Genomic DNA, 72,089 nt, shown 5'->3' with positions numbered 1-72,089 from the left:
TGTTTTTGTTGCCTTCTCACACTTAGCCCACTGCTTGGTCTAAGTGTGAGAAGTTTCAGTTTTCCGTGTTCAAACACCGCTTATCCTGTTTTCCACTTCATTTTGTTCACTTGAGGGCAAGCTGAGATGAAGTGGAAGGGGGGAAAGTCAGTGTAGTAAGTTTTTGAAGCATGTTTATTTAGTTGACCTTATATGTTTTGGATATGAACTGGTTAAAAAAAATAAAGGTAAGATTCCCTTAGTAAGAGTGATTGAAGAAAGGATGCATGTTGATTTGTGAGTTTCCCTTCTTTAATAAACCAAAATTTGTTTGGATGAAGTAAGAACGATAGAAGTGCTTTAATCTAATATTTTGTTGTCACGACCGCACTTCCTAAGGATAGGAAGCATGGGAAATCGTGACTAGTGGGGGAATTAAGAAGCGGGGAAGAAGGGGAAAAACAATCAAGACAATGCAACTTAACAATCAAAGATGAAATTCCATTTATTTAACCAAAGTTTCAATCCCGATATTGCATAATGGAGAATAACAGAGTTCAACAATTTAACGGGAATAACAGAAATTCTTAAAACATTGAGTAGCGGAAGCAATGTGAGAGTTTAGCTATTACTATGTATGAAGACATAATAGTAACCGGAACAGTTCTTGGATCATCACTCAACATCCTCCGCCTCCCGACCTCGCTCAACCTGCACATAGGGAAAACATATGCAGGGACTGAGTACTTGATGCACCCAGTGAACTCATGCCTGAAATACATTCATCATTAAGATATGTCAAGCCATCATCGAGTGAATCCCGGGTTTTACTTTAAAGGCCGAGAAACACTAAAGTTCATTTCTTTAAAAAGTGTCCGCGCGGACTAACATCATCCTCCATCATATACTATATTTGAACCATCATGTGAAACGAGACTGTTGCCACAATCTCGATCACTGGACCGAGTAGGGACTCACTCCCTAGTCAAACCCGAATTCGTTAACTATCAAAGTCTTGTAGGATATTATCCCAGTAGACAATCAGATGGGCAATTCAAAACATAAAAACGGCATGACATACTATTTTAAACCAACCTTATTTCACCATAAACATATCATTTCAGAATAAAAGAATTTAAGTAATAAAGCCCACCTCAAACCCTTCGGATTTCCGTAAAAACTTCTTCGTTCCGACTGTTGACGCGCGTGCGAACCACCTTTTCGGAAAACACATAACATTCATATCAAAACGCGGAAACGACGAAAATTAGAATGCATGCACTCTAATTAAATTCCTTAAATCTTCTTTCTCGGTTTCCGTGCTTTTTTTGGTTATTAGGCGGCCGCCCAAGGCGTCGCGTGCGACGCCGGTCGGCCGCTTACGCTCGTTCTTTCCTTCGTTGGCTCCTCGTATTTTCCATAACGTCGGAAATAATTTCTAACAAATTTTAAGCGCATACTTTAATTATCGCAATTATTTATCTTTGAAAACACATTATTTCATGCTTAGGGTAAAATTATTCATTCTTCAAAATTATTGCGGGAATTAAATAAATAATCCCCCACAATTTCGTTAAACCCATTCTTTGCGATTAAGTTATCGGCCCACACCTTAATCACCTTTCCTCTTTATCTTCAATTAAATTTTAAAAGCCTCAAAGAAAGGCCCAACTTAAAATTAACTCCTCCCCTTAAAAAATTGCCCACACAAAAAAGTAAAGGCCCAAAACATTTTTTTAAACAAAGCCCCATTCTTTTATCTTTCTCTCTATCTTCTCCCTCTATCTTCTTTCTAATTCTTTCTCTCTGACCAAATCGAGAACTCCCATTTTTTTTCGCCGCCCCTGCCGTGAAAACGCGACGCCGCCGCTGAGTTCGCCAGCTTCCTTCCCGTCGCCGGCCGCTGAGTTCGCCAGCTTCCTTCCCGTCGCCGGCCGCTGCTCACCACCCCCTCAACAGTCACAAATCCGCCGAGGGACACAACGCGTCGACGGTGCCGCCGCTCGCTGCTCGCGGCCGCCCTGCTACTCGTCGTCCCTCGCCGCTGCTGCTGCCACGGGGGAGAGGAGCTACTGCCGTCGTTGTCGCTCGCCGCTGTCCGCCACTGGGGTCATCGAGGCGCGGCTGTCCGCCGCTGCCCGTCGCCGGCGGTGGCTTCCCCTTCTCCGGTATCACTCCGAACCACTCCGCTTCAACCCGCAACATACGTTCTTATTATAAAGTTAAGTTCTTTCGTATTTTCGATTACATTCGGCGATCGTTCGATTTGTTTTAAAAGTTAAGTTGGTTGAGTTGGTTATGGAAGAATTATGGAATGATGGCAATATATATATATATACATGCAACAATTCATGCTTTAGGAAATTGAGAATTATACCTTCAACTTGGTTGGTTTTGGTGGTGAAAGAACAAGAATGGTGAAAAAGAATCCTCCTCCTCTTCCCTTCGGTTTCTCTCTCGGCTCTCTCTCGGTTCTCTAACACTCTCTCTTCTTTTTTTCATCTTTTGTGTAGAGTAATGTGTTGAAGAGATGGAAGGCTAATGTAAAGGTTTGGGGTGACTCTTGGATGGAAGCATTGATGGTGGTAGATAGAAGGTTTGCTAGGTGGAGGGTCTCCATGAAGGGGAGAAGCCGTCGACCATATTTTGAGGAAGAAGAAGAAGAAGAAGAATAAACCTTGGGCTTGTTTCCATTTACTTAGAATTGTATTGGGCTTCAATTAAATATATTTTGGTTTGGGCTCAATTTAAATTGGAAGCCCAAGTTAGAATAATACTCCTACTTGGTGGATTAAAAGAGTGATTAGAATCCAAATTATTTTGTAGTTAATTGGACTCTAATTTATTTTGAAAAAGTCCAAAATAAATTCATACTTTATATTTTTTTCGTATTTTCCTTCGTTAATTAAAATTCACGGGTCTTTATTTTATTTTGTTATCTTGTTCTTCATAACCAAAAATTAAAGTACATTTAACGGCATCAATTTATATTTGGTGTTATCCCAAATATAATATCCCTTCGACCATTCCTCGATTTACGTGCATCGTTATTCATAGATAGAAAATATATTCCTTTCCACGTATTTCATTCGTCTTGCTAAAAATAGCAATTTCGTCGTCATTCTTTCCACAAGACCTCCAACATGTCTCCCAACGTTCACAATTAAACAATTAAGCACGTTCCTTTTCACATTTAACACAAAAACCATAACTTTTTCCCATATCACATTTATCGAGAAGCACAGCATCTCGGAATAACTTTATCAATTATTTCGTTTCATAACATTAATTTCTTACTTAAGGTACGGGTGTTACATTCTACCCACCTTAACAGAAATTTCGTCCCGAAATATACTCGTTCCTAACGAAAAGCTCCGGGTATTTCTCTTTCATTTTATCCTCGAGTTCCCAAGTAGCCTCCTCGTGGCCATGGTGTTTCCAAAGCACTTTCACGGAAACGATTGACTTATTCCTCAACTCTTGCACTTTCCTGTCCAGAATAGCTTCGGGCTTTTCCTCATAACTCAAGTCGGGATTCAAAATCATTTCCTCTTGATGCACCACGTATTTGGGATCGAACATATACTTTCGTAATTGCGACACATGGAAAACGTTATGCACAATCCCAAAACTTGGTGGTAGTGCCAACCTATACGCTACGGGTCCCACCTTCTCAAGGATTTCATAAGGCCCTACGTATCGTGGCTTCAACTTTCCCTTTACACCAAACCTAATTATCCCCTTCGACGGAGATACTTTCAAGAACACCTTATCTTCCGCGTTGAACTGTAAATCTGTACGCCGGACATCAGCATACGACTTATGTCGGTCTTGTGCTTCTTTTATCCTTTGTCGGATTTCTCACACAATCTCAATCATCTCCTCGACCGATTCTGGCCCGAGTATTCTTCTTTCACCAACCTCATCCCAGTAGAGTGGTGATCTACACTTCCTCCCATACAATGCTTCATATGGGGCCATATTTATTGTCGCCTGGAAACTGTTGTTATAGGCAAACTCGATCAGAGGTAGTACAACTTCCCAATTTTCTCCTCTGTCAAGAACCACGGCCCTCAACATGTCCTCGAGAGTTTGAATCGTTCTCTCGGACTGTCCATCGGTTTGTGGATGGAAAGCAGTACTAAAATTCAGTAGTGTACCAAGCTCTCGTTGCAGACTCATCCAAAACCTTGAAGTAAACCTTGTATCTCTGTCTGACGTGATTGTTACTGGCACCCCATGTAGCTGAATGATTTCTTTCACATAAATCCGAGCTAGCTTGTCGGATCCATGCGTTATAGGGATGGGTATAAAATGCGCACTCTTGGTAAGGCGGTCTATGATTACCCAAATGGCCGTATTCCCTTGTCGGGTCGTTGGTAATCCCGTCACAAAGTCCATGGCGATATGTTCCCATTTCCATTCTGGTATCTCCAGCGGTTGCAACTTTCCATAGGGTCGTTGATGTAAAGCTTTTACTTGTTGACACGCCAAACATCTTTCCACAAACGAAGCTATGTCCCTCTTCATTCCATCCCACCAGAATGATCCCTTCAAGTCCTGGTACATCTTTGTACTTCCAGGATGAGCGGTGTATGGAGTCTCATGTGCCTCGGTCAAGATTTCATTTCGGAGTCCTTCGTCACTTGGCACACACAGTCTCCCCTCGTAGGTGAGAGCATTATCAGTTTCTTCTCTAAACTTTCCTTGTTCGCCCTTCCTCACCTTCAGTCGAACTTTCTCCAGATTTTCATCATTTCGCTGCCCTTCTATTATCGTTGTCCGTAGATCGGGTGCAATTACCAAGGTGGCAATCTTTCCCTTCACAGTCTCCGGGGCTCTCACTACCTCCAATCGCATCCTGCTAAAATCGCGAATCAATTCCGCTTCCTGAGTGAGAAAAGTAGCCAACTGCGGTTGGGCTTTCCGGCTCAAAGCATCTGCCACTACATTTGCTTTGCCCGGATGATAGTTAATGCCACAGTCATAATCCTTGACTAGTTCGAGCCATCTGCGTTGCCTCATATTCAAGTCTTTCTGTTCAAAGAAGTATTTCAGACTCTTGTGGTCGGTAAATATCTCACACCGAACTCCATAGAGATGGTGCCTCCAAATCTTCAATGCGTGCACTACAGCCGCTAGTTCTAAGTCATGAGTAGGGTAGTTCAACTCGTGCGGTCTCAACTGCCGCGAAGCATAGGCAATCACTTTACCATTTTGCATCAAAACACACCCCAGTCCAACCTTCAACGCATCGGTGTAAACCACATAGTTTACTCCCGGTTCCGGCACGGCTAGAATAGGTGCGGTGGTCAACTTCTCTTTCAGCAACTGGAAACTAGCCTCACACTCCGGTGTCCAATCGACCTTGGTCCCCTTCTTCAGTTGTTGAGTCATTGGCCTTGCGATTTTAGAAAATCCTTCAATAAATCTTCGGTAGTATCCTGCCAATCCAAGGAAACTTCGGATCTCGTTTGGGGTCTTTGGCGCCTTCCACTGTTGTACGGCCTCCACTTTCCCGGGGTCAACTCGAATCCCTTCGGCTGTCACAATATGCCCCAGAAAATTCACTTCCTTTAGCCAGAATTCACACTTACTGAACTTGGCGTACAACTTTTCTGTTCTGAGTGTTTCCAACGTGATCCTTAGGTGCTCCTCATGTTCTTTTTCATCCTTCGAGTAAACCAGCACATCATCTATGAATACCAGAACGAACTTGTCCAAGTATGGATGAAATACTCGATTCATTAAGTCCATAAATACTGCAGGTGCATTTGCCAGTCCAAATGGCATTACTACAAACTCATAATGCCCATACCTTGTTCGGAATGCCGTCTTGGGTATGTCCTCCCTTCGTACCCTCAACTGGTGATATCCCGACCTTAAATCCATTTTCGAGAATACTCCTGCTCCCCTGAGTTGATCGAACAGGCCATCTATTCTCGGCAGAGGATACTTGTTCTTGAGAGTCAACTTGTTCGATTCCCGGTAGTCTATGCACATCCTCAGTGTCCCGTCTTTCTTCTTCACAAACAACACCGGTGCTCCCCACGGCGACACACTCGGTCGGATCAAACCCAAGTCCAGTAATTTTTGTAGCTGGATTTTGAGTTCTTCCAACTCCTTCGGCGCCATCCTATAGGGTGCTTTCGACACTGGTGCGGCTCCTGGTTCCAGATCGATAGTAAACTCCAACTGTCGATCAGGCGGAGGGCCTGGCAACGCATCGGGAAATACGTCGGGAAACTTACGTACCACTGCCACATCTTCAACTTCCCTCTCTTTCTTGTCATGTCCCTGTAGATACACAAGATAGGCCGGACGCCCCTTTCTAATCATCGTAGTTGCTTGAAGTGCCGATATCACACAAGTTCGCTGATTCATCGAAATTCCGTGGAAGGTAGAGGGCTCCTTCCCCGGGGTTTGTAATGAAATTTGTCTCTCTTGGCATCGGATAGTGGCATAGTTTTCAGCTAGCCAGTCCATCCCCAGAATAATGTCGACGTTATCCATCTTCATAACATGCAAGTTGTGAGCCACTAAGCTAAGTTCTCCCACCATGAGTTCTATGTTCGAGCAAGATTGTGAAATTTCTACAAGACCTCCTACCGGTGAGTTCACATTCATCTTACGTTCAAGTTCAACAACAGGCAGTCTTAAAGCAGTCACGCAAGAGTGCGATATAAAGGAGTGCGACGCACCCGTATCAAACAGAACAGCAACAGGCATGTCAAGTAGTGTTCCCATACCTGCCAGATTTTCCTATTTTGGCTCCCCCTGTGGGGCTTTAGCTTGCTTGCGTCCCAAGGCATAGGCTCTAGCTTGAGTTGGGTATGGTTGGCGACGCTGCTGCTGCTGCTGGGGTGGTGTAGGATTCCCTCGAGGTCAGTTCGGCGTTCCCCCACCTCCAGTATTGTTGTTGCTCGGGCACTCTTTGGCGATGTGTCCAACTCCACCACACTTGTAGCACACGTTGGTCCCGACTCTGCATTCTCCCATGTGGTTCCCCTGACATTTGGCACAAATAGGTGCTCTCTGGCAGAAATCTCCACCTTGGAATGGAGCAGCTTGCTTTCCTTTTCCCTAGGAAGAGTTTGGGGTACTCTGGAACCTCTTGTTGTCAAAGGGTGCGCGGTTCCCGTCCCATTTCCTCTTGTCCTGGAAATTCTGCTGTGGGGTCGGCGGTGTCGGAGTAGTGGGTGTAACTGTCTTTTCCCGTGGCATCGCTTCCTCCACATCCAGTGCACGGGACAATAACTCGGCATACGAGAGTCTTCCACGGCATGCCAAAGCCATCCTGATTTCGTGCCTCAGACCGGCACAAAACTTTTCTGCCATCTTCTCATCTGTGTTTACCTGCTCCGGTGCATACCGAGACATGTTACATAAGGCACGGTCATATTCTGTCACAGTCATCCGCCCCTGTTTCAAGTTGTAGAACTCGGCCTCCTTTGCCTTGCGATAGCTCCTTGGAATGTACTTATCATACAGTTCCTCCTTAAAGTCTTCCCACGTCAGGGTGTCTAATTGCTCTTGCGTCATTGTCCGCTGCTTAGTCTCCCACCAAAACTCTGCGGACCCGGTGAGCTGGTAAGTCACGCACGATAGACGCTCCTGGTCGGTACATCTTAAGAACTTAAAGATGCGTTCTATGGCCTGAATCCAGGTCTCGGCCTTGGTTGGATCTCCCATTCCGTCAAACACGGGAGGACGTTCCTTTCGAAACTCCTTCTCGATGTTCCGTTCCGGCTGTGGCGGTGGTGGAGGTGGTGGTGGTTGTGATTGTCCTTCAGGACCCACACTGCTCTGGGTCTCGTTGCTTGCCTCATTCTCGTGGTGAACGGCTGCACGTCGGGGAGGCATTCTGTTCAACATATGCGTTAGTACGAAAGTCCAATTTTTACCATCACCACACCACACCACACAACTTTTCCAAAGGCTATAACACCAACTTTCCAAAACGAACACAACAAAGTAAAACGAACACAACGGTAAAACAACGGGAAACTTTATTAACTTTAAACCAACAAGTGCGTGTTTCCACAAGGTCTTTGAAACAAGGAAAGAAAACAACATCAAAAGAAACTATTACATAGTTCGCCAAAACAAAACGTTCAAAAGCTAACAAACGGTAAAGAAACACTACTCCTCGGGAGCTCTCTCGTAATTTGCCCCTTCCTCGCTGTCAACCTCAACCTCTCTCGCAAGGGGCTCTTCTTCGGGGTCTTCCTCATCCTCCATGGGATCCTCCTCGTCCTCAAGGGGTTCTTCCTCATCTTTAAGAGGATCTTCCTCCTCTTCCTCATCACTCTCCCGCACATATGTAGCAACGTCGATATGCTTATCGACCATAAGAACTTCCGTCGCGGGAGGTGCGGAGGTGCGCATCCCAAGCCTTCTCCTCTTAGGGCAGTTTGGTTGGGGCGTCTCACTCTCGTACCGACCCCCGCTGTAGGGGCTGCGACTCGATGAGGATGCCTCCTTCCTAGGAGGAGCATAGGGGGGTGGTCCACCACGAGCATCAACCAGTGCTTCCAAGAGAACATTCCCAAAACCATGCATGTCCCCTTGCATGCTGTAGTCGGGAAGCTTATGCCAGACGTATGACCGTGAAGCTTCGTCGGCCCACCTATTCTAAGGTGCCGGTAGTCCATCAATCAATCTCTTGATTCCCTCATAGTGCCTCACTCCACAACCATGAGCATCCCGCCATAATGTCAAGTAATCGGCGACATAAGATATCAAAGGGGCCCTCTCGTCCCTCTCGAACCCGCGATACATTTCCACCGCCCGCAATCCATTCTCGACGTACCTTCCCCTTAACGGTGCGTGGATCATGATCGCCATCTACATAAAAGTGAGTCCCCTTAGCAACCAGTCGCAGAACAAGAAACAAAGCAAGATAGAAAAGATAAAACGCGTAAAGAACGTCATACGTACTACCGTCCATATACCTGTCGATTTCCATAAGGAAAAGTTATAACAATTCTTTTCTTGTTAAGTTATCATCTAGGGATAGATGTTTCGTATTTTATAAACGTGGTACTTTTGCAACTTCGTCTATCCTTCAATCTATCACAATCGCGTTTCACAAGGTTATCCTTGCCTCGTCACCTCATCATTCTTTGGAAATCACGCCCTTCTGCGCCCCGTTCGTTCTATCACTTCTAATATACTTCGTTTCAAACTTTTTCCTTCTTTTGCGTTGAGCGCGGTGAGACGGAGTGTTGAGTGTTAAGCGAATACTCTTTTAGTCTAGCGAAACGAGTCTAGACTAGATTGAATAAATGACTCTCGGTCCAGAGCAGAAGAAACATTGCTCTGATACCATTCTGTCACGACCGCACTTCCTAAGGATAGGAAGCACGGGAAATCGTGACTAGTGGGGGAATTAAGAAGCGGGGAAGAAGGGGAAAAACAATCAAGACAATGCAACTTAACAATCAAAGATGAAATTCCATTTATTTAACCAAAGTTTCAATCCCGATATTGCATAATGGAGAATAACAGAGTTCAACAATTTAACGGGAATAACAGAAATTCTTAAAACATTGAGTAGCGGAAGCAATGTGAGAGTTTAGCTACTACTATGTATGAAGACATAATAGTAACCGAAATAGTTCTTGGATCATCACTCAACATCCTCCGCCTCCCGACCTCGCTCAACCTGCACATAGGGAAAACATATGCAGGGACTGAGTACTTGATGCACCCAGTGAACTCATGCCCGAAATACATTCATCATTAAGATATGTCAAGCCATCATCGAGTGAATCCCGGGTTTTACTTTAAAGGCCGAGAAACACTAAAGTTCATTTCTTTAAAAAGTGTCCGCGGGGACTAACATCATCCTCCATCATATACTATATTTGAACCATCATGTGAAACGAGACTGTGGCCACAATCTCGATCACTGGACCGGCCGACCTAGGGGACGGCTCACGATCCCTATCAGTGCACTAGTCCGACTAGGGACTCACTCCCTAGTCAGACCCGAATTCGTTAACTATCAAAGTCTAGTAGGATATTATCCCAGTAGACAATCGGATGGGCAATTCAAAACATAAAAACGGCATGACATACTATTTTAAACCAACCTTATTTCACCATAAACATATCATTTTAGAATAAAAGAATTTAAGTAATAAAGCCCACCTCAAACCCTTCGGATTACCGTAAAAACTTCTTCGTTCCGACTGTTAACGCGCGTGCGAACCACCTTTTCGGAAAACACATAACATTCATATCAAAACGCGGAAACAACGAAAATTAGAATGCATGCACTCTAATTGAATTCCTTATATCTTCTTTCTCGGTTTCCGTGCTTTTTTTGGTTATTCGGCGGCCGCCCAAGGCTTCGCGTGCGATGCCGGTCGGCCGCTTACGCTCGTTCTTTCATTCGTTGGCTCCTCGTATTTTCCATAACGTCGGAAATAATTTCTAACAAATTTTAAGCGCATACTTTAATTATCGCAATTATTTATCTTTGAAAACACATTATTTCATGCTTAGGGTAAAATTATTCATTCTTCAAAATTATTCCGGGAATTAAATAAATAATCCCCCACAATTTCGTTAAACCCATTCTTTGCGATTAAGTTATCGGCCCACACCTTAATCACCTTTCCTCTTTATCTTCAATTAAATTTTAAAAGCCTCAATGAAAGGCCCAACTTAAAATTAACTCCTCCCCTTAAAAAATTGGCCCACACAAAAAGTAAAGGCCCAAAACATTTTATTAAACAAAGCCCCATTCTTTTATCTTTCTCTCTATCTTCTCCCTCTATCTTCTTTCTAACTCTTTCTCTCTGACCAAATCGAGAACTCCTATTTTTTTTCGCCGCCCCTGCCGTGAAAACGCGACGCCGCCGCTGAGTTCGCCAGCTTCCTTCCCGTCGCCGGCCGCTGCTCACCACCCCCGCAACAGTCACAACTCCGCCGAGGGACACAACGCGTCGACGGTGCCGCCACTCGCTGCTCGCGGCCGCCGCTGCTGCTCGCCGTCCCTCGCCACTACTGCTGCCACGGGGGAGAGGAGCTACTGCCGTCGCTGTCGCTCGCCGCTGTCCGCCACTGGGGTCATCGAGGCGCAGCTGTCCGCCGCTGCCCGTCGCCGGCGGTGGCTTCCCCTTCTCCGGTATCACTCCGAACCACTCCGCTTCAACCCGCAACATACGTTCTTATTATAAAGTTAAGTTCTTTCGTATTTTCGATTACATTCGGCGATCGTTCGATTTGTTTTAAAAGTTGAGTTGGTTGAGTTGGTTATGGAAGAATTATGGAATGATGGCAATATATATATATATATATACATACAACAATTCATGCTTTAGGAAATTGAGAATTATACCTTCAACTTGGTTGGTTTTGGTGGTGAAAGAACAAGAATGGTGAAAAAGAATCCTCCTCCTTTTCCCTTCGGTTTCTCTCTCGGCTCTCTCTCGGTTCTCTCTCACTCTCTCTTCTTTTTTTCTTCTTTTGTGTAGAGTAATGTGTTGAAGAGATGGAAGGCTAATGTAAAGGTTTGAGGTGACTCTTGGATGGAAGCATTGATGGTGGTAGATAGAAGGTTTGCAAGGTGGAGGGTCTCCATGAAGGGGAGAAGCCGTCGACCATATTTTGAGGAAGAAGAAGAAGAAGAATAAACCTTGGGCTTGTTCCCATTTACTTAGAATTGTATTGGGCTTCAATTAAATATATTTTGGTTTGGGCTCAATTTAAATTGGAAGCCCAAGTTAGAATAATACTCTTACTTGGTGGATTAAAAGAGTGATTAGAATCCAAATTATTTTGTAGTTAATTGGACTCTAATTTATTTTGAAAAAGTCCAAAATAAATTCATACTTTATATTTTTTTCGTATTTTCCTTCGTTAATTAAAATTCACGGGTCTTTATTTTATTTTGTTATCTTGTTCTTCATAACCAAAAATTAAAGTACGTTTAACGGCATCAATTTATATTTGGTGTTATCCCAAATATAATATCCCTTCGACCATTCCTCGATTTACGTGCATCGTTATCCATAGATAGAAAATATATTCCTTTCCACGTATTTCATTCGTCTTGCTAAAAATAGCAATTTCGTCGTCATTCTTTCCACGAGACCTCCAACATGTCTCCCAACGTTCACAATTAAACAATTAAGCACGTTCCTTTTCACATTTAACACAAAAACCATAACTTTTTCCCATATCACATTTATGGAGAAGCACAGCATCTCAGAATAACTTTATCAATTATTTCGTTACATAACATTAATTTCTTACTTAAGGTACGGGTGTTACATCTGTTAAAGGCCTAGAGTAGAACACTTTCTACTAATTAGATGATAAGAGAGGCTTCCATTGATGCTTAGAGGGAAATGACACAAGGTAGCGAGGACTAAAGGCAATAGGATCAGCCAGTTGAGCTTAATTCTTTCGAACTATATGAACCTGTCTCATTGTAAGGGCACCCCCTAGTTACACCTTTTGTGCTTTGACTATGATAATCCCTTCTTTTGTAAACCTTGAGCCTCCATGTCATGTGAACAAGGGGATAGGCTAGGGCAACTCACCATTCGGGGTAAAGATAGGTTGTGAAACAAGGGGATGGAAAAAATTTGTTATATAGAAAGAAAAATGGCAGGAAACATTGTAACCTGACCCACCAAAAAAGAGAAGAAAGTTAGAACATAGAAGAAAAATGGCAGGAAATGTTGTAACCTGACCCTAAGGAGAGTTAGATAAATAAGGCCAAAATGGTCAAAGGGTATCCCCAGGGTAAAAGTTTCATATTGTACGTAGGGAGGTTGTTCTAATTTTGTCCCTAAGTTTACATGTCCTTCACACTTCTACATACATTATGAACTTAGAACCCATTAGGACCCTCACCTTCATACACTATAACCCCTTACCCATTACAACCTAAATAAAGACCTTAAGTATTTAGCTTTTGTCAATGTAACTCTAGCATCAATTGAATGGCAAAATGAATGAGGGAATTGTCCTAACAAATCTGGTGAGGATTGAGAGACTGAGTGAATCCAACAGTTGGAAGATAGAAGCTATCTTGACAAACGTACCAGCATGATTAGGTAGTAGAGATGAGGGAAAGGAATTTGAAACTGTAGACAATTGGATTGACCTTAAGCTTGTGGGGACGATTGTCGAGCAATATACACCAGTTCTGTTTTTCCTTTTACATGGAAATGTGTTTAGTTGATGTAATTTCATTTTCTAGATATTTTATGCAGTTGCATTTGTTTTATGTTGTTTTCAATAAGAACCATGCTTTGAAACTTGCATCTTTTCTTTTTCTTTTCTTTCATACTTGAGGACAAGTATGGGTTAAATGTGAGCAGTTTGATGAGGCTCATTTCCTGCATGTGTTTTGTGGCAAAACTGCACTCAAATCCATGAACTAACGTCTATTTTTTAGCCAGATGTGTGTGAAATCCGCCATTTTTAGAAGAAAGAACAAATAAGTTGGGCGGAAGCACGAAACATAGGAGAAGGCAAAAACTGCGGCATTGAGTGAATCAATTCGAAAATCAAACAGAGCTACCAGGAGTTCCGCATGAAGATAGAGCAAGAGACCCACTACAAAATGTGAAGGGCAGTAACGAAATTTCATAGAGGATGGTACCCTAGGGATCAGAGCCCTAGGCCTCTCTATATAAGGAAAGCCCAACACAAGAGAAAGAGAGTGCCGAGCAAGTGGTAAAGAGGGGTCTCACTACATTCTGAGTTGAAATATCTTTAGGAATTCAACTCTCTTCTAGGGCTGAACTCGGAGTTCTTTTACGTCCCGTTTCTTATTTTCGTTGCACACACACACTTGGTTTTAGTTTAGTTTAGTTAGTTGGTTTTTTGTGGTAGTTTCTGCACTTTTAGCTTTCGGTTCTGTTATTCCACTCCGAGAAGGGGTGATGAAACAATTTCCTGCTTTCGTAGTTCATTTCTGGATGTTATCGACTCTTAATGTTTTTGATTAAGCAATCTCAGTGCTTTGATTTCGATCCTTGTTGATATGTCCGGTTTCATGCATGGTGTTTCCGATCTGTCTTGATTTTTGTTTTATGTTGCACATCTTAGCTCAGAATGATTGTGATGTTTCAATTTAGTCAGATCTGATGTTTTATGCTTAAAAGTTCTTAGGATGTTTTGAACTAGTGGCTACTATTTCATTTCGGCATGCGTAAGGGTTAGTTTCTTGTTTACGCAGTCGTAGTTTAGATCTTAGGAGTGGATTCGAGTTGTTATGATGTTCCGCACAACATAGCTTTTTCAGATTTGTTCTTTGCTCTATTTTTCTTCTGTGAAGAAGATGAAGTTGTTAAAAAGTTTTTACTTTAGCGTACACTTCGCAGGGGACTGACAGTCCTCCGTTTATTCTGTTTGTCCATTTATGGAAAGTTCAATTAAGTTGATCAAGTAGACTAGTTAAGCTTTCATGAGTTGATCAGTTTAGTAGTTTTAAATTTCTCAAGTCCCGTAGTTAACTTAACTCACCCCTGGAAAGCGTGGCAGCAGCCATTTCCATTTGGTGTCTTGCAAGCAAATGCTAAACGCATCATCTATGTGGGATCGATCTTTACTTCCCTATACTAGTTAATAGTATTGTGGGTTATGGTTTTGAAAGCACGCTTCTGAGTTCTTCTTTTCACCTCACTCGAGCAGGAGTTGGTCGAGTTGATCAGGCTAAATCTTTTACTGGGTCCACTAACCTATCCTCACATGTAGAAGGGAACACAATTGGCCAGCCGGATCAGTTTGACAAATTCAACTTGAGTAAGCTACAACGATAACCGTAGAGTAAAGAGAGAACAAGGAAGAAGATCTCTTTCAAGAATTATGACTCGATTTTTGCTCGTATTTCATTTTGCTCCATTTTGATTTTTCCTTTGACAACTACTTTGATTCACTTCATATATTGCTTGCTATTTGATTGCATCTGTAATGGTTTGGTAAATTGCTTGATTTATCGTGGTTGCCTAATTGATTTTGATTTCCTTCATATTTGCTTGCTCTCTGATTGCATTTGAAAAGGTTAGATAATTGCGTTCTTAATGATTCTAAATTGCTTGATTTATGATATGAAATTGCTTGATAATAGTGGTCGCCTGGCCTTTTCTTCGATTCTGCTTTGACCCCGTAGAAACTGAAAATGTAACGCCCCACTTTTCGAACCCTAATTTTCGAACCCTAAAGTACTTGTATTAATGCTTTTATATTGCGAAATCCGTGAATTAATTGTTGGTGAATTAATTGTAGCTGGACTAGAGATTTGTGAAATAAATTACTGTGCGAATCTAAAATAATTCCTTTCCGTGAGGAATAAATATATTGGACTCAATCCGCGTGTTGGATCGGATAAATTGAACAAATAATATAAAAATCAATTCCGTGATAAATAAATTGTGGACTGCATAATTTAATTAAAATACAAAGGACCGTGAATCAAACTAATCTATTAAATCTTCTTCCTGTTGACTTGGTCACCAAGTCGATAATTTAATTTAATTAAAGATTCTCAGAGATTTTCCTCCTCCGTGATCTGCAAATAAATACCAAATAAATTCAGATTTATCTAAAATAAAAAAAAGAGAAGAATTCGAATCCTCCCTTCAACCCACGTTGGAAAAACCGTTCCCTCTCTCCCCTAAATCTCTCTCACATCCTAACCACCCCTCCCTTTATATTTTTTCCTTCCCAAAAACCGTTCTCTCCTATCTTTGCAAACAAGAAGAGAAGACTTTTCCTCTCAACTTTAATCCAAGGTAATTCTGCAGAAATTTCCCTAGATTTTGGAAGTTTCGTTTGGAAATCAACTCATTCAATATTTTCTGGCAGAAATCGTGAGCCAAATTCGAGAGGGGGAGCTACCAGTTGTTCTTTTGAAATCTGTTCAAGGTATACTTTCTCCCAATTCCAATTCCTATTGTTCACTTCCTACTGGAGCATGCCATATAGTTTAGAACTCAAGCATCTGCTAGAATTTTCTTACCTATCGTTAGCAACATCCTCTGAAACCGAACCATCTGATCCAATCTAAACTAATGCCTTCTGGATCATTGGAAGGAATTACATAGCAGTCGCACACTTTTTAGTTTATACGATAGCTTTCTTCGAAATAAATACTCCTAGTATGTCAATAAAATTATAAAAATAGGTCAAGTCGAACGTGGTAGATGAAGTAAAAGGGTTTAGGGTTCAGATATGTCACAGAACTAAACTAAAACCTATTACTAGTCAGCAATTTTTTTAAAAAAAAATATGCGAAGGGATGATTACATAAAGTTATGACCGGAGCGGCAACGTCGAGCGACGTCGGCTGTGTACGCGGGGCAGCGGCATCGCGATATCGATCCCGGTACAGCAGCAGCAACGACGCAGAGGCTGGGTTCTGTGCAGCAGCCTCTTCCCGACGGCAGCAGCAGCTCCTCCCGGCGACTGCTGCACGACCACCGGCAGCGGCATCCCCCAACTGGATCGAACGACGACAGCAGCGGCTGGAGACGGCTCTGAGCGAACGGCAACGAAGCAGCGGCGCGGTCGGCAGCAGGTCTTCCCGACGGTACAGCGGCGTGCGGAGAGCAGCGGCCGACGGCGGAGGTGGAAGGCGACTCCAGATCGGATTGCTTCAAGTGTCGAGCGAGAGAGAAGAAGAGGGTGAGAGGAGAGAGAGAGTGTGAGACGAGGAAGATGGGGGGAGTATACTTAACTTTGGGCCTTTTGTTTTTAAATTGTTTGGGCTTTATTAATTGACATAGGTAGAATTATTAAAAGTATGGGCTCCATTTAATTGTTTTGGCTTTAAAATTTTAATTGGAGATATAAGGTGGGGGAAATATTTAAGCTTTGGAGCTTTTAAATAAATCTTTGGGCCGATAATTAATCGTGATGAAATTATTTAATTAAATCCCGAATTAATTATGAAGTATGGATAATTTGTCTCAAGCCCGGAATATATACGTAATTTTCTTAACAAAGAGAAGTAGTTGCGATAATTTAATTATACCCTTTTATAATTTTGGGAATTTTATTTCGATATCGTTGAGAAAAATACGAGCAGCTAACGGAGGAATTAGGGGTGTAAGCGGTCGCTGAATAATCGAAAACCGAGATAAATAACTTCGCTTAGGATGCATGCATTTTTACCTATTTATTTGAAAAATATGTTGATTTATGTATTATCTAAATGTTAAAGGTGAATCATCGCAAGTGAATTGTGAGACCAAAGGGAAGAGAGTACTTGAGATTTTAATCAATCGAGGTGGGCTTCCTTTTTAAATAAGGGCAAAAGTCCTAAATGTTTTATTTATGAGAATGAAAATGTGTTTATCATGCCTTGTTTTGCTTTAACGTGCCTATCTGATGTGGCTCTGGCCAATATTGTTTAAATCGAATTCGGGTCCTCGTAGGGCCGCAAACCCTACTTGGATTAGTGCACACCTATGGTAGACTGTGTGCTGGCCGGTCTAGTGGCTTGGTTTGTGGTCACATTCCAAATCATGTATGAGCAGATATGGGTAACGTCTATGGGAAAATGACTGATCAGTCGATGTTTAAAATGGAAATGATTTTGAGGGCCCCGGGCATTTCTAAAGCTAAACCCCGATGGTTACTTGTGAATGGCATGATAAATTACTGTTTATTGAAAATGTTTTCGGCATGAGCCACTGAGTATTTTTTTATAATACTTAGCCCTGCATGTGTTTTCCCTATGTGCAGGTTGAGCGGCGACGTGGATGTGGTGGTGTTGAGCAAGTGAATTTAAGATATTATTGTTGTCTTTGAACCTTGAGTGTCGTTGTGTCTTCACACATGACGTCACACTTTCTCTTGGTCGTTTCCGCTGTGACGTTTCGTTTAATTATGTTTTATTTGGGCCGACAACTTTAATTGTTAGGATAATGGATATTTTGAATTTCTTGTTGGATAATATCAAACTCTTGGTTATTTATTGGGATATTAATTGTTGGTCCAACTTGTGTTGAAACCCTAATTCTTTTCGTCTGTTTATTAAATTCTTTTAATCACGATCGCCCGTATTTATTAACCTTTAAGGGAGGTCGTGACAGTTTGGTATCAGAGCCTCAGTTTCTTTCCGCTCTGGACCCAAAAGTCCTTTTGAGTCAAAATCTGTTCTTGTATTGATTGACTAAGGTATAAACATCGAAGTCTCAACATCACAACTCGTCACGCCCAACCGCGAAGAAAGAGGTAAAAGTATTTTGGTGATTATGGGATGGGATTATTGAATGTCGAAAGTTACAATAAAAAATATATATTTTGGAGAATGAAGTCAATACGATGGTTTTGAAATTTTACTTACTTTTTTCGAAATGTGGGATGATATATAAGATTGCTCTTATTTGATTGTGAAACATAATATGATGACTATTGTCAAGCATGAGAAATTGTATCTTTGTGATGAGGAAAGTATGCGAAGGTTGTTGAACTTCCATGATTGTTTGGGTAATTTTTATTTTATCCCATATATGGTGGAATTTACATGATCTTGGGAGTTGTGGAACGTCGGGTATGATACATGTTGATTTTGATAGGTACAAAGATATAAAATATGAAATACAATGCCTATGACGATGAACTTCTTGCGTGTAACCATATGTACCTATTGAGTACGTGATAAATAATCTCACGACGGAAATAAACGTGGAAGTATTAAATACGAGGCAAGTAGCCTATGGGAAACAGAAGTCGACGTACTGTGATATGATGAGATACAAAATCAAACAAAATGAGCGAACCTTTTACTTGAGAGTGATACAACCATCATACCCCTATCTTATATACACATCCATATGCATCTACTTATTACTCTCAGCATCATTTTGAGCCATGTATCTTCCTTATTCTTTCCTATCTTTGAGCTGATGTTGAGGTTTCCTTCTACGTAGATGGTCGGATCGTACTTTGCTCAAATGCGTAATCGTTACGCCAAAAATAGGAACCTCCCCGTAGAGAAGTACCGAGAATATGAATGGGATGGAGAGGTCGATCATGAGTTACGTCGCCGAATTTTGGGATCTGTGGATGGACGCCTATGCGTTCGGGGGAGCCACCCACCATGCTGGAATTGCAAAGCTTATTCACTCCCTACCGCCATCTTGGAGCCAATGGGTGGCTCTAGCGGCAGAATCGTTCATATGGTATAGTCCGCCCGAGTACACACCGCGAGGGGACTTGCCCGGCCTTCTAGAAATACTACTTCCGGCCTTAGTGAGGGCAACCGATGGACCGCCACGTTCCCCACCTCCGTAGATCTTTCCGCCGGATCAAGCTCTCATAAAGAAGTATCGATACGATAGTGAGCCACATGTCTCACCCGTGCCCAGAAGAACAAGGCTCGGGATGCGCACTTCAGCCTCTTTAAGAATAGAAAGGGAGGTCGAGATGATAATCACGACAGTTTCTTCACCAGTACGCGCTGAAGAAGAAGACGAGGAGGAAGAGGAGGAACTCATCGAGGAAGAAGGGAACCCGAATATGGAGACTGATGGTGAGACCGGGGAGGAGGAGAGGGAGGAAGGAGAAATTTAGGAACAATGGTCATAGGATAGATTGTTTCGTTTCCCTCTTGTTTTGATACCATATTGTTTTGCTAGACTATTACTCATTTTATTTCCACGTTTTGGCTTCCCCTTCTTTGGTTATGATTGATACTAAGACCTCTTGGAGGCAACGTTTTATTATGGAAACTTCTACTTTTGCTACCTTGTTGGGCCATTATCTTTTGATATTCTATTGTGCATATGTTCTTGATATCTTATCGTGTAATCGTCCTTTGTTATTTTGTTGTCCAAACGTCTTTTGTTGTCCCATTGTGCGAACATCTTTTGCTAATCCATGATACAATTGTTTCTCTTTATTCTATCGTGCAAATGTCTTTTGCAATCCTGTTGAGCGAATATCTTTTGCTACACCATGATACAATGGTCCTACTCTATCCATGACACAATTATCTTTTGTCTTGTTGTGCAATTGTCCCTAGATCCCTACTTGTGATATATTATATGACCTTTCCAACTATACAACATGACTATTGATAGATTTGAATAAGTGCGATAATAACCCGTTTGATTGGTAATGAATCAGAATACCGCCAAGACGTAATGTAAGGAATGGGAACCGGGCGCCTACACCTCAGACGACGGTAGACGAGAGTGTAGCGCAAACAACCCCACAACCACCTTCACCACCTCCTCCGCCTCAAGTAGACCGAGAAATTGTGAAGTTGTTCCTGAAACAAAAACCACCTGTCTTCGATGGAATGGGACAGCCGGAAAAGGCTGAAAGGTGGATACGCACTTTGGAGCGTATTTTCACGATTCTGATGTGCAACGATGCAGAACGAATGGCTTGTGTGACCTACCAATTAACTGGGTCAGCTGACTTCTGGTGGGATACCAAGATGAAGACCACACCACGAGATCAAGTAGGTAGAATAACTTGGGAGAATTTCAAGGAGGCAATATATAACAAGTATGTGCCAAAGAGCTACCGAAAGGCAAAGGCGGCTGAGTTCTATAACTTAACCCAAGGGCGCATGTCAGTGACAGAATATGATATCACACTCTGCGATATGACCCAGTATGCACCTGAACAAGTTGATACTGATGAGAAACTGGCCGAGAAGTTCCGTGAGGGTCTATGACATGAGATAAAGATGGCGTTAGCTAGTCGTGGGAGACTTACATATGCAGAAGCGTTGGGCCTTGCGTTAGATGTTGAGGCAGCTATGCCCAAGGAGAGAGTGACGGAGAACGCTACACTGGCCTTACCCCCCCACATCATTCCCGGGAGAAGAGGAAGTGGGATGGGAACAGGACCCACTATGAAAATAAGAGGTACCAGCCCACCCAAAACCGACCACAGTATGGAGGCAGACAGAATTTCTCTAGCCAGAGGGGTGACTTTCGACCCAGACCACCACAATGCAATGTGTGCTCCAAGTACCATTTCGGAGAATGCAGAATACAGAACACCACAAAGTGCTTCAACTATGGTGGAAATGGCCACTTCTCTAGAGAGTGTCCGAGCAAGAACGCGGGGATGGGTTCAAGGAAGAACAACCAAGGGTTCCGTCCGCAGTCGAGGGCACCACCAAGGACGAATCATGATCAAACTCCGCGACAACAACAACCTAACCGTCCAAGACTTCCCTCCCAGGCTAGAGCATATGCGCTGAGTTTTAGACAACCCAAGACTGAACAAGGGAGTTACGAGAACGGGAATTTGGCAGGTATGGGCGAACTTCTCGATACACCTATTGTTGTGTTGTTTGATACGGGCGCATCACATTCTTTCATATCAGAACTATGTGTGGACACATTAAGTTTGCCAGTTACTAAATCTGAACATAAGATGATGGTGACCTCACCAGTGGGAGGGGTAATAGAGATTTCTCAAATATGCTAGAACGTAGAAATTGTTATGGGAGAACTTAGGCTAGTCGCGCACAACTTAAAAGTTATGGCCATGAAAGATGTCGATGTAATCTTGGGAATGGATTGGTTGACTGCGAATCTTGCTACGATTTGATGTAAGGAGAGACAAATATCATTACGTGCCCCTAGAAAGGAACCAATCGTGTATCATGGAATCCCGATGAACAGAAAAACGTCCATCATCTCCGCACTCCAAGCCACAACGATGTTGAGAAAAGGGCATCCTGTCTATCTAGTCTATCTACAAGGAGATGAGAAGAAAGAATGGAAAGTGGAAGATGTTGCTGTGGTACGAGAATATCCAGATGTCTTTCCTGAAGCGTTGCGTGGCCCACCGCCAGATCGACAATTGGAGTTCACAATCGACCTAGAGCCATGGTCGGCACCAGTGTCCAAGGCCCCATATCGAATGGCGCCTAAAGAGTTGGAAGAACTCAAGATACAACTACAGGAGCTTATGGACTTAGGTTTCATTAGACCCAGTGTTTCACCGTGGGGCGCGCCTGTGCTTTTTGTGAAAAAGAAGGATGGATCGTTGAGAATGTGTATCGATTATATAGAGTTGAACAAGATGACTCTCAAGAACAAATATCCACTGCCGAGAATAGATGACCTATTCGATCAACTTCGAGGAGCTGGTGTGTTCTCAAAGATGGACTTAAGGTCTGGATACCATCAGTTGAGAGTCCGACGAGGAGACATACCGAAGACTGCTTTTCGCACGAGATATGGGCACTATGAGTTTGTGGTAATGCCGTTTGGATTGACAAATGCACCTGCGGTGTTCATGGATTTGATGAATCGAGTGTTCCATCCATATTTGGATAAATTCGTTTTGGTGTTCATAGATGATGTACTTGTGTACTCGAAGAACGAGAAGGAACATGAGGAACACCTGCGAATCACTTTGGAGACGTTGAGGAGTGAGAAACTATATGCCAAATTCAGCAAGTGCGAGTTTTGGCTTAAGGAAGTGAACTTCCTTGGTCACGTTGTGTCAGCAGATGGAATCCGAGTGGACCCCGCCAAGGTTGAGACGGTACAACAATGGAAAGCACCTTCAACACCAAACGAGATTCGAAGTTTCCTAGGCTTGGCAGGATACTACCGAAGGTTTATAGAGGGATTCTCCAAGATAGCGAGACCTATGACCCAATAACTTAAGAAAGGGGTAAAAGTCAAATGGACCCCAGAGTGTGAGGCAAGTTTCCAGTTGCTGAAGGAAAAGCTAACTAGTGCACCGATTCTAGTTGTGCCAGAGCCTGGAGAGAACTACGTGGTATACACTGACGCTTCAAAGGTGGGACTTGGATGTGTATTGATGCAAAACAACAAAGTGATTGCTTACGCGTCACGACAATTGAGGCCACACGAGTTGAACTATCCAACCCACGACTTAGAGCTAGCAGCGGTAGTGCACGCCTTAAAGATTTGGAGACATCATCTCTACGGAGTCCGATGTGAGATCTTCACGGATCACAAAAGCCTGAAGTATTTCTTCGAGCAGAAAGATCTGAACATGCGGCAACAAAGATGGCTCGAGTTGGTAAAGGACTACGATTATGGCATCAATTATCACCCCGGCAAAGCAAATGTAGTGGCAGATGCATTGAGCCGGAAGGACCATTCCCAACTGGCCACTTTTCTCACCAAAGAGAAAAGCCTGATTCGCGAGTTCAGCAAGATGCATTTGGAAGTGGTGAGGGCACCTGAAACAGTGGATGCACGAATCGCCACTCTAGCTGTTGAACCTGATCTAAGGTCAAGGATTATTGAAGCACAACGGATGGATGCGAAATTGGAGGAAATTCGTATAGAAGTGCGAACTGGCGAATCTGGGAATTTTAGTGAAGAAGGTGACAATGCCCTTACTTTCGAAGGAAGATTATGCATGCCGGATAACGAGGGGCTCAAAAACGAGGTTATGAGTGAAGCACATGAGACTCCTTACACCGCTCACCCAGGAAGTACGAAAATGTATCAAGATCTGAAGAAGTCCTTTTGGTGGAATGGTATGAAGAGGGATATAGCGTCGTTCGTCGAGAGATGTTTAGTCTGCCAGCAAGTGAAGATTCTACATCAACGACCGTATGGAAAGTTACAACCACTGGAAATTCTTGAGTGGAAATGGGAGCACATAGCCATGGATTTCGTGACAGGTTTGCCAAGGACTCTGAGAGGGAACACCTCCATTTGGGTAATTATAGATCGACTTACCAAGAGTGCGCATTTCATACCGATTTTCATAAGCTATGGGTCCAACAAACTGGCTCAAATCTACATAAGAGAGATAGTTCGATTGCATGGAGTCCCAGTGACTATCACGTCCGACCGTGACCCGAAATTCACCTCAAGATTTTAGGTAAGTCTACAGAAGGAGCTTGGAACCAAATTGAATTTCAGTACAGCGTTTCACCCGCAAACCGATGGACAGTCTGAAAGAACAATCCAAACTCTCGAGGATATGTTGAGAGCCGTGGTACTCGACCGAGGAGGAAGTTGGGAGGCAGCACTACCACTGATCGAGTTCGCCTACAACAACAGTTTTCAGGCAACGATAAACATGGCACCGTACGAGGCATTATACGAAAGAAAGTGTAGATCGCTGCTCTACTGGGATGAAGTTGGCGAGAGAAGAATACACGGACCTGATACAGTCGAAGAGATGGTGGGAATCGTTCGACAAATTCGTGAGAGGATAAAAGAAGCTCAAGACAGACAGAAATCATACGCGGATGTCCGACGAACCGACTTACAATTCCAAGCTGGCAATAAAGTTTTCTTGAAGGTATCTCCGTCAAAAGGGATAACACGATTTGGCATCAAGGGCAAATTGAAGCCGCGATTTATTGGACCTTACGAAATTCTCGAATGAGTGGCCCCATTGCATATCGATTGGCGCTACCACCAAACCTTGGTAATGTGCACAACGTTTTTCATGTGTCGCTGTTACAAAAATACGTGTTCGACCCGAAGCGTGTGATCCGTTTTAAGGAAGTCGCGTTGAACCCAGACTTGAGCTAGAGGAGAGACCCCAATCTATTATGGACCGAAAGATCCAGAATGTGAGAAATAAACTTGTTGCTTGTGTGAAAGTACTTTGGGAAAATCATGGGCATGAAGAAGCCACGTGGGAGAATGAGGATAAAATGATGGAATTGTACCCGGAACTCTTTACTTGAGGGTAACAAATTTCGGGACGAAATTTCTGTTAAGGGTGGTAGGATGTAACGCCCCACTTTTCGAACCCTAATTTTCGAACCCTAAAGTACTTGTATTAATGCTTTTATATTGCGAAGTCCGTGAATTAATTGTTGGTGAATTAATTGTAGCTGGACTAGAGATTTGTGAAATAAATTACTGTGCGAATCTAAAATAATTCCTTTCCGTGAGGAATAAATATATTGGACTCAATCCGCATGTTGGATCGGATAAATTTCCTTCCCAAAAACCGTTCTCTCCTATCTTTGCAAACAAGAAGAGAAGACTTTTCCTCTCAACTTTAATCCAAGGTAATTCTTTTGGAAATCAACTCATTCAATATTTTCTGGCAGAAATCGTGAGCCAAATTCGAGAGGGGGAGCTACCGGTTGTTCTTTTGAAATCTGTTCAAGGTATACTTTCTCCCAATTCCAATTCCTATTGTGCACTTCCTACTGGAGCATGCCATATAGTTTAGAACTCAAGCATCTGCTAGAATTTTCTTACCTATCGTTAGCAACATCCTCTGAAATCGAACCATCTGATCCAATCTAAACTAATGCCTTCTGGATCATTGGAAGGAATTACATAGCAGCCGCACACTTTATAGTTTATACGATAGCTTTCTTCGAAATAAATACTCCTAGTATGTCAAAAAATTATAAAAATAGGTCAAGTCGAACGTGGTAGATGAAGTAAAAGGGTTTAGGTTTCAGATATGTCATAGAACTAAACTTAAACCTATTACTAGTCAGCAATTTTTTTTTAAAAAAAATATGCGAAGGGATGATTACATAAAGTTATGACCGGAGCGACGACGTCGGCGGTGTATGCGGGGCAGCGGCATCGCGATATCGATCCCGGTACAACAGCAGCAATGACGCAGAGGCTGGGTTCTGTGCAGCAGCTTCTTCCCGACGGCAGCAGCAGCTCCTCCCGGCGACGGCTACACGACCACCATCGGCGGCATCCCCCGGCTGGATCGAACGACGACAGCAGCGGCTGGAGACGGCTCTGAGCGAACGGCGACGGAGCAGCGGCGCGGTCGGCAGCAGCTCTTCCCGACGGTACAGCGGCGTGCGGAGAGCAGCGGCCGACGGCGGAGGTGGAAGGCGACGCCAGATTGGATTCCTTCAAGTGTCGAGCGAAATAGAAGAAGAGGGTGAGAGGAGAGAGAGAGAGTGAGACGAGGAAGATGGGGGGAGTATACTTAATTTTGGGCCTTTTGTTTTTAAATTGTTTGGGCTTCATTAATTGACATAGATAGAATTATTAAAAGTATGGGCTCCATTTAATTGTTTGGGCTTTAAAATTTTAATTGGAGATATAAGGTGGGGGAAATATTTAAGCTTTGGGGTTTTTAAATAAATCTTTGGGCCTATAATTAATCGTGATGAAATTATTTAATTAAATCCCGAATTAATTATGAAGTATGGATAATTTGTCTCAAGCCCGGAATATAAACATAATTTTCTTAACAAAGAGAAGTAGTTACGATAATTTAATTATACACTTTTATAATTTTGGGAATTTTATTTCGATATCGTTGAGAAAAATACGAGGAGCTAACGGAGGAATTAGGGGTGTAAGCGGTCGCCGAATAATCGAAACCGAGATAAATAACTTTGCTTAGGATGCATGCATTTTTACCTATTTATTTGAAAAATGTGTTGATTTATGTATTATCTAAATGTTAAAGGTGAATCATCGCAAGTGAATTGTGAGACCAAAGGGAAGAGAGTACTTGAGATTTTAAGCAATCGAGGTGGGCTTCCTTTTTAAATAAGGACAAAAGTCCTAAATGTTTTATTTATGAGAATGAAAATGTGTTTATCATGTCGTGTTTTGCTTTAACGTGCCGATCTGATGTGGCTCTGGCCAATATTGTTTAAATCGAATTCGGGTCCTCGTACAACCGCAAACCCTACTTGGATTAGTGTACACCTATGGTAGACTGCGTGCTAGCGTACGGGCTGGCCGGTCTAGTGGCTTGGTTTGGGGCCACATTCCAAGTCATGTATGAGCAGATATGGCTAACGTCTATGGGAAAATGACTGATCAGTCGATGTTTAAAATGGAAATGATTTTGAGGGCCCCGGGCATTTCTAAAGCTAAACCCCGATGGTTACTTGTAAATGGCATGATAAATTACTGTTTATTGACAATGTTTTCGGCATGAGCCACTGAGTATTTTTTTTATAATACTCAGCCATTCATGTGTTTTCCTATGTGCAGGTTGAGCGGCGATGTGGATGTGGTGGTGTTGAGCAAGTGAATTTAAGATATTATTGTCGTCTTTGAACCTTGAGTGTCATTGTGTCTTCACACATAACGTCACACTTTCTCTTGGTCGTTTCCGCTGTGACGTTTCGTTTAATTATGTTTTATTTGGGCCGACAACTTTAATTATTAGGATAATGGATATTTTGATTTTCTTGTTGGATAATATCAAACTCTTGGTTATTTATTGGGATATTAATTGTTGGTCCAACTTGTGTTGAAACCCTAATTCTTTTCGTCTGTTTATTAAATTCTTTTAATCACGATCGCCCGTATTTATTAACCTTTAAGGGCGGTCGTGACAGAAAACCTACATCATTTTTTATTGGTGGTGAACCGCATAAAATTGCTATAATGTTAACACTCATTTTGTTTGAAAATGCATATTAAATTACTCATGTACAACAATGCAAATACCCCGTTTGTGTAATGCGATATATATTGCACGGCCAAGCAATCTGGGATTATAATTAGTAAGAAAACAAAACCTAGCTTATCTAGTAAGAACGAATCAAGAAGTACTCATCTCCACGATAAATGATATCAATCTTATAAAATTAAGGAATTGCTTATCTACTAAATTAAAGAATTACTTATCTACAAACAAAGTACTATCTCCTGACAATCCTCACGGTTCTTCAACTGCTCATCATCAATGATATCATATTGCAGATCGTCTCGAAAACCATGGTCCTCTTCTTATCAATGAAAAATTACTGATCACCACTATAGCATCACTGATCCCCATTGAACAATAATAAGTAGTTTAGAATTATGAGTTGATTGAAGATTGTAGACTGATTTTTGAGAAATGAAAAAAAGAAGAATCTTTGAACAAATCTGACTTAGAAATTAGGAGGGAGATAAGGAAAATAACGTGAATCGAGGGATGAGAATAACTGCTCAAAATATGTCTGCCCTCTTTACCCTTTCACGCTGAAAAATCAATTTTTAAAGACTAAAGTCCCAAAATGGTCATTAACATATTGCGTTTTTTTTTTTTGGTCCAAAACATTATCTTTTGAATTATTCGGTCCCTCACATTTGAAATCGGATCACATTTGGTCCATTTTGGACGGTTCCGTCAAATATTTGACGGTTTTAATTATCGGGTCACAAATCCGTCACTAATACGTCACTAATCGGGAGAAACTGATCCGTCACTAATCGGGAGAAACTGATCCGTCACAAATCCGTCACTAATTCATTTAAATTGTTTTATCTCCTTGTAAAATATTGTCTTTTGACAACATTTCATATGTAATTCTCATCATACTATATTCGTCTTAATTAGCCATTTCAATTGTTTATTTAAAATATCGTCTTTTACGCTTTAACTTATATAATTTCACTAAAGTAAATATTTATTTTGATGAAATAATATTGTTTTGAATATTGTCAAAAGACAATATTTTATAAGGAGATAAAACAATTTAAAAAAATTAGTAACGGATTTGTGACGGATTAGTGATGGATTAGTGAAGGATTTTGTGCCGGATTAGTGACGGATTTGTGACGGATTAGTGACGGATCAGTTTCTCCCAATTAGTGATGGATTTGTGACCCGGTAATTTAAACCGTCAAATATTTGACGGAACCGTCCAAAATGGACCAAATGTGATCCGATTTCAAATGTGAGGGACCGAATAATTCAAAAGATAATGTTTTGGACCAAAATAAAAAAAAAACTCAATATGTTATGGACCATTTTGGGACTTTAGTCATTTTTTAATTGAATTTTGCCTGCCACGTGGCATCCTGTAAGCCACACGATTTCAAAATCTAATGGTGTTATATTGGTGGTATGTTGTTAGTATAAATGTTGTTGTCATATTAATATATATATATAGGGGTACGTTATAATGATAACCCATATTTATGTGATAACCCTATAACTAAATCTCCACCACACATTTTAATCTAACAAAACTATCATTTTATCAAATAAAACTATCATAGTTCGGATATAAAGGGCAAAATTGTCATTTCGTTATAAAATTAGGTGGGCAGCACTGGCTGGACTCGGAGCAGCAGCAGCTGTTCGGTAGTTCTGGGCGGTTTCGGAACAAGGAGATGGCAGCAACGGTGTTTCTGACGCCGGTGATGGCATTGCCGGCAGTCAACGAAAGAGAGAGAAGATGAGACGGCGGCAGATGCAACCACACGAGCAGCAACGCGTCGTAATAACGGACAGCAGCGACGCCTTGGAGAAGAGATCAGCAGCGGCTGACCCGGCTGCGACGATGCCGGCAACACTTTGACAGCAGCGGCGCTGTGAAGGAGATGAGGAAAAGATAGGGTGGTGACGGCGGCGCAGAATTTGATGAAGGAGAAGATAACAGCAGTGGCTTGGCGTGGCATCGAGGGAGAGGGATTTGGGGCAGCATCGTGGAGAAGAAGAAGAAGAAGAAGAAGAGGCAAAACTGGTAGTTGTAATAGTAACTTGTATGACTTGATACTAGTGTTTTGTAATAGTGGTTTCGAATATAATCACCCAAGATTATCATTTTATCAGTCAGAAGTATCATTTTATATGTTGCAAGTATCATTTTGTCATTTTATAGGTCAGAAGTATCATTTTATCTGCTGCGAGTATCATTTTATCATTTTATAGGTCAGAAGTATCATTTTATCTGCTGTGAGTATCATGTTATCATTTTATCTGCTGCGAGAATCGAACAGAGAGAGAGGGAAAGAATGGAGCGAAATTCAGAAATTAAATGAGGGAAATGACAGTTTTACCCTCTGCACGTTTTAATGAAGGAAAGCTAAGTTTGAATCTGAACCACATGATTAGAAAAAATGTGTGGTCCAAATTTGGTTATAGGGTTATCACACAAATTGGGGGTTATCATATGATCACAACTCTCTCTCTCTCTCTCTCTCTCTCTCTCTCTCTCTCTCTCTCTCTATATATATATATATATATATATATATATATATATATATATATATATATAGGGGACGTTATTCTCCTATTCATCCCTTAGATCCTTTATTCTTCTTAATATGGACCGTTAGATCTCATTCATCAACGGTCCAGATGATCTGCATTATTACACTATAATGGTGCATTATTAGTCGGTGTGCATTATTCAACTGAAAATCTGCATTATTACATAATAATGGTGCATTATTAGTCAGTGTGCATTATTCAACTGAAAATCTGCATTATTAAATGACACGTGGCACCAATCTAACCGTCGGATGACAAAATCGTGGGGCTGAGATTAAAAAGAACAAAGAACAAAAGATACAAAAAGGAAATGAATACATCCCTATATATATATATATATATATATATATATATATATATATATATATATATATATATATATATATATATGTATGTATGTATATATATATGGGTGGGTTAAAATGATAACACCTCTTAAAGTAACACCATATTCATGCAAGGCCACTACGAGCCCTTCTACGGGGCGGTATCTTGTTTCAAAGGCCTACTCCGCAAGTACCCCAACCACGGTTTCACCGTGGACCATCAGGTAGGAATCCCCTAAAATGGATTTAATGAAAAAATTTGTGCTATGTTGGATTCAGGGGACCAATGGGGGATTCTTAAGGAAGAGTGGACCGGATGCCATGGTGGTCATAGAGGATTTCGCCACTAACAGCAGGGGGTGGTCGAAAGAAAGGCACAACTCAAGGAGAGTAGCGGCCATAGAGGAGGCCAAAGAGAGTTCTTTTGCGAAAGAATTGGACGAGCTTAGAGTTCGGGTTGACCAAATGGACACATCTAGAAGAGAGGATCCGGCTCCACCGACCTCCATCATTGCGGTCACCAAACCCGACGCTCCTCCTACTCCTATGGAAGATGTCAACTATATGCAACAAGGAGACAGTCCCAATAGGGGTTACAACAACAATTATCGCCCTAACCAAGGGGGCGGTAATTATAATAATTATAACAGGAACTGTCCTCATCCTAACCTCTCTTATTCTAACAATATTTTCTTCAACCCCCCGCATGATTTATTATTAGTAAGGGCGGAGTAGTTGAACCCATCAAGAAGGAGGAGAAGTATGACCAAGGAATCATGAAATTTTTGAAAGTGCTAGTGCAAGATAGGAAGACCAATAACACTAAGATTGGGGTCGTTGAGGCAAGGTTTAACAATCTCGAGCAAGGAATAAACACAATTGCCACTGCCATCTCGAACATTAAGACTCAATCAAAAGAAGAAGTACGAGTGGCTGATATAAACAAGAAGTGGGTCGCCAATCAAAAGAAGGATGAAGGCAGCACCTCAGGAATGAAATTTGGAGACTGCCCGACGCCAAGCAGACTGCCGCACACTCCGCAGCGGGCCACCACTGGGGCACAGTCTGGATTCTGCTCAACGCTAGCGGACCACCACACACCCCGCAGCGGCCCGCCAATTAAGAGACAGACGCACCCGCCAAAGAGGAACTCGTGCGGCACAACGAGACAGTACTCCCTTTCAAGCCAAAGAAGAAGTTCAAGCTTGAAGAACTGTTCAAGCATTTTCTAAATATTTTTTATAAGGTCTATACTAGCATCCCTCTCGTTGAATCGTTGCAGGTGATACCTAGGTACGCAAGGTTACTAAGGGAGGTCGTGATGAGAAAGAAGAAACCTACTAAAGCCGACCTTAAGTTGCCACATCATTGCAGCGAGATCATTCAACAGAAGAGGGTTGTGAAGCTAAGGGATCCCGGTCAATTCATCATTAGGTGTTCAATAGGAGAAGGAAAAATGGACAAGGCCCATTGTGATTTGGGGGCTAGCATTAACATCATGCCACTAAAGTACTATGAAAAGCTCAACATCAGACCTCTCAAGACGTCGGATGTGATCATAAGGTTGACCGACAACTCGGCAATCAAAACAGTGGGCATGATTGAGGATGTATTGGTAAAGGTAGACGATTTCATATTCCTTGTCAACTTCATTATCCTTGATATGAAAGTAGATAAGAATGTACCTCTAATCTTAGGCAGAGATTTTCTAGCCACATGCAAAGCTCTTATTGATGTAGGTAGAGGCGAGATCACAATTAGTGACAACTACAGTCGCTTCACCTACAAGATTGAGAGCGAGATGCTTAAGTATGAAGATGCGCAACAAGCCAAGATGGAGCGTGAATGCAAGGCGGTCATGATGACCGACATGTCTAAGCCTTTTGGGCCATTAGAAGGGGAGGATCTTTCTAACCCTTTTATTTTTATTGTTCATACTCCTCCCCACGCTCCTAAAAAGAGCAAGCCTAAGCATGCTAAACCTCCCTTGCAGGATAAGCCTAAGAAGAAGAAGGCCAAGAAGGAGCCTCATACTCTAGTCGACCCGGAAGTCTACGTGATCAAGACCTCGAATGGAAAATACAAGTGGTGAAGGATGGTTTGCAACAAAATGGTCTAGTTCGCGGTTTTCAGCACTAGGGTTGTTGATCCGCCCACTTAATTGGGTCACTTCAAGTCGAGCCAATGACTCTAAATAAAGGCACTTGTTGGGAGGCAACCCAACTTGTTTTTTTTCCTTTAAATTTTCGTGCATTTTCTGTGCACATAAAAAAAATTAAATTATAAAAATTAATCGTAGCGACCGCTGCATAATCCACAGCGGTCGCTGCCGAGTTTTTCAGTGTGCAAGAGCAAGTCGGGCCCTAGGGAGGGCTGTAGTGGTCGCTGTGCGGGCCGCAACGGCCGGTTGGAGATGCGTCGTTTTCACGACACGAGCAGCGGTCGCTGTACGTTGCGTAGCGGTCGCCACGGAAAGGTCAGAGACGCGATTTCACCCATATAAGGTGAGTTTTCTCTCCTTCTTTCCACCATCTTCTCCAATTATCCCTTGCACACGACCCCAACAACAAAACATCACCAAATTCACACACCCACACTCTCATTCTCCCCTTCCACTCCTAAATTCAAGCTTTCATCGTTCAAATTCTCTCCAACTCAAGGTATGAATCCTTCTTTTAATTTCTGAGTTTTGATTGAATTCTTCCATAGATTTTGTTCGTTCTTAATAAATTGTTCGATTGAATAGCATGCTTTAATATGGGGGATGAGTGTGATGCTGTTTCTACTTGTGTTTCATGGTTAGATTTTGCCTAGGGTGGTGAATTGTTGGTTGTTGTAGGTGAATTCTCACTTGTTCTTAGTTGTTTTTATGTTGCAATCATGTTCATAGCATTGTGAAGCTATTATTACTTTCATGAATTGTAATATATTTGTTGTCATAGAGATTGTTGATTTGAGTTTATTATGTTGATACGTCTCTGCATGGGGATGAATTCACATTGGGGGTGGATTTCTAGTGTTCTAAATTGTTGGTTTTGTGTTACATGATCACATGCTACAATTTAGGATGCCTATATGACACAAACTTGCACATATTTGTTGATTTGTGATGTATACTTAGTTGAATGCAAGTTTGGGGGAACCCTTGTTTGTTTATTATTTGGTGCTCTTTTTAGAGTTTGAATTTCTTTTGTTGGACAATCACAACAAGAGGAAAGCCCGAGAATGCGAAGAGCTACGGAGTGAACCTTCCAACGGATGAGCACAAAGCTATGTGGAAGAGAGTCTCGGCTAGAGACACGGTACCCCCACGAGTTTCCCCTAGGTACTTTGAGAATTTTAGAGGACTTTTGGGCGTTGTGCAATATCGGGGAAGGGAATGGCCTCATCCACATGTTTCAAGGAAGGTGGCCATCATATAAGAGACTCACTCTCGAGTTTCTAAGCACGCTCAAGGTGCACAAGAACCACCATTCCCACACCCCCGAGAGCATCGACTTCCGCCTTGGCAACCGCAACCATTCTCTTTCCATGGAGGACCTTTGTGAGGTGTTCCATTGCTTCGACCCCAACCCCGATGAAGAGATTGACTATAAGTACTCCGACGTTTGGGGTGCGATGACCACGGAAGGGGAAGATCATGAGCTGGGCTATGCCAAGTCCTCATCCATCCGCAACCCCGTTCTACGATACCTCCACCGGGCTATGACACAATTGATGTTTGCAACAATAGATGGTGGGAGTGTGTCCCAAACGGAGATCCATGTCATGTGGTGTCTTCCCACCAAAACGTGGTTCAATTATGTGATCCTCTTCACTCTCTACATTGACCGGATTTCCAAGAAGGACGGGAGTGATATTTGTTGCGGGGGATTGATCACGGCGCTTGTCGAACACCTTGGCATCTCGACCGCGGGGTTCGCCGAGGATATGGGGGTGCGATTTATCACTTATGAGGTACTCTTCTCGGTTGGGCTAATGAAGACTGATTCTAGCGGTCAAGCATTTTTTAAGCAAGTGGATCAGGATCACTCTCCCGTTCCCATTCCTCATTTGACCAAGGTCCACACGTGGGAGAATCAAGTCAATTGGAAGCTCAACACTCCCGCCCACTGAAGAGCCATCGAAGCCAACCCCGTCAATGGGGAGTTTAGGAGGAGGAACATTCCTTCTCGCATCCCCGCCTTCGACGCCGTCGAAAACTATCCAGAGGAGGCAGAGAATTCTCAAGCTCAAGTGAATGTGCCGCCACCGCCACAACATGAAGAAGAAGAAGAAGAAGAAGAAGAAGAAGAAGAAGAAGAAGAAACTCACCGCCGCCGCACTAGAGCAAACCGCCGTCGCGGAAGGCCTAATGCCAATGAAGAGTTTCAAGCCAACACCTCCGCCCAATTAGGAGATATGTTCTCCTATATGCAAAACAAGTCCAACACTTAGGACAATAGATGGACGGAGCAACAACAAGATAACACCTTCAACCGCCAAGGATGGGCGGCACAAGGTGATTGGCGGACGGCGGAACAGGATTTATGGGAGCATCAAAAGCTAGGAGATGTTCATCAATATCAACAAATCGCCGAGCTCCAAAGGATGGCCACCGAGGCTCGCGAGGAGTGCCAAACCATGAGTGGCAACATCACCTATCTCATTGACGCTTTCGAAGACCTCAATGCTTGCTTCCCTCCTTCTCAAGAATGAAGAAGTCAAGCTCATGACTTTAAATGAGCACTTGTATCATTATTTGTTTTGTTTTGGATTGAGACATTTTTATTTTTGCTTTTGAACATCTTTTTGAAGTAGTTTTTAGTTTAGTTTTCGTGTTTGAAATTTTTTTGCAGGTACTGGACTCTTCCCAGCGATTGTTGGCGCTTGTGCAGCTGCCCGCTGGGAACGTACAGAAAGTTTCTGGACTCTACCCAGCGACCGCGCAGCGGCCCGCTAGCCAAACACAGTGTTCCAGCAGCGAATTTTGAATTTTTTAAATTTTCGGCCGTCCAACTTCTACGCGAAAATTTTCAACGTATCTTTACTGCTTTCTTTAGTTTACTCACGTCCCTACCGACTCTACAAACTTATTTTACACTTTGTTATAAATAACTGTAGGGGGATGAAGTGGTGGATCGTGAGCTTAGGTTTTTGTTTTTGTTTTTGAAAATTCACGAAGGTGAATCCTTGTCATGAACTTAGCATGAAGAACTTAGAAACACGCATGCATAGGGACACATTAGACCGAGTTGCCTATGATATAAAGTTCTTTCATCTTTGATTAAGTATGGCTTGACGTTTTGATATGATGGGGTGGTTAAAAGGTGCATAATTAGTGAATTGCTTGTTCGTCTTGAATCATGCTTATACTTTGAGAGATTTGAGCCTAAATGGGGACAACTCATTGGGTTAGTATAGTTATTTTTATCTTTTGTAAAGGAATTGGAGAGATAGGGGGAAATTGTGAAATTGTGAAAAGTAGTGTGCTTAATGTTATAAAAGTGCGTGTTGTGAAATAGAAAAAATTCAAAAGTGAGCTTAATCTAGAAAGGATGCTTATGTAAGAAAAACAAAAGAAAGAAAGTTTAGAGAAAAAAAAAGAGAAAGAAAGGTTGTGAAGAAAGAAATATCAAAGGTTCTGGAATGTGAGTTGAAGGAGAATAAGTATCAAACGTGTCTTACGTTTATATGAAAATTGGAGCCTATTTTACTATACTTGGGATTTTTATTTTTAGCTACCTTTTAGCCAAATATTCCTCACCTACCAAAAAGCCTACATTACAACCAAAATAAAGACCTTTCGGACTTTTGATGCTTAATCACAACTAGCAGAGGATGGATTAGACTTTAAGCAAGCCTATGGTAAACTTTGCATGATGCATGATTTGAGTGCTTAAATACTTTACCTTATACACTTTGGGAGTGAGAGAACACTTCCCATCTTTGGAAGTTTGCCACATGTGAGTGCAGGAATTCAAGGTGTTCCACGAGTTAAGAATGAAAATGCACTAATAATCCTTGCTTGATTTGATTGCGTTAATACATGCTTGATCTATCTTTTCCATACTTTGAGGCAATTATGGCGTCTAGTCCTTGTGCATTCCGTGAATCTATTCTTGTGTCTTCTATGTTTTGTTCGAGGACAAACAAAAATGTAAGTTTGGGGGAGTTGATACGCTCGGATTTTGCACGGTTTTAAGGCCATCTTTTGGTCCGTTTTTAATGTCAAAGTTGCATTACATGTCCATTATTTGCATATTTTATCTATTTTGGTATTTGGACATGTTTTGTGAGAAATGTGTATATTTGAGCCTAAAAAGGGAGTCAAAATGCGAAGTTGGAAATTTGGAGTTGTTCTGCATGTCCAGCAGTCCGCTGCAACACAGCCGGCGACCGCTGGCGCCCAACGACCGCTAAGCCAGTAGTGGCCTGCTCCGGGAAAGTTGTGCATGAAGTCAAGACACGCCCAGTGACCACTGGAGAATTCATGGCGACAGCTACCGAGAGTCGAGAGAGTTACGGGATAATGGCTAGCGACCGCTGAAGCAAGTGCAGCGGCCCGCCAGCCAAGAGTCAGAAGCCTCGGACCAACCACAGTGACCGCTAACCAGGTGCAGCGGCCCGCTGGAAAAAAGCGGCGAGCAGAATTTGCTCTACTTTCTCTCCAAGATTTACCATATTTTGCAACTCTTTTCCTTATATGATGAGGGACGATTTTTCCCCTATAAATAGCCCCCAAAGCTTCATCAAAAATAGATTTTCTCTTTGCCAAATATTTCCAGAGCTTAAAAGTTAGAGTACTTCATTGTGCAAGGAGTTGAAGAAGGATTTAAGATCATCAATGCTATAAGGATTCAATCTTTGGGTTTTATTGCTTTAGTTCTTATATTTTCATTGTCTTCCCTTCAATCTATGTTTTTAGCTTATTCTATCATGTGAAACTAAACTCATAGGATTCTAGGGATGTGTTAGTAACTTTTATTGGTTTATATAATTCCTATTTCTATTTAACATTCATTTGTTCTTACTTTGTTTTTTCCTTAAGTTAATGGATAATGCTTCGCGCTTGAGTGACATTCAGTGATGATTTAATATAACTTGCTACATAATCGTGAGAGGAGGTTGGCGAGTTAGATCCACTTAATATACACTACAATTAGCTTCCTTTAAAACGGTTAATTGAGAGTGAGGACTTTTCAAGGGTCTTAGGAGCTTTTAGGAGTTACGTATTTAGGATTGACAACCCTAATGTTTATAATCAACGTTTGCATCGCATGAGCATAACTCATGTGACTCGTTCTATCAAAGTAAGAACTATGCTAGGGTGTTGTAGTTGGAATTTGTATAACCATAACTGTGAACGCACATCCCTGGAATTCCCTTATTCTATACTTTTATCTCCGTGTTTATTTGCATTTAGTTGTTTCTTTGCTTTCAATAGTTCTTTGTTTTCAAAAATCTCCAAAACTTTCAGTTTTCCAAATAGTAATTAAGTTTTAGTAGAGCATAGACAGTCCATGTTTGTTTTCTCCGTGATCGATATCCGGTACTAACCTTTAGCTATACTATTGCTACTCTGTATACTTGCAGGTATTTATAGTGCTAATAAAAAGTGCATCGGCATGATAGGGAGAAATCATGGTAAAACTAGAGTCAGATGAACGTAGAATTAATCTATCAATATCTAAAGTGAGAGTTTTTTGGGAACTTTTTAAAATTCCAGTTTAGCCCTTTTTGGCAGGAAACTGGGCAGTATAATAGCTATATTTTTATGTTTTTTCCATCAATTTTGTGTTAATATCATAAATCCTATTAAATATAGATTGATTGTAGTATTTTGTGGAAAATTATGTAGAGGCAAGCCTATATCTGCCATCTTGAAGGCCTACTTTTTATATACTATTCTATTACAATATTTACTATTTACTACTATTACATTATGTATTTCATTCTTTCAAGACGTTCCAATGCTCATTTAGACTTCTTTGCAATCCATCCCTGAAAAATTAAATACATAATTAGTTAAAATCTAAGCAAACTTTCAGGAGTTATGGAATGGTGTTACTAATACAACATATAAAATAAGTTTTAATTGTGTTTCTATGATAATACAAAGTCATGGTAGAGATGATATAATGAAATGGAACGTTTGTAAAAAATTAAAAGTATATTCAAAACATTTCATTGAATGGCTAATTTGATTCATTCAGAATAACTAACTAAAAGAAGTTTTCTAGATTTATGATTTGAAAGCAATAGGGATAGATGATATATATCATACCAGGTATAGGAATTAATGGCACCATGTTGACACCTGCCAGCTACTTTGGTGAATCTTTTTGTTTGTTTGTTTATTTGTTATTACTTTTAGTCTATTTTATTTGTCTTGCAAGTTAAATGGAGTATTTGATTTCAAGGCATTATTTAATCTGTTTATTAAGATGTATACTAAGATTTACTTCAGCTAATAAACAATTTCATGTATACTTTACTAACAGTAATATTATGTTTGCAGGTGGTAGCAATAAATTCTATTTATTAAATGCAATGGGTTTCCAACTGACAGGCTATACTAAACTCGATTTATTCTAAGATTTACTAAACCTATTATATAATACATATTTAATATTTTACTAATCATGATAATATATTTCAGGAATGATAATTTATATCTGATTCTTTTTATTGTGTTATTTGGAAGGTCCTTTCTATTATTATGTTTTTATGGGGAACATGCATACTTTTGAAGACAACACAACAATTATCATGAAAGCCCACGTTTTTTTCCTCTATAAAACCTACTGATTATTCTTCCAAAATTACTATCAACTAAAACAAGCAACTGAAATATTAGGTAGTTCAGCCTTTTTACCTCCACATTTCTTTCTTCCCAAATTTGTTCTCTTTTCATCTGCTTCGAATAGATCTTCTTCATTTCATGATTTTTAGTTGCTTCCTTTCAAATCTGCAATATTCGAAAAGTAGCATTGATGAATATTTATTTATTACATTGATACATTCATATGAACTCAATTGTGCAACTGTTTATTGATCTTATCTTCAGACTCTTTACCTTATTGTTTTATGCTTTTTGAAACACTCTTGATCCTCTGTAGTGGATGTTTTTCGTTCTCTGTTTGTTAAATTTTCTTCTCAAACCTGCAAGATACAATAAAAGTTAGCAGCAGTTAACATATTAGTCTTTTGTTTTTGTTTTCTCCATGTTTCAGCTAAGTGATTCTTTCCTTTTCTGTTCTTGCTTTTCTGTTTTTGCTTTGTGATGTTAAATCGTATGCTGAAGTTTCTTCAAGGCTGTGACTGATCATTTATGTTTCCAATGCATTTTGTTCCTGAAAAAACATTTAATATGTTAGTATTCATATTTTAAACATTTCTAGCATATAAATCCGAAAATTATTTATGAAATTGTTTTTGGAAAGAAAACGGCAGAAATTTGAAGAGTTTACTAAATACAACAAACTTTGCTACAAAGCATTTAAAAATTAATACCTGCAATAATTGATCAATGTCTATATAGCCAGTTGCATGAAAGTTAGTTCGTTTCTGTACATAAAATGAGAGAAATTTGGCAGTCTATATATGATCATCTTACTTGCAAAAGATTACTAATTCTATTTGAAAATGACTCTACTAATAATCATTAAACCCTAATGTGCATTATGCTTAGGAAAGTCAGAATGCAGGCATGGATGATAGAATTAGAAGTTATTTGGTTTTTTATATTAATGAGAGAAAATAATACCTTTTGTATTTCTTCTGATTTGTTCATATTGTTTGTTGATCATGAAATATAGTTGCTTCAGCTTCCCAAGCATGCCATTTCACATGTGGATTAATTGTAATGATTTATGTATCTTGACTTTTTTATCTGACTATTTTCTCTATCCTTTTTGCTGCGGCGTGGTTCCTTTTGTAGGCAGATAGTAGCTCATTTTTGCTTCAGTGAGTGGCAGCTGTTTTGTGCTATTTTACTTTGGCTTTTATATCACTGATAGGCTACCTATATAAATAAAAGAAAGTTTAGTTAATGCTGAAATGATATGGGACTCAATTGAACTTTATATGGTTTGGCCAAATTAATAAGAATATTTCTATGTAATATTAATATATGTTCATATTAAAACAGAATGTATTATATTTTCATGCAGGTTTTAAAAGAGTTTTAGGTCTACATATTATTGTTTTATGTATTTTATAAATCTCATAATAATTAGTTATTTGGAAAGTTTCTTATCATTCTATTTTTTTGGGATTTCTAGGATAGCATGCTGAGTAGGATTTTTTTGGGAACATGCACAGATTTCTAGGATAGCATGCTGAGTAGCAGAGCACTATAAATATTAAATACTTTTGCCCACTCACTCCTGCAGTCCCTCACTCATCTCTCAAACGAAAATTTTCCAGATTAAAGCAACAGAAATAGTTCACTTGCTCTTTTCTTCCTAATTCATCTTTTCTCACTCAAAGCCTTCTGTTTTATTCTTTAGCTATTCTTTTATTATCGGCACTATTTATTCTTCTATATAAATGCATGTTCTAATACCAACAATATGAATGTAGTATTCTAACCTCTTTTCTCCATTGCGTTATATATCATGCTTTCTGCCTCTCATTCATGCTATGGTTCCAATTTGTTCCTGCAAGTAATGAATGAGATTATTTTTGAAAGTTCCTGTATTAATAAATACACTCATTGAAGATATGTGCATTCTAACCTTGAATATGCCATTGTTTCCCTGTAGTGTAGTAACAAATGAAACCGTCAATGCCTCCTTTGTTTGATATTTTTGTTCAATCTGTGTATGCATTTACAATCTGTCACTGCTGTTTCAAGCAAAAAAAATTGTGTTTGTCTATTCTACTATTTATCTAAACTCTTTATTCTTAAATTGCTGACTGATTTTTGTTTTCTTTTTCTTATCATAGGTTATATTTTAGGGTGTGTGTTCCACGATTCGAAGGTATTATTTTCTTTTTACCAATCTATGTAGCTAATTACAGTAAACTGCATTTGTAATATTTCACATAAGTTACATAAATCTGAGACCATCAATCTTATATCAATATTAAGATATCATATTCTAGTGCAAACTTTAGAATTCAATTAATGTAGTCAGTTACCTTGAAGCAATTTTTACTTCTAAATCTTTTGTCAGCTGATAGATACATTGGAGCCAAAGTTTTCCTCCAAATTACATGTACCCATATATTTAACATATTTGAGACCTATGTGAGAACAGATATTAGCATTCACTTAATCCCTGCAGTAAGACCTAATCTCAGGATAATTCCACTTTTTTGCAGTAAATCCAAAGGTTATGTTGGTATCTTGAAGCTTTAAATGTTTAAATCATTTTATGAAAAACTCCTTAGAGAAATATGCATAGCAACTATTTTCAGAATTTTCAGTACCTATTTAGTGGAGTATTACATTAGTCACATTTTATTTTGAAAATCCGTACAGAGCATTTAGAATTCAAGTGTTGCAAGTATATGATTACTTATATAGATATTTTTTAATCCTATAGACATGTACCTTGAATCAGTTCTTTTTCTAAATTTGTTGTGATCTGATGTCAGATCTGTTGTAGCCTTAGAGACGATTTTTGAGTCGTCGTATGTTCGTCCTCTACACCTTGAATCGTCGGTAGATGTCCATTGTTGCTCCGTGCATGTAAAATAATAAGTGAAATAGTTACAAACTTGATAAATTTTGATGATTTGTTGATATTTTGTTCAAATTTGCGAACTATTTTCCAATTTTACCCGAAATCGCTTCCTTCACCGGTCTGTCGACTACAAGTTCACCGGCGTGGATTGAGGCTAGGGTTTGTGAATCTCTCCATCGTCGGTTGAATGTCATAGGTTTTTGTGGCGTGCTTAAGTCGTCGAGGCTACGCTTTGCGGTGGCTTCGTTGTTCATCGGGGCAAGCAGATAGCTCCGATTTTAGGAACGAGATAGAAGAATAACTCTTGAACGCCGATAGTTAGGCTAAAGGATAGAAGTTTTGAGCCGTTAATGTCGGTATCTCGGTCGGTGAGGTTGATCTCTGGCGAAATCGTGTCATTGGATCTAGGGTTTGTGGGGGTGGGAGGCGGCGGTTCATATCAGAGAGAAAGAAGATGGTATTTATATTTTCTATAAAATATGCTCTGGTTGCTAAGTGTGTTAATTTAATTAGTGCTCTTCCAGTAATTATTTTAATTAGCTCATCATGTCAATATGTTCATCTCAATGTGCCATTTCCGATCAGCAATGTTATGTTTAATTGGAAATGTTTTGGCCCTCTTTTTTTTGGAACTTTTGGGCCATGTAGGGATAATGTGTTATGTGTTGGTACTTTTATTTAAGAGTTATTGGGCCATTCATGTAACGATATTGGGTTGTTTTATAATTTTCTTATTTTTTGGCAGGATATTAATTTTTTTGGTCCTTTTTTTAAGTTTTCATTCTAGGTCTATAATTTGTTTCTTATATTAGTTCTGATTATTTTTTTAGTATAATTTTTCTTCTTTTTTAATTTTAAATCAATTACACTTTTTATTACATTTTGTTTAATTCGGTTGTACTAATAATTATTTTTATTATAGGCCTTTAAAGTCCTATTATTATATTTGATGTTGTCCATGATAGTGGACAACATTCTTTTGCTGTGAATGAGAATATTGTTCCGTCAACTTTAAATCATAATGGAGGTATTTTTTTTATCCATTTTTGTTGAATACTCCCTCCGTCGATGAAAAATAGGACACATTGTGAATGACACGGGTTTTAATGTGAAATTGGTAAAGTAAGAGAGAAGTAGTGTTAGTGGAATATGGGGTTCATATTCTTAGTTAGAGAGAAGTGAAAAACAATATGTGTATATCCGTAAAATAGAATTTCTATACTAAAACTTTGTGTATCCATAAAATGTAATTTCCATTACTTTTGAGCTTTCATTTGCTAATTTATTTAAACATAGTTATGTTAGTAATGTGAGTTTTTATGTATAGATTCATGTTCATCACCCATTATATGTTATATGAAAAATATTTTGAATTATAATATTTCAATTTCTTTTGGACAATATTTTCCATCTTATTGGTCAATTTGGTAAAAAATCATGCAATATGGGGTCCACTACCAAAAAATGGTAAAACACGTAACTGTCAAGGATAAACACGTAACTGTCAAAATTGTGAAATTTGGTCATTTGCTTTCGGTCACTTCTGGATTGGAATTTGCAAATATGTTTACATTTTTTAGTTATGTGTATGCATATTTTCACAATTCTAATTTATAATTTAGACATGCAAATCTTAACAATTTAAACTTGTATTGTTTCTACTTAACAGATGATTCAGAGACTTTGAACTATTTAGCAATTGTAACCGATGTACTTGCAATTCTATTTTTACCTTGGAATGAGAATCGCTTGATTCTTCTTCGTCTCCCGTTCGTGTTTGTGATCCGTCACCATAATTGGGGCTGAGCAAATGGATTTTGAGGGTTTTGTTTGTTGATCAAGAAATGTTGTAGCAAGTTTCCGCCTTTTGAACACCAATCTGTGACTTTAGTTGCCGAAGCACCAAACTTTTGAGGGCAATTGTGTTAGTCGACTCGTAGTCGATGGTTGAAGATTTTTTGGTTAAATCTTCAATCGTCGATATTGTCGATGTAATTTTGTGTCGGTGGGTGTTTTCTGTACAAATCAGACTTGAAAATGAGTAGTTCTTCAATTTTGATTTCTTGCTCGATTGGTGAGCTGTTGAGAGTGTGACCGATGAGGGTTTCAATATTGGTGGAAAAGACGAAGTCTCTTTTTTTTAAAGAGTTGACTAATAGATGGTACCTGATATTTCACTTTCGTACATAAATGATACCTAATCTTTGGAGGCATAATATTTGGCATAAGGTTTTGATTTCGCGAATGTAATTGATACCGTCTGATCCAAGGCTACCATTCAGATTCTAACGACGCCAATTTCCATTGGCTGTGTTATATGCAAATATGCAATGACCATTAACAAAAGTTAAGGCCAATATTTGTCTCATGTTGGATAAATAGTTAAAAAACCGATCTTCAGTCATGGACAACTTTATGTTGTTATATCTAGAGTCACAAGTTGTGAAGGTTTGAAGATTTAAGTTTGTGGGGGGTGAATTTGATAGTAGAAGTGATTATACTCTTAATGTTGTTTACAAAGAAGTCTTTCAAAATGTATGAATTACTGGTGTTAGAGGGATATTTGTAACTATTTTGTTGAGAAGATGTTTGATTTGAATGTTTTGTTGATCGAATTTATAATGAACTATTTATTTTTTCAAATAATTTAATTATTTACTTTGGTATTTAGTATTTCTTAATCTTTTGTTTGTATATCATATTCTATTTCTATTTCATGATTTGCAGTAATTTTTACATTTTTTCTATATATTTTTTATTTGATTTAATTCATTTTAAATTTTTTTTAAATCATTTGGCCCGTGCATAGCACGGGAGGTAAGTATCATTATCTCATCTTTTTTCTGTATTATATTTTATTTATTCCCCTCATATCTGCGTTTCAAATTCATAAAAATTATTTGTTCATTGGAAATAGACACTTATTTATTTGTCTTGATATTTACAATGTGTTTTTTTTACAAACGTGAATTCCCTGTCTGCAAGCATAATTATACAATATTTATCATCTACTTTTTTTTAAGTTCATTTATCTTAGAATTTTTTACAAGTTTTATGGCCCGTGCATAGCACGGGTGGTAAAACTAGTTTGAATAACTAAAGAGTTAGTGAAATCATTATCCTTGAAATTCCTCTATTTGCCTGATTCTATATTATTTGTTTTGTTTCTTTTACTTTATTTATTTTTGTTTAGTTTAAAACCCAAAACTTTGTTTCTCTAGATAGTATATGACACATAGTACATGATAGCCAGTTGCAATTCTATTCTCTGAGTTCGTTATCCTGGTACTGACCTTTAGCTATATTATTTCTGCCTTGTATACTTACAAGTAGTTGTAGTGCTAAAAAATAGTGAATCAGATTTTTGGCGTCGTTGCCGGAGAATATTATTGTTTTAAGCTGATATTCTAGAGGGATATTGGTCTTTAAAACTATGAACTTTGTCTAAAATTTGATATTTTCCATGAACTTTGAAATTGGTCTATAATATCACTAACTTTGCATTTTGTTTGGTATTTCCCAAACTCCACTCAAATAAGATATATTCATCAAAGTCTTATTTTTTGTAGGTAACCGTGATACGTTTTATGATATTTTAAATCACTTTTTAAGTTCATAACATGTAAGATAAAATGTCAGATTGAAAACCATGTTGATTTAATTGTTTCAAGTATGATAAAAAAAGCCCCGTAAGTTAGTCAAATATAGTAATAGACATGTCGTGGGAAATACCAAACAAATTGCAAATTTTATGATATTATATATCAATTTCAAAGTTCATGAGAAATACCAAATTTTAGGCAAAGTTTATTATTTTAGAGACCAATTTCCCTATTGTAGAAAGGTTGATAATACAAATTTAGAGTGTAACATTATTTAATTTTATTTTTCTTTTATTTTTTAGGTACTTGAGGAGAGCGAGGAGTGCAACAATGGAGGTGTACCAATTTTTCTTGATTTTCATTTTTCTTTAGATTTTCATTTTTCTTTAGATTTTTTTTTATTATTATTTATTTTTCTTAAAAACAATTAAAATACTTAAAAGTAAAAAAATCTTTTGTTTTCGTCATTAAAAAAATTCTGTTTAGTTTATTTTCATTTTTTTAAAATAAACAAATAAAGAAAAAACTGTAGCAGTGAAAGAAGAACAGTGAGGACAAACCATCCTCAGGAGTCCGCTGAACTTCTGTCAACGACCGTTGAGGCAAGTTAGACCCGACATTTTATATAAGGTATGTTTCTTGTTTTCATTCTTCCATTCATCTCTAACCTGCACACACATCCCATCTCTCTTAAATTCTATCTTCTCCACGTTATTCACAATTCACACACCCACTCTTCAAATTCACATCGCCTACTCTTTTGAACTTTTGAACCTTATTATCATCATCAAACTTTTGAAATTCAAATTCAAAAGAGAAAAAATAATATTAAATAATATTACTGTAACATCCCAAACTTTTGAACCTTATTATCATCATCATCATTATTATTATCATCATTATCATTATTATTATTATTATTATTATTATTATTATTATTAGCTTAACTACAAATAATTATAAATGAGTGATCGATGTAGTATTCAAAAAACTGCCCCTTTGTATTTTAAATAGCGATCTTTTGAGTTATAAATGAATCAAGACGAAATATATAATAGAAGTTGTTTGCTTTACCACGATTAAGTTAAAATAATAAATCCAAATAATAGTGCATAATATCTGATACACGCACGGAAGTCTGAAACCCAACATTGCAAACGGGCAAATCCTAATCTTTTACAAATTGAGGAGAGAAACGTTCAAGTCTCGGGCAGCCGCGACGGATGTAGTATATTCCAAGTAAGTCCGATACATCAACGAGAATCACCACGTTCTTTAAATAAATTCTATTACCTATACATGAAAGAAAATTTGAGAAGTTAGAATAAACTATAATTAATCAATTATCTTCATTAATGAAGATCGAGTAAGATACCCAAATCTACATCAAATCTACACCCAACGGCTAGGATTCACCCCAATTCTATTCATAATCTTGGGAGGATTTCTTCAAGTAAGAATTTAAGGCAAGGGAGACCAACTAACGCCTCAGATGCCCCTCAAATCTCATAACACATATTTTGGCCATAAATCACCTCCGCAAAGAGAAAAATATCTCTGACATTCTGACATACAAATACCTTCCCCAAAGTTAACCTCCTCCACTTGCATAGCAAGTTGTAAGGAAATGACTAGTATATAACCCCCCAAGTATTTCCACTTTCGACCAACAATCACTATCAAACATTCTAAGAATTCACTTCACACTCACATAGAATAAGAGGAAGAGTTGCAGATAATTGGTAGGATCAAGTCCCCAATCCAACAACACTTTGTCCCTACATCAAAAGGTAAATCCCAAGCCTTTTGTTTTCTTTCATATATGCACAAGCATGCATATATTAATATATATATATATATATATGGATGTATTCATTTCCTTTTTGTATCTTTTGTTCTATTGTTCTTTTTAATCTCAGCCACACGATTTTGTCATCCGACGGTTAGATTGATGCCACATGTCATTTAATAATGCAGATTTTCAGTTGAATAATGCAAACCGACTAATAATGCATCATTATAGTGTAATAATGCAGATTTTCAATTGAATAATGCACACTGACTAATAATGCACCATTATAGTGTAATAATGCAGATCATCACAACCATCCAATTCAAGGATCCAAGAGCTGTGATCTGATTGATGCTTGGACTGAAAAGCTGCGAAGGACCTTACCACACCCCTATATATATATATATATATATATATATATATATATATATATATATATATATATAGGGTTGTCTTATATACAAAACAATCTAAAGTGTATAACCTAGAACTACATTTCATCCATTGGATGAGGAAAAATGATGGTCAAGATCAAATTTCATACATAATCACAATGCATCGGTTATAACCACCCCACTAATCATGTTTTCAATCCAAAGTTGGCCTTGGTTCTACATTTAAAATTGGTTCTACATTTAAGAATGGTTCTATCTTGATCACAACCCTATATATATATATATATATATATATATATATATATATATATATATATATATATATATATATATATATATAGGGGAGCGTTATTCTCCTTTTCACATCTTAGATCCTTTTTCCTTCTTAATATTACGCGTTAGATCTAAGGCATCAACGGATCAGATTGATTCTATAAAACTGGTTCCGTGTTGCATTATAGAAGGTGTTTGTATGCATTACAGGGTTATTATTGACATTTGATGGAAAAGTAACTGCCACATTTTGGTATCTGCGAATAATGCACCACATGGTCACGAGTAATGCATATAATTGACTATATAATGCACAATATGTGAACTGCAATGCATACGAATAAGATGTACCATGTTATGATGTTTGGACACACGTTTCTTGTTTCCCCTAAGGGTTTAATAAGCTTAGGGGCTAGGGTATAGTACGTAGACAAGTATGTAATCTTCACATGGTAACGAGTAATGGATATAATTGACTATATAATGCACAATTTGTGAACTGCAATGCATACGAACAAGATGTGCTGTGTTATGATGTTTGACACACGTTTCTTGTTTCCCCTAAGGGTTTAATAAGCTTAGGGGCTAGGGTATAGTACGTACGAATTAATAACGAATTATAAAACGATACGAATAATTCACCAAATTGTCACGAGTAATGGATGTTATTAACTATATAATGCACAATATGTGAACTGCAATGCATACAAATAAGATGTACCATGTTATGATGTTTGACACACGTTTCTTGTTTCCCCTAAGGGTTTAATAAGCTTAGGGGCTAGGGTATAGTACGTAGATATTACTAACAAATTGTTGTTATTGGAATATACGTATGTGCATTATTTGGTTTAGGTAGTGCATTATGTAGCTGTTAATTGTCATTATCTCTGTATATTATGCATTATTAGAGGTATTGTGTATATGGGTTAATCAACGGATTGAAGATTACATACGTGCATTTAGTAATGTCTACGTACTATACCCTAGCCCCTAAGCTTATTAAACCCTTAGGGGAAACAAGAAACGTGTGTCAAACATCATAACATGGTACATCTTATTCGTATGCATTGCAGTTCACATATTGTGCATTATATAGTTAATAACATCCATTACTCGTGACAATTTGGTGAATTATTCGTATCGTTTTATAATTTGTTATTAATGCGTACGTACTATACCCTAGCCCCTAAGCTTATTAAACCCTTAGGGGAAACAAGAAACGTGTGTCAAACATCATAACACATCACATCTTGTTTGTATGCATTGCAGTTCACAAATTGTGCATTATATAGTCAATTATATACATTACTCGTTACCATGTGAAGATTACATACATGTCTACGTACTATACCCTAGCCCCTAAGCTTATTAAACCCTTAGGGGAAACAAGAAACGTGTGTCAAACATCATAACACAGCACATCTTGTTCGTATGCATTGCAGTTCACATATTGGGCATTATATAGCCAATTATATGCATTACTCGTGACCATGTGGTGCATTATTCGTAGCGGTTTCCAGCCATTATTAGATTACTATTGTACCCTCATAATGCACAAAATAGGACAAATAATGCAACACGGGATTAATTACCCAATGTTGATCTTGACCGTCCATTTCTCTAATCTAATGGCTGATATTAAGAAGGAAAAAGGAGGAAATATAGAAAAAGGAAATGAATACATCCCTATATATATATATATATATATATATATATATATATATATATATATATATAATTTGAAGATAGAATCTGCCTAAATTTGGAATTAACAATACACAGCAAGTTTAACAAAATGCTTCACCATCAAGTCTTCTTCTAAGTAGCTAGAAAAATACTCACAATTCACCAAACACATGGAATAGAGAGACTAAAATCCTACAATGGCTAGAACTAGATAGTTAAAGACACTTATCTTATGTGTACGAATCTGCCGGATTCGAGCTACTGCCTTTCGGCAGCCCGGAGAAGACGAGGGCAGCCTCACACCCTCAATCACAACCTTCAAGATTCTACAAGTTAAAATCACAAAGCATTGAATTAAAGATTAAAACTTTAGAATTAAAACAAAAGGGAGAAATGATAAATTGGCCTACCTTACCTGTCGGTGCATGGCGGTTACGGCGGCGGAATCTGAGAGGGGGAGATGGAAGGCCGTGACGGCGAGCCGCCGCGCACACAGCAGCGATGGCGGCGTGAGCAGGGCCGAGAGAGGAGAGGGGAGTGGGGGAAGAAAGAGAGAGGAAAGGGGAAGGAAGTAAGAGAGAGAGACGCGCCGGAGGCGGCGCCGGCAGGGTGGCGACGGCAGTAGCAGGTAGAGAGAAGCGGGAGCTTCTCTCACATCAAAGTAAGATTTGGGTTTGATTGGTGAGGAAGATGTCGTGGGTTTTTGTTTTTATACGTTCTTTTATTTAATTGTTGTTGGGCTAACTTTTTTTGGGCTAAGTAAATGAGATAAATAAATATGAGACCAACTCCTTTTTAATATTTAGGGATTGCAGTAAATAAATCAAAGAGGCCCAATTTAGAATTATATTTAACTTGTGGCTGAAAATGAAAGGGGAGTATATGAGTTTTACAAATTTCCTAAGAAATAGTGAAAAATAAAAGGGATTTATTTATGAGGCATGCATTCTAATTAGATTAGTCCTTGAGTCTAATTGGTATTATTATATTCTATTATCTTGAAGAAGGTTATCTCTCCAAGTTAAGTTCGGAGCGAGAAAATCAAGTTAAGGAAATTAAAGAACGAGGTGGGCTTTCTTTTATATACAATTCAAGTATGTTTCAAGTTATTTTAATTTACGAAATGTTTTGTCTTGCCAATATTTTATTTTGAGCATTGCCTATCTGTTTGTCTAGAAAGGGGGACGACCCTACTAGACCAGTTTATGTTATAATCGAATTCGGATCTGAGTGAGGGAGTGATTCCCTGCTCAGGCTAGTGTACACCAAGGACCAAGAGCCATCTTTCGAGTTGGCCGGTGGCTCATGCTAATTTTGGAATCAAAAGTGTCACCCACAACCGAACCGGGAGCCATCTTTTGAGTTGGCCGGTGGCTGGTGAGCTCGAGATCGACGGATTGAAATTGAATCAAGTTATATGGAAGATAACCGAACCGGTCGGATCAGTTAGCAAATTATCGTTGCCACTTAATCAAATCAATCCTCAAACCGACTCACGCAAGAAAATATTTATAACTCCCGATTTCGCACTACTTTAATGGTAAAGCGGCAAGTTCAGGGTCGATCCCACAGAGAAAAATGTGTTGCGAGTGTGTGTTTAGTGAACAGGGGGTTGGCTGCGGCCACGCTTTAACTTGGGAGTTTTTAAAACTACTAGATTATACTAGGCAGAAAAGTAAGTTGGCTAACTACATGATCAAGCTCCGGAACATTATAACTAATACTTGAAGAAATTAAAGCTGTGGAAATTAAAATGAAACAGTTAACACAAATTCCGAAAATAAAAGAACTTTGATTCCAAAATAGGTCTCAACAGAGTGCGCGAATTGAAATACAAAGCATAAACTAACTACGAGCATTAATTGAAATTTAACTAAGCTAAGCTACGAGATTGAAAGAACTAAAAGCGAGTAAACCGAGTGATTCTCGGTTTGAAACTGGAAACAACGTCTGGTAGAACCAAAGTTGTTGTCGCGTTGAATCTCTTATACTTCACTAACTAGAATTCTAAACTAAGCTATGCTAAGAACTGGACGAGAATTTAAAGTTAACTAAGCTAAGCTAAAATTAACTAAGGAGCGGATGCTGTCTTTGTGATGGCACACCCTCTATTTATAAGCTCGATTCGGCCTCCAGCTGGATAACGATCTTGACAGGGAATATTCACTCATGCTGAGAATGAGCGACTCACTGATTGCTACGTGTCCTTTCTTCTAGAATGACGACGCTTTTGAGTAACAGATTCCTGACTCAGCTCCGTCTTTGCGTCTCATAAGCTAGAACGTGTCCCCTTCTAGAACGTCGTTCTTGATAACAGAATGGTGCGCCATATCCAGCTCATTTCCTCACGTGTTCTTCTTCTAGAAGCCAGCGGTCCCCGCCTAACTGCTTGATCACTCCCTCTTAATCAACTCCTCCGATTCTTGGCCTTTTATGGCCTTTTGTACTTGTTTGATCAGTTCGGCCTTGCTGCCTTGGTCAAGTGGCATTTCTGCATATTTAACACGTGTTTTGCGCAATAAACCGATCAAGTAGCATACATTTTACCCTTAAACCGATGCATGAAATGTGCCTTATCAAACTGCTCCCACTTAAAACACACTTGTCCTCAAGTGTAAAAGAAAAGAAAAAAAGATAAGGAAAATTTCAGGCATGGTTTACTCATCTCAAGAAAATAAAAGAAAACGGAAAAGAAAAACAAAACACATATTTACATAGATGCATTAGACCGAAATAAACTTCCAACAATCTTACCCAAGGTCGAGGTCAATCCATTTGCCAGCAGCTTATTTTTTTCCCCCTTTCGCGTATACTTGATCAAGTCGTCAGTTTGTCAAGATTGCTCAGTTTTAAAACCAAATGTTGGATTCACTCAGTCACTCATTCCTCACCAAGGATGTTAGGACTGTTCACTCGGTATTTCCACAAGTTTAATACTTCGTATCGGACTGCACAAGATAGTTCCTTAAGGGGGTTAATGTATTAGGGTAAGGTCCTAGAGGTTCTAAGCTAACTGTAAAAGAAAAACACATGAGTCAAAGGACCAAAAACCTGATCATATATGTTGGATTGGACCTAACGATTTATTTTGCCATTGGGTATTTCACTTGGTCAAGAAATGATTTCCCGCCTCACTTACTGGCTTATTCCTAATTTCCGACTTACAGGGTCAGGTTACAACTTTTTTCCTGCCCCTTTTTTTTTCTCAAACTTTTCTCAACTACCCCATTTTTTCTCGAGGATTTTTTTTTCTCGACTTGATCAACCTAATTGACTAACTTGCTCAACCTGGCTACCCCTTTATTTTGACTTTCTATCGTGGTCTTCCTCCCCTTCTTGAAAATGATTCATTTCTCTGACCCCTTTTTCTCACGTATGTGTAACGGAAAAGTATATGAAGGTAGGTCTTGGTTTTAGAAGAACGGGTATGAGTGTATATGGCTCAAAAAAAGGGTTTACTATGGGGTTGCCTTAGTTGATGAGGCGGGTTTGTGGATCGAAAGAAATAAGGCTTAATTGGTTAAGTCCTACTGCCTTTAGTCCTTACTACTTGTGCAATTTATCATCTCAATATTAAAAGTCAGTCTCTCGTAAAATTTCTTTTGTAAAAATAGTAGAAAGTGTTCTACTTTGGCTTTATAACTTACATATAGAGAGGCTTCATAGTTGGTTTTAAAAGAACGTTTCCATTATACTTGCGTCATTCAAACTGATCAAGTGTTTGCAATCAAGTTTCTACATGTAAGCATGCTGAATCATTTCTCTAATTCTTCCCCAAAGTAATCAAGTCTTTCATTTATCCAATTTCAAGCATCCTGTCTATTTATTACTAACTGAGATTTTGAATTTTTCAATATTTTGACATGTACGATTTCCGGGACTAACCCGTCCCCCCTCCTCACTGTATATAAACTCGTCCTCGAGGGACTTGATGCAGTGGAAAAAGGGTTAGGCACAAGCAACGACAACAAATAAGGAAAACTTCTCACACTTATACCAGACACTGGGCTGAGTGTGAGATAGTGTCATTAATCAAAACATGCCAACAAACAGAAAAAACAACAAAAAAAAACAAAACGCAGATTGGCAGGCAGACAAATATTACAAAAACGAAAAGGAACATGCATAACTTCTCACACTTAGACCCATCAGAGGTCTAAGTGTGAGGTGGAGCAGAATATCAGTTATACATACCAAAAATAAAATGAAATTGTTTCAACTGAAATGAGTAGAGATCGGGGGGGGGGTACTTCAACTGTTTTTCCGATCTCTCAGGGACCTGACTTCCTTGGTAACGCCTTCGGGCGCTTGGAAAGTGGGAGTGGGGGATCATCAGACATGGTAGTCTATGCAGTTTCGGTAGGGGAGTGTTGCATGCTGCTGCTTGGAGGGGCCGCTGGGGAAGGAAAGACTGACTGAGTTCCCTGGGCAGTTGCTCTGGGGATCTCTGTAGGAGTGCTCAACTGGGTTTGAAACGTTTGCTGCTGGACGAACTTTACCATATTCATCATCAGCAGCAGAGCCTCAGCCATCCTTTCGGCATTGACTCCTAGCGGTTCCTTAAAGCTGTGAATTGCAGAATGTAGGGACGCGATACATGTTTGAATCTCCTGGATGTTGCTCTTTATAGCGGCCATTTCCTCTGCAATATCGCCGCTTATGGTCGTCAATGCCTCCGTCACATTGGTCCCCATGGTCGCCGTCTTCTCTGTTATGGTGCTCCCTATGGCTGTCATTTCGTCCTTCAAGGCGCTCCCTAGTGCTGCCATGTCTGCCTTCCACTCTGGCGTTGCCGTTTCCGTCGGGACTCTCACCTCCGTGTCCAAGTGTGCCTCAACCCTGCTATCTTTGTCAGTTTCTCCTGTCGCTTCTGGGCTGCCCTGCTCTGCAGCTTCTATACTTGCTTTGGTCCTGCTCCTTCTTCCAGTTCTGACGGTTGCCTCAGTCCTTTCATCCTCTACATCGTAGAAGTGGACGGCATCGTCCTTCATGTACAAGAGTCCCTTGTTGAAAAAGAAAATCAAGTTAAATAGCTCTGGGGGATTGCACATTAGAAGGGTAGGGGCGGGTTTAGGTATTTTCATGGTTATATTCCTCTGTAGATAGGCACCCAGCAGATGGCAGAGATAAAGATGGCGGGATGTATGGGTAGTCAGTGAATGGCAGGCTTGGGCCAGCCAGTACCCCAAGTGGACCTTCACCCCCTTGAACATGCACCAGCCGAAATAGAGTTCAGCTGTGGTGAGGGTGGCAGTTACCTGCCCCAGTAAGTTGTAGGCGATGAAGGTTTGGGCAAAACGAAGAGAGGTCGGCGATGTGGATTCCCTTCGAGACGCTGGGTTTTAAACGTCCACCATGCCCCTCAGTAAGCAAGTCCCAAGCCGCTTGCGGGGTGAATCCCGCCATGTCCCCGGGAGGCCCAATATATCTTTTGTCCCAAAGGCCGTGGATATCCTCATCCATTGTAAATAGCCCCATCCTCATAGACCATTCTCGAATGCTCATTGATACTTCCTCGTTGAATAACCAGAAAGAGATAGACTCAGCAGATACGTTTGTCGTTTGTTCAAACGTGAAAGAAGTGAAAAACTCTTTTGCCAGGGCAACCGGTACCTTCGCTGTGCTGTGATTGAGCAACCAGTTCAACCCGATTGTGCATATGTAGGACAGGAAATCGTCCTCTGATTCTATCTCCTGAAGAGATTCCGGGTGGTAGCACTTTCCTGACTTAGTCTGTTTCCCTTTTCCCCCGTGTTCCGCATAAATCTTTGTCTTCTGCAGGTCGGGAAAATGGGCCATTTCTTTCAAGAGTTTTTCCGTGACCAACACCTTTGTCTTCTCGTAGGCAGGTTCTCCTGACCTGTCAACCTCTGCTTCTTCTCCATCGTCTTCTCCAGCTACCTCTTCTCCTTCGGTGAACGGAACGGTACCCGAATAGGTTCCCTCATCTCCGCAGTAGGGGAGGTTGTCCTTGGTTTTTTGTAGGAGTTTTGGCCACCTGCTTTCCCTTTCATCTGCGCTCAGAATGATAGCGCAAGTCCTGCGCCTCTTCTGATTCGCTATTTTCCACTAGTGTGTATACCGGAATACTACGGCAGATTTCTCCTCAGCGTTCTCCCGTCTTGTCCGGTTGAAGGAGAGTCCATTTGAATGACGTTTGAGGTAGTTGGTAGGTGATTCCGTGGAGTGAATGGTGATTTTAGAAAGGGTTTGACAAATAGGCGGGAGCAAACAAAGGAGTACTATAGGTAGTTGGGAAAAAGTAAGGTACGGATCATAAAGCGTCCTTTTATACTGATATCGCGGCTGTTGGGATCTCCGCGACTGTTCAAATCTCTGTGACTCTTTGCGTACAGGCGCATCTTTTCAGAATGCCAGCTAGCTTAGCTTCTTCTACACGCTTCTCTTCAGGACATCTTTTCACTATGACAGTTGGCGCTATCTGACACCCCTCCAATGGCTGCACACGCCCTTTTCTTTACTTCCGACTCTTAATTAAAACTTAATAAATAATAAAAAATAAAAAAAATAAAAAAACTATTTACACTAACTACAAGGCCTTGAACGAATCCCCCTAGGATGTCGTTTGATCAGATAAAGAAGTTGTTGTTTGATCAAGCAGACTACCCATGAGTACTCGATCACTCCCTTTACCTGCTTACTAGTAATAGTTAGGCATGAGTGGTGGAATATCTTCCACCATACCCACCCTGGTTTTATCTCGATAAGGTTTCACCCCATGTTTGTTCATCAATAAGGGTGCCCCCTTGAGTCTGATTTCTTCATTTGATCCGGCAGTGGTACGAGGGTCTACCCATTTTGATTTCCTCCTCTCGAGCATCAGCTTGGGTTGATACTGGAAAAGTAACTCCTTCTGCCCCACCGTGAGCTCTCCGTTTCTCACAGTGGGGTCGAGTTTGCGCTGCTGATCACAGTGGGGCGTCACTTCTTCTTTAGACATGGTGGAACGCAAGCATGGACCTGGGTCGATCCCCATCAAGTCTGATATTTTTCCTTCAATTGCCTTTTGATTCAGCCCCAGCTCCTCCAGCAATTTTCTCTTATGTCCTTGCAGGTCTGGGTGGTTTGGTTCTTTATGCCTTTGGGTGGACAGGTTCGTGAGGGTACCCGGTAATGCTGGTAATGACAGTAACTGTGTCACGCCCGCCCACCCCAGGGGTGTTACAAACGAGGCGATCGTGACCAAGGGACAAACATTAAGAATAGCATTTAAGGATAACAGTTCATAAGAAAGGCTCAACTTGCTTAGAAGAATAATATATCTCAGAGTGTACGATACACAGAGTGCACACTCGAAAAAATCAGAGTATCTCAACAATCAACAACTCAAAACAAATATTATCCCAACAATATTTGGCGAAAGAAACAATATTCAGCGGAAGCATTTCGAGAGTAGAATAATGTCATGTATGAAGACACAACATATTCTGAAACTTTCATAGACATCTTCTTTACTTTTATGCTCAACACCCACTGCGCTCGTCAACGCTCAACCTGCACATAGGGAAAACACATGCAGGGCTGAGTACTTGATGTACTCAGTGAACAAATGCCAAAACAATTTATTAAAACAATCATGTCATGCCACCATTTTGGGAATCTCGGGTTGCACTTTAAAATGCCGAGAAACACTAAAAATATTTCAAAAGCACAAACTTTCGACACATCCTCAAATCATTTCCTCATCATTTCAAGACACAACTATTTCTCCAAATTTATTTAAGAAACGGTTATATCTGTTCTTTAGCGTGCCGTGTAAGGGGCCACTTTCCACGAGCACGAAAAACCGGCCAACCCGTTCGATGACTCACGGTTCTCATCGTGTACACTAGTCCGAGTAGGGACGCACCCTTGCTAGGACCCGAATTCTATTAAACTCATAGTAGGGACTCACTCCCTACTAAGCAATCATCAACATCAATATCAATCTCATCAATCTCATCAACATCAACATCAATCTCATCAACATCAACATCAACATCCTGTGAACGAGAATGTGGCCTCAAACTCGATCACTAGACCGGTCGACCCAAAAGACGGCTCACGATCCCCATTGGTGTACACTAGCTTGAATAGGGACTCACTCCCTATACAAACCCGAATTCGATTTCAGTAGGTCTAGTAGGGACAACTCCCTTGCTAAACAAACAGATAGACATTTCTCAAAACAAAAACATGGCATGACATACCCTTTTGAAAACTTTATTTTTCTCAAAACGTATTTGAAACACAATTAACTTTTCTGTCAAGGTCGAGCATCATCATATCACATCCACAAAGTCGAGCAATTCACAACCACTCAAAGGCTATTACTTTCACAATCAATTCACAACATATGACAATTCACTTTCACACTTTAAACATATATATCACATCGTCATGGAATGAAATGATAATTGGCAATCATACTTAGAAAGCAATTCATCACTAAAAAGATGCTCAATCCGGATATAATAAATCTCAAGCTCTTGAAAGTAATTTAGTTCGAAAGCCCACGTAAAAACTTCTCGTAAAAACTGTACGGTAACTAGAAAGCACACCTCGTTCGTTTAAAGCCTTCACGCCGTGCTCCTCTCTTTCTCCTCTTCTCTTTCTCGGCTACGCTTACGCCGCCACCACGCTACCGCCACCGCTGCTGTATGCGCGGCGGTTCGCCGTCGCGGTCCGCCCTAGCCACCGTCGCCGAGGATCTCCCCCAGCCGCCGACGCCATTCCCGACAGGTAGGTGGTCGGAAATTCGTTCCTCCATCCCCACTCTTCTCACTCTTGGATTTTTCTCGATTGTGAAGTAAAGAATGAAGTGAAGGGAGGTTATATATATAGAAAAAAAAATTCACAAAAGATAAAATTTCACATCTTTTCGTTTTGATGCGACGAGTCATTAATGCAGCCGTCGTTGGAAAACGTGTCTGATGCGACGTGGTTCTTATCCACTTTTTGTCTTGATGTGACGCGGTTCTTATCCAACTTTTCGTCTTGATTTGTTGTCGAAAGTGTATTTGATACGTGGTCTATTCTTTCGTGTAGGTATCATTTTGGGCTCGTAACAATTGGGTTTCAAATTGGGCTAGGAAAGAATAATTGTTTGGCCCCAAAAGTGAAATACTTCTCTCGATAAAAGAAACAAGGTCGAAAAATTTTCAAGTGTACAAACGACGGTCCTTTCAAGAACAAAATAAAAAGGTAGAAAAAGTCGGGGTGTTACAAACTGTCCTGCAGGTGCAGGGATCTCCTTCAGCATTCTCCCCCCTGGGGTGTCTTGATCAGGTGGTTTTTCGACCCCCGCTGGTTTAGCTGTCCAGTTTGGCTCAACTGACTGTGGTGGCTTACAGAAATCCATGATTACTTTTTCAATGGCTTCATCATTCATTCCTTCAGTTATCCTTTGATCGAAACATTCATCCACCTCCTTTTTAAGCTGTCCCTTTGGGCCAGTGGATGCCCCTTTGTTAAATCCCAGGAATTCCTCTCCTATATTCTTCTGCACCCTAGGCTTGGCTGTATCCACCGACTACATACTCTCACCGTTTTGTGGCTTTCTTACATTTTCATTGATGCCGAATGTAAGTCATTCTCCATTAAAATCTAGATTCATCGTCCCATTGTCGACGTCGATGACTGTGCTGGCTGTAGATAGAAAGGGCCTTCCCAAAAGGACTCCAGGGGACTCCTCCGCTGTTGGGTCTGTCATCTTGATGATGAAGAAGTCGGCGGGGTACACAAATTTGTTTACATTGACGATTTCATTTTCCAGAATTCCCTCTAGGTAAATAGAAGACCCATCTGCTAGCTGTATGATTAGATCAGTATGGACAAGCTTGGCATCCCCCAGCTTTTCGTATATAGAATACGACATAATATTTATAGAAGCTCCTAGGTCGCACAGTGCGTGCCCCACTTGAATGTTTCTGACAGAAATCGGGAGCGTGAACACCCCTGGGTCGGCCTTCTTTGATGGGAGATTATTCCTCTGGATTTCTTCTGGTACATTTTATGTCTTAACCATCTTCTCATCTTCAGCGATTTGTCCAAGGTTACTGGATTCTCCTCCCTTTGAGACTCGACCAAGGGACCTGGATTCATTGTTTTTTCTTGGATCGGTCCGTCTGTGGGTGCCGGAGAACTGGCAGATGAGCTCCGATAGACTTCCTCCGATCTCACAGAGACTGCGTTGACATTTTCTCGCCCATTAGGTTGTTGCGCTGTAGCTGAAATCTTCCCTTCATTACCCCTCAGTTCACCCAGTGAAATGGTGACTTGAGATAACTGCTTAGTCAGCATTTCTAGTGCAGCCCTCTGCTCTCTCTGGGCTTCTTGCAACTCATGCACCACATCATGGGGCTGATGTGAGATCATCATATCTCCAGGACTCTCACCTTGCTGCATGTTGTATCGCGGATTATACTGTCCGCCTCCATGGTTTTGTTGATGATAACCGGAAAACTCATACTGCTCTTGCTGGTTGCCTCTCTGGTATGGCGGGGCATAATTTATCACTAGATTATTTGGTTGTCTCCCCTGGTTGCTTGACTGAGGGCCCTGTTACTGGTACCCCCAATTTCTGTCTTGTTGACGACTTGACCAATTGGGTTGGCCTCCGCCTGACCAGTTACCTTGTTGTCCCCTGGGCCAACTCCCTTGAGTGTTACTTGACCAACCGTTTCCTTCGTTGTATGGTCTCTCTTGAATGCGTGCAGGCCAACTTGGCTGTCCTTCAGAAGGTTGTGTCTGCTATGTAGATGACTGAGGTGGCTGGCCTTGGCTCTGGTCACTCCACCTAAAGTTAGGATGGTCCCTCCATGGAGCGTCTCTTTGTATTCCCTAGATCCAGTTACCATTCACGTTTCAGTGGCCGACGGCATTCACCTGAGCTTGTGGTTCGACTTCGGGAGGGAACTCGCAATAGTAGTAGTGGTGCTCCGGTGGTGGGGATGGTTGCGGAACATACTGCGTTTCCTTTGGTGCAGGTGGTGGAGGTGGTCTGGCCTTTTCTACTGCCTCCAGCAGCTTCTTCTCCATCTGCTCAAATCGAGCCTCTAATTTTTCATCGTTACGTGCCTCCTCCACGTGCACTGCCCCTCTTCTATACTGGCCTCGAGATGTCTCATACGACCGCTTAGCCTCGATCAGCCTCTCCAGTATATTTTTGGCTTGGCTAAAAGGGGTTCTCGAGAAATCCCCTTGAGCTGCGAGGTTAAGGTTGTTTTTGCTGTCCATCGTAAGTCCGCTATAGAATAACGAGTAGATCTCCCGCTCCCCCAACTTGTGGTTGGGGCATGCTTGAAGCAGCCCTTGGAATCTGTCCCAGTATTGACCGAGGGGCTCATCGTACTCCTGTCTGGCTTCGGTAATCTCCCGTTTGAGGGCACTCGTCTTTGATGCTGGAAAGAAACGATCGAGGAAAATCTTACGAAACTCCGCCCATGTTCTGATTGAGCTCTCTAGGAGCCTTGATAGCTATACTCCAGCGTCTTCTTTCAAGACGAAGGGGATCGCCTTCAGCCTATACTCCTCTGATGTAGATCCAGCCGGGACTGGCTGGATATCGCAATATCTACAAAACTCTTCCAGGAATGCGTAGGGGCATTCCTTCGATAGGCCGTAAAAATGCGACAGAACTGCCAGCACTCCAAATTTGACTGTAATTCCCCGCATTCTTGGGGTAACGGCTATGGCGTGCGTAGGCTCCTTCTCATCGTGAGCATGTAGGGAACCAATCCCCGAATCATTGTCTGTCCCTTCCATTTTCTTCTCTGCTTCTTCGATTAGTGGTGGTGGTGGTGTGGAAATACCTTTTTCCTCACTGAATAAGTTGTCACCGATTGATGACGACGCGGCTGCTGCTAAGGCGGCTTTGTAACGGGTTGTTACAACTCTGGTCTCCTAGACTCTCCACTGAACGTGTGAAATTCAGGGCACGATAGAATTAGTCTGAAGTCCTCCGCGACGGTACCTATTCATAAACGGAAGGAAAAACAAATTTAAAAGAAACGAACAAAACTATTTACACCTATGCGCTAAACACATCTGTGAAACAACACCATTTTTCCGCGGCAACGGCGCCATTTTTGTGAGCTCGAGATCGACGGATTGAAATTGGATCAAGTTATATGGAAGATAACCGAACCGGTCGGATCAGTTAGCAAATTGTCGTTGCCACTTAATCAAATCAATCCTCAAACCGACTCACGCAAGAAAATATTTATAACTCCCGATTTTGCACTACTTTAACGGTAAAGCGGCAAGTTCAGGGTCGATCCCACAGAGAAAAATGTGTTGCGAGTGTGTGTTTAGTGAACAGGGGGGTTGGCTGCGGCCACGCTTTAACTTGGGAGTTTTTTAAACTACTGGATTATACTAGGCAGAAAAGTAAGTTGACTAACTACTTGATCAAGCTCTGGAACATTATAACTAAATACTTGAAAAAATTAAAGCTGCGGAAATTAAAATGAAACAGTTAACATAAATTCCGAAAATAAAAAAACTTTGATTCCAAAATAAGTCTCAACAGAGTGCGCGAATAGAAATACAAAGCATAAACTAACTACGAGCATTAATTGAAATTTATCTAAGCTAAGCTACAAGATTGAAAGAACTGAAAGCGAGTAAACCGAGTGATTCTCGGATTGAAACTGGAAACAACGTCTGGCAGAACCAAAGTTGTTGTCGCGTTGAATCTCTTATGCTTCACTAACTAGAATTCTAAACTAAGTTATGCTAAGAACTGGACGAGAATTTAAAGTTAACTAAGCTAAGCTAAACCTAACTAAGGAGCGGATGCTCTCTTTGTGATGGCACACCCTCTATTTATAAGCTGGATTCGGGCTCCAGCTGGATAACGATCTTGACAGGGAATATTCGCTCATGCTGAGAATGAGCGACTCACTGATTGCTACGTGCCCTTTCTTCTAGAATGACGACGCTTTTGAGTAACAGATTCCTGACTCAGCTCCGTCCTTGCGTCTCATAAGCTAGCACGTGTCCCCTTCTAGAACTCCGTCCTTGATAACAGAATGGTGCGCCATATCCAACTCATTTCCTCACGTGTTCTTCTTCTAGAAGCCAGCGGTCCCCGCCTAACTGGTTGATCGCTCCCCCTTTTTCAACTCCCCCGATTCTTGGTCTTTTATCGCCTTTTGTACTTGCTTGATCAGTTCGGCCTTGCTGCCTTGGTCAAGTGGCATTTCTGCACATTTAACACTTGTTTTGTGCAATAAACCGATCAAGTAGCATACATTTTACCCTTAAACCGATGCATGAAATGAGCCTTATCAATCTTAAAGCAATAATATTCTCCAACAACGGCGCCAAAACCTTGATGCACTATGTTTTAGCATTACAACTACTTGCAAGTATACAAGGCAGAAAATATAAAGCTAAAGGTCAGTACCAGAATATCGAACACAGGGAATATAATTGCAACTGGCTATCATGTAATAAGCGTCATATATTATCTAGAGAAAAAGAGTTTTGGGTTTTAAACTAAACAAAAATAAATAAAGTAAAAGAAACAAACAAATAATATAGAATCAGGCAAATAGAGGAATTTCAAGGATAATGATTTCACTAACTCTTTAGTTGTTCTAATTAGTTCTACGTTCCTCCGACTCAAGTTTTATCACGATTTCTCCCTATCATGCATCAATACTCATGTCACAATTATTGTATGAACATATACGATAAACCAATCAAAGTTATCACCGATCAAACATTGACAATAATCAAGGTAACGGCCAATTAGTCGAATAAAAGCTCAAGAAAAATCAAGTGGAACGAGTTCTGGACATTAACCGATTAAAACTTGCAAACACTTGAGAAATTACTAGATCTAACTAACCAGACAGATCTGAACATGCAAACAACCGAAATCAACGTAAAAATTCTAGATCTATCTAACTAGGAAGAAAGAAATCATAAGTATGCTCCTAAGATTCCTAATGTTCTCACTCTCAATTAACAGTACGGTTTTAAGGGGAATTAATTGTAGCGTCAACTAAGCTCTTCTAACATGCAAACCTCCTCTCATGATTATGTTGCATGTCAATAGATCATCATAGAATGTGTCACTCAAACATGAAGCAACAATCCAACACTTAGAATAGAAGCAAAGTAATGAACAAAACGGATACCCAAAACTAGTACTCCCCCCGTCCCATAAAAATACGCACTTTCCATTTTCGTCCATAGATCAAGACCATGCAAAACAAATTAAGCTCCAGAAGTATACACAAGTCATGCAAGAATAAATAGCCTCACAATGCAATGAACATGGACTATGCGTATCAACAATCAAAACAATGGGTATTCAAATTTCATCCACAAGAAGAAGCTAATTTAAGCACACCCAACAATAATTAATTCCGATAAATCTAACTCACAAAATCACCAACAATTTATCACAAGTATATCATCCCCCATCAAACTCCAATTCAAATTATCAAAATTTATACCAACAACAAAGTCATTCAATTAAAAAAATCAAGATCAACGCTCGGAAATTATAAGAAGAACGTACCTTGTGTAAGTTGACAGTTGAGCACAAGAACAATTTGATAAAATCCAAAGAATTTCAGTAGGTTATGTGAATTTGAAGTGTGGGTATGTGAATAATGTGGAGAAAATTGAATTTAATGAGAGGGAGGAAGTGGATGCTAAGGTTACAAAGAAAAGGAATGAAAGAAGGAAGGAGGAAACATACCTTATATGAAAATCTCACGTCTGACACGCCCAGCGGGCGCTAACTGCAGTGCAGCGGACTGCTGAGGATGGTTTGTCCTCCCAGTTCTTCTTTCGGCGGGCCGCTGAGTTTGTCCCAGCGAACCGCTACCCTGCTAAAAACTCCGTTGTTGCACTCCTTGCTCTCCTCAAGTACCTAAAAAACAAAAGAAACAAACTAAAATTAAATAATATTACACTCTAAATTAGTATAATCAACATTTATACAATATCAGCTTAAAGCAAGAATACTCCCCTGCAACGGCGCTAAAAACGTGACGAACTATTTTTTTAGCACTACAACTACTTGCAAGTATAAAAGGCAGAAATAGTATAGCTAAAGGTCAGTACTGGGATATCGAACATAGGGAATATAATTGCAACTGACTATCATGTACTAAGCGTCAAATACTATCTAGAGAAACATAGATTTGGGTTTGAAATTTATAAAACTAGAGATAAATTAATAAAGTAAAACAATAAAAGCAAATATGATAGAATCAAACAAATAGAGGAATTTCAAGGATAATGATTTTACTAACTCTTTAGTTATTCTAATTAGTTCTACGTTCATCCGACTCAAGTTTTACCACGATTTCTCCTTCTCATGCATCAATACTCATGTCACAATTATTGTATGAACATATAAAATAAACCAATCAAAGCAATCACCGATCAAAGATTGACAATAATTAGGGTAACGGCCAATTAGTCGAACAAAAGTTCAAGAAAAATCAGGTGGAACGAGTTTTGAACATTAAACATAAAAAGAACTAGATAAAAATTAATTACTCTCAAACCACAAAATTCTATTGTTTAGTAATCCATAGACAAATGAACTAAAACAATAGTTATAGTAGGAGACATGAAATAAACAAACAAAACCCAAGGTTGAATCTTGAAGTCTTCATGCTCCTCTCGCCTTGCTTCAATCTCTAAGAATGATTGAAGAATTAAAATATGGAGTGGAGAGGGAGGAGCCTTGGAGGCTCCCCTTTTGGGGGCTTATGGATGGGTGAATATTATGAATTAGGTTATAGGGCATACATAGGCTTGAAAAAGGTTTAAACATGGTAAAAGGTGTCCTCCAAGTAATAGGAAAGTTGGAAATTTCGTGCTCCATAGGTTAAGGAAAAGATTTGGCTTAACAAGGTAATAGTTTATTTCCTTCCTTAAATTCCCGCCAACACTTGACAGCATTGCGCAGTCTTCGTAGAATGGCCTTAACTTTTTTCACAGAACTCCGATTGAGATAATCTTGGTACCAATGCGAAGATCTTTCAAAGACGAAGAGAAGGTGTGTTGAACGTACTTATCAGACTTCAGAATCTCTGGAAAAATGAGTTTGAACACAGGATGTCGTGCGCGAACAGGTCCAGCGGCCGCTGTAATGGGTCCAGCGGGCCGCTAGGTTGCCTTTTGCTCCAGCTTCCAGAATTTGACGTTTTTATGTGCTTTTTCAAATCTATTTTGCATATTTCTCACAAAACAAGTTAAAATACCAAAATGGATAAAATATGCAAATAATGGACATGTAATGCAACTTTGACACTCAAAACGGACCAAATAATGGCCTTAAATTAGTGCAAAATCTGAGCGTATCAACTCCCCCAAACTTAAATCTTTGTTTGTCCCCAAACAAAACAAGAAAGAAATATATAATAGAAGCTCGGATTGCATAAGGACTAGACGTCTTAATTGCCTCAAAGTATGGAAAAGATTGATTAAGCATGAATTTACGCAATCAAATCAAGCATGGCTTATTAGTGCACTTTCATTACTAACTCGTAGATCACCTTGAATTCATGCACTCACATGTGGCAAACTTCCAAAGATGGGAAGTTTTCTTTCACTCTCAAACTGTATAAGGCAATGTGTAAATAAGCACTCAAATCATGCATCATGCAAAGTTTACCATAGACTTGCTCAAACTCTAATCCTTCATATACTAGATGTGCTTAAGCATCAAAAGTCGGAAAGGTCTTTATTTTTTGTTTGTAATGTAGGCTCTTTGGTAGGTGAGGAATATTTGGCTAAAAGGTAGCTAATAATAAAAATACCAAGTAGAGTAAAATAGACTCCACTTTCCTTATAAACCCAAGACACTTTTGATAATTATTCTTCTTTCAACTCACATTCCCAAAACCTTTGATTCTTCTTTCTTTTTCTTCACAACCTTCTTTTTTTCTTTCTTTTTTTTCTTTTCATAGGCATTCTTTCTAGATCAAGCACACTTTTGAATTTTTCTATTTCCCAACATGCACTATTATAACATTAAGCACACAACTTTTCACTTTTCACAATTTCCCCTTATCTCTCCAATTCCTTTACAAAATATAAAATAAAATAACTATACTAATCCAAGGAATTGTCCCCATTGATTAGGCTTCCAAAGAATAGGCTTAAAGGCTCAAAATTATCTCCAACGGGATAAAGAATTTTTTTTTAAAGGGTCAAAATTTTTTGATATAAAAGTAGGTATGAAAAAATGGCCTAACATCCTCCTAAATCAACTTAAACACTATGTAAACTTAGGAAGACTAGGAGCAAGTTCTAGAAACATGTACATGAATGTAGATAAATCACACATGAAAGAAATTAAGGCTCAAATCTCACAAGGTATAAGCATGATTCAAGGTGAACAAGCAATTCACTAATTATGGACCTTTTCACCAAACCATCAAATCAAAACGTCAAGCCATACTAATCAAAGATGAAAAAAACTTCATATCATAGGCAACTCTGTTTAATGTGTCCCTAAGCATGCGTGTTTCTAAGTTCTTCATGCTATGTTCATGACAAGGATTCACCTTCGGGATTTTTAAAACAAAAACAAAATAAAAACTTAAAAGAAAAACCTAAACACACGGTCCACCTCTTCATCCCCCCAAACTTATTTACAACAAAGTGTAAAAAAGTTTGTAGAGTCGGTAGGGATGTCAGTAAACTTTGAAAATAGTAAATATACCTTGAAATTTTTGTGTTGAGGCTGGACATGGCAAAAATTCAAGAAATTCAAAAAATTGCGGCTGGAGTGCGGTGAATGGCCAGTGGGCCGCTTGAGCTTTTCAGCGGTTGCTGGGAGAGAGTCAGAATCGTTCCAGTGAATGGCTAGTGGTCGCTGGCCGTAGTCCAGAACCTGCGAAAATTCCAATCAACACAAAAAAAAATTAAAACACAAAAAAACTACAAAAACTGAAAATAAATGGTTGGGTTGCCTCCCAACAAGCACTTATTTTTCGTCTTTAGCTTGACGTTCTTTGAAGTTCATGAGTTATCCCCCATCGTGGGAATTCCTTTGGGATGCCTTTGTACCTACAATTTCGCAATGTGAGCATAGAATGTAGAAAATTGTAGTATGATACAATACATTATATTTGGCAATCCCCCAAACTCGAATCAAATAAAGGTGTAAAAATAATCACATGCATGACCAATTAATCTACCTTGAATAAAAAAAATCATCCCCCATCATGAACTCTATCCCCCAATAATTCGGAAGAATTTTCAACAATAGATCAAGACCATGCAAAACAAATTAAGCTCCATAAGTATACACAAGTCATGCAAGATTAAATAGCCTCACAATGCGTATCAACAATCAAAACAATGGGTATTCAAATTTCATCCACGAGAAAAAGCTAATTCAAGCACACCCAACAATAATTAATTCCGATAAATCTAACTCACAAAATCACCAACAATTTATCACAAGTATATCATCCCCCATCAAACTCCAATTCAAATTACCAAAATTTATACCAACAACAAAGTCATTCAATTAAAGAATTCAAGATCAAAGCTAAGAAATTATAAGAAGAACGTACCTTGTGTAAGTTGACAGTTGAGCACAAGAACAATTTGATAAAATCCAAAGAATTTCAGTAGGTTATGTGAATTTGAAGTGTGGGTATGTGAATAATGTGGAGAAAATTGAATTTAAAGAGGGGGGAAGTGGATGCTAAGGTTACAAAGAAAAAGAATGAAAGAAGGAAGGAGGAAACATACCTTATATGAAAATCTCACGTCTGACACGCCCCAGCTGGCGCTAAATGCAGTGCAGCGGACTGCTGAGGATGGTTTGTCACAGCGAACTGCTGCCCTGCTAAAAACTTCGTTGTTGCACTCCTTGCTCTCCTCGAGTACCTAAAAAACAAAAGAAAAAAACTAAAATTAAATAATATTACACTCGAAATTAGTATAATCAACATTTATACAATATCAGCTTAAAGCAATAATACTCCTCGGCAACGGCGCTAAAAACGTGATGAACTATTTTTTAGCACTACAACTACTTGCAAGTATAAAAGGCAGAAATAGTATAGCTAAAGGTCAGTACCGGGATATCGAACATAGGGAATAAAATTGCAACTGGCTATCATGTACTAAGCGTCAAATACTATCTAGAGAAACATAGATTTGGGTTTGAAATTTATAAAACTAGAGATAAATTAATAAAGTAAAACAATAAAAGCAAATATGATAGAATCAGACAAATAGAGGAATTTCAATGATAATTATTTCACTAACTCTTTAGTTATTCTAATTAGTTCTACGTTCATCCGACTCAAGTTTTACCACGATTTCTCCCTCTCATGCATCAATACTCATGTCACAATTATTGTATGAACATATAAAATAAACCAATCAAAGCTATCACCGATCAAAGATTGACAATAATTAGGGTAACGGCCAATTAGTCGAACAAAAGTTCAAGAAAAATAAGGTGAAACGAGTTCTGAACATTAAACATAAAAAGAACTAGATAAAAATTCATTACTATCAAACCACAAAATTCTATTGTTTAGTAATCCATAGACAGATGAACTAAAACAATAATTATAGTAGGAGACATGATATAAATAAACAAAGCCCAAGGTTAAATCTTGAAGTCTTCATGCTCCTCTCGCCTTGCTTCAATCTCCAAGAATGATTGAAGAATTAAAATATGCAGTGGAGAGGGAGGAGCCTTGGAGGCTCCCCTTTTGAGGGCTTATGGATGGGTGATTATTATGAATTAGGTTAGAGGGTATATATAGGCTTGAAAAAGGATTAAACATGGTAAAAGGTGTCCCCCAAGCAATAGGAAAGTTGGAAATTTCGTGCTCCATAGGTTAAGGAAAAGATTTGGCTTAACAAGGTAATGGTTTATTTCCTTCCTTAAATTCCCGCCAGCACTTGACAGCATTGCGCAGTCTTCGTAGAATGGCCATAACTTTTTCCACAGAACTCCGATTGAGATAATCTTGGTACCAACGCGAAGCTCTTTCAAAGACGAAGAGAAGGTGTGTTCAACGTACTTATCAGACTTCAGAATCGCCGGAAAAATGAGTTTGAACACAGGCTATCGTGTGCGAACAGGTCCAGCGGCCGCTGTAATGGGTCCAGCGGGCCGCTAGGTTGCCTTCTGCTCCAGCTTCCAGAATTTGACGTTTTTATGTGCTTTTTCATATCCATTTTGCATATTTCTCATAAAATACGTTAAAATACCAAAATGGATAAAATATGCAAATAATGGACATGTAATGCAACTTTGACACTAAAAACGGACCAAATAATGGCCTTAAAATAGTGCAAAATCTGAGCGTATCACATACCATTTCACCTCATCTCTCTTACTTTACCTATTTTGTCTTAATTCATGTGCCATACCCATTGCCCATATTTTTATGGGAATGAGGAAGTATTATATAAACCAATAAAAGTTACTAACACATCCCAATAATTCTTATAGTTTAGCTACTCATAGATAAATAGGAAAAACTACAAATTAAAGTACAAAACATAAAGAAAAAGCAAACAAAACAGAAGCATGAATTGTTGTGCAATATATAGTCTTCTCTTGCCTTACTCCAATCTCCAATAATGGTGGATGGAATATGGATGGAGGAATTAGGGTTGAAGAATGGAGGAGGAGCATTGGGGGCTCCCTAATTTTGGAGGCTATGAATGTGTGTATATTATGAATTAGGTTATGGCGTATATATAGGCTTGAAAAAAGTTTAAACTTGGTAAAAAGTATCCTCCAAGTTGAAAATTTCGTGCTCCGTAGGTTAAGGAAAAGATTTGGCTTCACAAGGTAATAGTTTCTTTCCTTCCTTGAATTTCCGCCTAAATTCAGCACTTGACAGCATTGCGCGACGTTCATAGAATGGCCAGAACATTCTCCACAGAACTCTGATTGAGATGTTCAAGTTACCATCGTGAAGTTCTTTCGAATAAAAAGAGAATGGTATATATAACACTCTAATCGGACTTCAGAATCACCGACAACATGAGTTTGAATTGGGACTGCTGCGCGAGAACTTGCCCAGCAGCCGCTAGACAGCTTCCGAGCCCTATGGATTGGTTTTCAGCGAATGCTGGCATGCGACAGTGGCCCGTTGGGTTGCTTTTCTGCTCCAGCTTCCAGATTTTCACCTTTTAAGCCCTTTTTCAGCTCTATTTTGCACATTTCTCACAAACTACGTCAAAATACTAAAATGGATAAAATATGCAAATAATGGACATGCAATGCAACTTTGACACTCAAAACGAACCAAATATGACATAATGACCTTAAATCAGTGCAAAATCCGAGCATATCACCGGCTGAGTATTCTTATATTCATCCCAAACTATTCGCAGATTGATGAAACAGCCATTATTGTCATCTTTTCCTTGAGATAATGCCATTATCTTCTGGCGAAGTTGATAGATGCGAGCTAAATCGCAAATAGAGAAGCGATCGCGTTGATATGACCATACCTCCCGAGCATTATCTAAGTACATTATACTTGAACAGGTCTGAGGTGAAATAGAGTTTCTAAGCCAAGATACAGCCATGCTATTGCAACGGATCAAAGATGAAAATAGCAGATCTCCATCGTCTGGTCGAGGCATTGCTCCATTAACGAACTAGAGTTTATTTTTGGCGATCAATGCAGTGATCATCGAGCAACTCCAATTGGTGTAGTTAGATCCAATCAGAAGATGAGACACAAGCTGAAGTGTTGGATTATCACTAGGATTTAAGAAATAAGGACTGGCTGAATCTTCAAATTGAGGAGGAGGACCATTGGGCATTACCACCACCATTACCATGACGGCCGTTTATCATCGATCAATAGACCAAGAGAAGTAAAGCGGAAGAATGTATGTTCACTGATATCATGTAGAATTTCATGATGTAAACTCCATCAAAGGGAGAGAGGAAAAATACGCTTTATTGATATTCAAAATGTAGAGAATTACAAGATATGAAGAGCATAAAGCTAAGACACACTATTTATACTCAGCTACGATCGAGCTAACACAAAATATCTGCTAACTAACTCTTAACTGACTTCGAGCATCCACTATAGCATAGGCGTGCCTATAGTGGGAGGGACGTCCGCCCAGGAGCGGAAGGGGTACCGGCGATTACGGGGCGAGGACGCAGCGGTCGCGTATAGCCGTGCCTATAGGCGATGTGGTCTATAGTGGGGCGGCGGTCGACGCGCCTATTGCCCCCTTCGAATTTTTTTCGAAAATTACCCCTATAAATACCACTTCTCCACCATCCATTTTTACCATTTTCACACACTCTCTCTTCATTCACACGCTACACTTTCACTCTCTAAAAATGCACGGTGGAGACGACGAATCACCCGGCTTGCACTAATAGGGATATGGCGGCAATCCTTCCCAGCCGGCGGGATATGGCGGCTATTCTTCTCAGCCGTGGGATATGGCGGCCATCCTTCTCAGCT

The sequence above is a fragment of the Salvia splendens genome, chromosome 22, assembly GCF_004379255.2.
Source record: "Salvia splendens isolate huo1 chromosome 22, SspV2, whole genome shotgun sequence".
NCBI lineage: Eukaryota > Viridiplantae > Streptophyta > Magnoliopsida > Lamiales > Lamiaceae > Salvia > Salvia splendens.
Note: the sequence above shows the minus strand (reverse complement) of the source record.